The sequence below is a fragment of the Triticum urartu genome, chromosome 6A, assembly GCF_056163025.1.
Source record: "Triticum urartu cultivar PI428250 chromosome 6A, HENAU_Tu73, whole genome shotgun sequence".
In the NCBI taxonomy this organism is placed as follows: domain Eukaryota; kingdom Viridiplantae; phylum Streptophyta; class Magnoliopsida; order Poales; family Poaceae; genus Triticum; species Triticum urartu.
This window is the reverse complement of record NC_141878.1, coordinates 598659630-598731334: the sequence shown is the minus strand read 5'-3', so window position 1 is coordinate 598731334 and position 71705 is coordinate 598659630. Positions and strand designations below refer to the sequence as shown.

The window sequence follows — 71705 nt, the reverse complement described above, 5'->3', positions numbered from 1 at the left end:
CAAGCGGTGCCCCCTGCCCCCGTATATAAAGGATCAAGGGGAAGAGGCCGGCCGTCCCTCTATGGCGCGCCAAGGAGTCCTCCTCCTAGTAGGAGTAGGACTCCTACTAGGAGGGGGAAGGAAGTGGGGAGGGAGAGGGAAAGGGGGGCGCCGCCCCCCTCTCCTAGTCCAATTCGGACCAGGGGGGAGGAGGCGCGCGGCCCACCTATGGCTGCCCCTCTCTCTCTCCACTAAGGCCCATATGGCCCATTACTTCTCCCGGGGGGGTTCCGGTAACCCTCCGGCTCTCCGGTTTTCTCCGAAATCACCCGGAACACTTCCGGTGTCCGAATATAGCCCTCCAATATATCAATCTTTATGTCTCGACCATTTCGAGACTCCTCGTCATGTCCGTGATCACATCCGGGACTCTGAACTAACTTCGGTACATCAAAACTCATAAACTCATAATATAACTATCGTCGAAACCTTAAGCGTGCGGACCCTACGGGTTCGAGAACAATGTAGACATGACCGAGACACGTCTCCGGTCAATAACCAATAGCGGAACCTGGATGCTCATATTGGCTCCTACATATTCTATGAAGATCTTTATCGGTCAGACCGCATAACAACATACGTTGTTCCCTTTGTCATCGGTATGTTACTTGCCCGAGATTCGATCGTCGGTATCCCATACCTAGTTCAATCTCGTTACCGGCAAGTCTCTTTACTCGTTCCGTAATACATCATCTCACAACTAACTCATTAGTTCAATGCTTGCAAGGCTTATGTGATGTGTATTACCGAGAGGGCCCAGAGATACCTCTCCGACAATCGGAGTGACAAATCCTAATCTCGAAATACGCCAACCCAACATGTACCTTTGGAGACACCTGTAGAGCACCTTTATAATCACCCATTTATGTTGTGACGTTTGGTAGCACACAAATTGTTCCTTCGGCAAACGGGAGTTGCATAATCTCATATTCATAGGAACATGTATAAGTCATGAAGAAAGCAATAGCAACATACTAAACGATCGGGTGCTAAGCTAATGGAATGGGTCATGTCAATCAGATCATTCACCTAATGATGTGATCCCGTTAATCAAATAACAACTCTTTGTTCATGGTTAGGAAACATAACCATCTTTGATTAACGAGCTAGTCAAGTAGAGGCATACTAGTGACACTCTGTTTGTCTATGTATTCACACATGTATTATGTTTCCGGTTAATACAATTCTAGCATGAATAATAAACATTTATCATGATATAAGGAAATAAATAATAACTTTATTATTGCCTCAAGGACATATTTCCTTCAGTCTCCCACTTGCACTAGAGTCAATAATCTAGATTAAACAGTAATGATTCTAACACCCATGGAGCTTTGGTGCTGATCATGTTTTGCTCGTGGAAGAGGCTTAGTCAACGGGTCTGCAACATTCAGATCCGTATGTATCTTGCAAATCTCTATGTCTCCCACCTGGACTAGATCCCGGATGGAATGGAAGCGTCTCTTGATGTGCTTGGTTCTCTTGTGAAATCTGGATTCCTTTGCCAAGGCAATTGCACCAGTATTGTCACAAAAGATTTTCATTGGACCCGATGCACTAGGTATGACACCTACATCGGATATGAACTCCTTCATTTGCGCCTTCCGAAGCAGCTATGTACTCCGCTTCACATGTAGATCCCACTACGACGCTTTGTTTAGAACTGCACCAACTGACAGCTCCATCGTTTAATGTAAACACATATCCGGTTTGCGATTTAGAATCATCTGGATCAGTGTCAAAGCTTGCATCAACGTAACCTTTTACGATGAGCTCTTTGTCACCTCCATATATGAGAAACATATCCTTAGTCCTTTTCAGGTATTTCAGGATGTTCTTGACCGCTGTCCAGTGATCCACTCCTGGATCACTTTGGTGCCTCCCTGCTAGACTTATGGCAAGGCACACATCAGGTCTGGTACACAGCATTGCATACATGATAGAGCCTATGGCTGAAGCATAGGGAACATCTTTCATTTTCTCTCTATCTTCTGCTGTGGTCGGGCATTGAGTCTTACTCAACTTCACACCTTGTAACACAGGCAAGAACCCTTTCTTTGCTTGATCCATTTTGAACTTCTTCAAAATTTTGTCAAGGTATGTGCTTTGTGAAAGTCCAATTAAGCGTCTTGATCTATCTCTATAGATCTTAATGCCTAATATGTAAGCAGCTTCACCGAGGTCTTTCATTGAAGAACTCTTATTAAAGTATCCCTTTATGCTATCCAAAAATTCTATATCATTTCCAATTAGTAATATGTCATCCACATATAATATCAGAAATGCTATAGAGCTCCCACTCACTTTCTTGTAAATACAGGCTTCTCCGAAAGTCTGTATAAAACCAAATGCTTTGATCACACTATCAAAACGTTTATTCCAACTCCGAGAGGCTTGCACCAGTCCATAAATGGATCGCTGGAGCTTGCACACTTTGTTAGCTCCCTTTGGATCGACAAAACCTTCTGGTTGCATCATATACAACTCTTCTTCCAGAAATCCATTCAGGAATGTAGTTTTGACATCCATCTGCCAAATTTCACAATCATAAAATGCGGCAATTGCTAACATGATTCGGACAGACTTAAGCATCGCTACGGGTGAGAACGTCTCATCGTAGTCAACCCCTTGAACTTGTCGAAAACCTTTTGCGACAAGTTGAGCTTTGTAGACAGTAATATTACCGTCAGTGTCAGTCTTCTTCTTGAAGATCCATTTATTCTCAATTGCTTACCGATCATCGGGCAAGTCAACCAAAGTCCATACTTTGTTCTCATACATGGATCCCATCTCAGATTTCATGGCTTCAAGCCATTTTGCGGAATCTGGGCTCACCATCGCTTCTTCATAGTTAGTAGGTTCATCATGATCTAGTAGCATGACTTCCAGAACAGGATTACCATACCACTCTGGCGCGGATCTCACTCTGGTTGATCTACGAGGTTCAGTAGTATCTTGTTCTGAAGTTTCATGATCATCATCATTAGCTTCCTCACTAACTGGTGTAGGTGTCACTGAAACAGTTTTCTGTGATGCACTACTTTCCAATAAGGGAGCAGGTACAATTACCTCGTCAAGTTCTACTTTCCTCCCACTCACTTCTTTCGAGAGAAACTCCTTCTCCAGAAAGTTTCCGAATTTAGCAACAAAAGTCTTGCCCTCGGATCTGTGATAGAAGGTGTATCCAATAGTTTCCTTTGGATATCCTATGAAGACACATTTCTCCGATTTGGGTTCGAGCTTATCAGGTTGAAACTTTTTCACATAAGCATCGCAGCCCCAAACTTTCAGAAACGACAACTTTGGTTTCTTGCCAAACCGCAGTTCATAAGGCGTCATCTCAACGGATTTTGATGGTGCCCTATTTAACGTGAATGCGGCCGTCTCTAGAGCGTATCCCCAAAATGATAGCGGTAAATCAGTAAGAGACATCATAGATCGCACCATATCTAGTAAAGTACGATTACGACGTTCGGACACACCATTACGCTGTGGTGTTCCGGGTGGCGTGAGTTGCGAAACTATTCCGCATTGCTTCAAATGTACACCAAACTCGTAACTCAAATATTCTCCTCCACGATCAGATCGTAGGAATTTTATTTTCTTGTTACGATGATTTTCTACTTCACTCTAAAATATGTGTGTCACTACTCTCGAGATTCATCAAAAATAGACCACTTTTTAAGGGTGCATGACCATAAAAGATATTACTCATATAAATAGAACAACCATTATTGTCAGATTTAAATGAATAACCGTCTCGCATCAAACAAGATCCAGATATAATGTTCATGCTCAACGCTGGCACCAAATAACAATTATTTAGGTCTAATATTAATCCCGAAGGTAGATGTAGAGGTAGCGTGCCAACCGCGATCACATCGACTTTGGAACCATTTCCCACGCGTATCGTCACCTCGTCCTTAGCCAATCTTCGCTTAATCCATAGTCCCTGTTTCGAGTTGCAAATATTAGCAACAGAACCAGTATCAAATACCCAGGTGCTACTGCGAGCATTAGTAAGGTACACATCAATAACATGTATATCACATATACCTTTGTTCACCTTTCCATCCTTCTTATCCGCCAAATACTTGGGGCAATTCTGCTTCCAGTGACCAGTCTGCTTGCAGTAGAAGCACTCAGTTTCAGGCTTAGGTCCAGACTTGGGTTTCTTCTCTTGAGCAGCAACTTGCTTGCCGTTCTTCTTGAAGTTCCCCTTCTTCTTCCCTTTGCCCTTTTTCTTGAAACTAGTGGTCTTGTTGACCATCAACACTTGATGCTCCTTCTTGATTTCTACCTTCGTAGCTTTCAGCATTGCGAAGAGCTCGGGAATAGTCTTATTCATCCCTTGCATATTATAGTTCATCACGAAGCTTTTGTAGCTTGGTGGCAGTGATTGGAGAATTCTGTCAATGACGCAATCATCTGGAAGATTAACTCCCAATTGAATCAAGTGATTATTATACCCAGACATTTTGAGTATATGCTCACTGACAGAACTGTTCTCCTCCATCTTGCAGCTATAGAACTTATTGGAGACTTCATATCTCTCAATCCGGGCATTTGCTTGAAATATTAACTTCAACTCCTGGAACATCTCATATGCTCCATGACGTTCAAAACGTCGTTGAAGTCCCGATTCTAAGCCGTAAAGCATGGCACACTGAACTACCGAGTAGTCATCAGCTTTGCTCTGCCAGACGTTCATAACATCTGGTGTTGCTCCAGCAGCAGGCCTGGCACCCAGCGATGCTTCCAGGACGTAATTCTTCTGTGCAGCAATGAGGATAATCCTCAAGTTACGGACCCAGTCCGTGTAATTGCTACCATCATCTTTCAACTTTGCTTTCTCAAGGAACGCATTAAAATTCAACGGAACAACAGCACGAGCCATCTATCTACAATCAAGCATAAACAAGCAAGATACTATCAGGTACTAAGTTTCATGATAAATTTAGGTTCAATTAATTTACTTAAAGAACTCCCACTTAGACAGACATCCCTCTAATCCTCTAAGTGATTACGTGATCCAAATCAACTAAACCATGTCCGATCATCACGTGAGATGGAGTAGATTCATTGGTGAACATCACTATGTTGATCATATCTACTATATGATTCACGCTCGACCTTTCGGTCTCCGTGTTCCGAGGCCATATCTGTATATGCTTGGCTCGTCAAGTATAACCTGAGTATTCCGCGTGTGCAACTCTTTTGCACCCGTTGTATTTGAACGTAGAGCCTATCACACCCGATCATCACGTGGTGTCTCAGCACGAAGAACTTTTGCAACGGTGCATACTCAGGGAGAACACTTCTTGATAATTAGTGAGAGATCATCTTATAATGCTACCGTCAATCAAAGCAAGATAAGATGCATAAAAGATAAACATCACATGCAATCAATATAAGTGATATGATATGGCCATCATCATCTTGTGCTTGTGATCTCCATCTTCGAAGCACCGTCGTGATCACCATCGTCACCGGCGCGACACATTGATCTCCATCGTAGCATCGTTGTCGTCTCGCCAATCTTATGCCTCCACGACTATCGCTACCGCTTAGTGATAAAGTAAAGCATTAAAGCGCGATTGCATGACATACAATAAAGCGACAACCATATGGCTCCTGCTAGTTGCCGATAACTCGGTTACAAAACATGATCATCTCATACAATAAAATTTAGCATCATGTCTTGACCATATCACATCACAACATGCCCTGCAAAAACAAGTTAGACGTCCTCTACTTTGTTGTTGCAAGTTTTACGTGGCTGCTACGGGCTTAAGCAAGAACCGATCTTACCTACCATCAAAACCACAATGATAGTTTGTCAAGTTGGTGTTGTTTTAACCTTCGCAAGGACCGGGCGTAGCCACACTCGGTTCAACTAAAGTTGGAGAAACTGTCACCCGCAAGCCACCTATGTGCAAAGCACGTCGGGAGAACCGATCTCGCGTAAGCGTACGCGTAATGTCGGTCCGGGCCGCTTCATCCAACAATACCGCCGAACCAAAGTATGACATGCTGGTAAGCAGTATGACTTATATCACCCACAACTCATTTGTGTTCTACTTGTGCATATAACATCAACATATAAAACCTAGGCTCTGATACCACTGTTGGGTTTCGTAGTAATTTCAAAAAAATTCCTACGCACACGCAAGATCATGGTGATGCATAGCAACGAGAGGGGAGAGTGTGATCTACGTACCCTTGTAGATCGACAACGGAAGCGTTTGGTTGATGTAGTCGTACGTCTCCACGGCCCGACCGATCAAGCACCGAAACTACGGCACCTCCGAGTTCTAGCACACGTTCAGCTCGATGACGATCCCCGGACTCCGATCCAGCAAAGTGTCGGGGAAGAGTTCCATCAGCACGATGGCGTGGTGACGATCTTGATGCACTACCGTCGCAGGGCTTCGCCTAAGCACCGCTACAATATTATCGAGGACTATGGTGGAAGGGGGCACCGCACACGGCTAAGAGTATGATCACGTGGATCAACTTGTGTGTCAAGGGGTGCCCCCTACCCCGTATATAAAGGATCAAGGGGAGGAGGCCGGCCGGCCCTCTATGGCGCGCCAAGGAGGAGTCCTCCTTCTCCAGAAAGTTTCCGAATTTAGCAACAAAAGTCTTGCCTTCGGATCTGTGATAGAAGGTGTATCCAATAGTTTCCTTTGGATATCCTATGAAGACACATTTCTCCGATTTGGGTTCGAGCTTATCAGGTTGAAACTTTTTCACATAAGCATCGCAGCCCCAAACTTTCAGAAACGACAACTTTGGTTTCTTGCCAAACCGCAGTTCATAAGGCGTCGTCTCAACGGATTTTGATGGTGCCCTATTTAACATGAATGCGGCCGTCTCTAGAGCGTATCCCCAAAATGATAGCGGTAAATCAGTAAGAGACATCATAGATCGCACCATATCTAGTAAAGTACGATTACGACGTTCGGACACACCATTACGCTGTGGTGTTCCGAGTGGCGTGAGTTGCGAAACTATTCCACAATTTTTCAAATGTACACCAAACTCGTAACTCAAATATTCTCCTCCACGATCAGATCGTAGGAATTTTATTTTCTTGTTACGATGATTTTCTACTTCACTCTGAAATTCTTTGAACTTTTCAAATGTTTCAGACTTGTGTTTCATTAAGTAGATATATCCATATCTGCTTAAGTCATCTGTGAAGGTGAGAAAATAACGATATCCACCACGAGCCTCAATATTCATCGGACCACATACATCTGTATGTATGATTTCCAACAAATCTGTTGCTCTCTCCATAGTACCGGAGAACGGTGTTTTAGTCATCTTGCCCATGAGGCACGGTTCGCAAGTACCAAGTGATTCATAATCAAGTGGTTCCAAAAGTCCATCAGTATGGAGTTTCTTCATGCGCTTTACACCGATATGACCTAAACGGCAGTGCCACAAATAAGTTGCACTATCATTGTCAACTCTGCATCTTTTGGCTTCAACACTATGAATATGTGTGTCACTACTATCGAGATTCATCAAAAATAGACCACTTTTTAAGGGTGCATGACCATAAAAGATATTACTCATATAAATAGAACAACCATTATTGTCAGATTTAAATGAATAACTGTCTCGCATCAAACAAGATCCAGATATAATGTTCATGCTTAACGCTGGCACCAAATAACAATTATTTAGGTCTAATATTAATCCCGAAGGTAGATGTAGAGGTAGCGTGCCGACTGCGATCACATCGACTTTGGAACCGTTTTCCACGTGCATCGTCACCTCGTCCTTAGCCAATCTTTGTTTAATCCGTAGTCCCTGTTTCGAGTTGCAAATATTAGCAACAGAACCAGTATCAAATACCCAGGTGCTACTGCGAGCATTAGTAAGGTACACATCAATAACATGTATATCACATATACCTTTGTTCACCTTGCCATCCTTCTTATCCGCCAAATACTTGGGGCAGTTCCGCTTCCAGTGACCAGTCTGCTTGCAGTAGAAGCACTCAGTTTCAGGCTTAGGTCCAGGTTTGGGTTTCTTCTCTTGAGTAGCAACTTGCTTGCCGTTCTTTTTGAAGTTCTCTTTCTTCTTCCCTTTGCCCTTTTTCTTGAAACTAGTGGTCTTGTTGACCATCAACACTTGATGCTCCTTCTTGATTTCTACCTCCGCAGCTTTCAGCATTGCGAAGAGCTCGGGAATAGTCTTATTCATCCCTTGCATATTATAGTTCATCACGAAGCTCTTGTAGCTTGGTGGCAGTGATTGGAGAATTCTGTCAATGACGCAATCATCTGGAAGATTAACTCCCAATTGAATCAAGTGATTATTATACCCAGGCATTTTGAGTATATGCTCACTGACAGAACTGTTCTCCTCCATCTTGCAGCTATAGAACTTATTGGAGACTTCATATCTCTCAATCCGGGCATTTGCTCGAAATATTAACTTCAACTCCTCGAACATCTCATATGCTCCATGACGTTCAAAACATCGTTGAAGTCCCGATTCTAAGCCGTAAAGCATGGCACACTGAACTATCGAGTAGTCATCAGCTTTGCTCTGCCAGACGTTCATAACATCTGGTGTTGCTCCAGCAGCAGGCCTGGCACCCAGCGATGCTTCCAGGACGTAATTCTTCTGTGCAGCAATGAGGATAATCCTCAAGTTACGGACCCAGTCCGTGTAATTGCTACCATCATCTTTCAACTTTGCTTTCTCAAGGAACGCATTAAAATTCAACGGAACAACAGCACGAGCCATCTATCTACAATCAAGCATAAACAAGCAAGATACTATCAGGTACTAAGTTTCATGATAAATTTAGGTTCAATTAATTTACTTAAAGAACTCCCACTTAGACAGACATCCCTCTAATCCTCTAAGTGATTACGTGATCCAAATCAACTAAACCATGTCCGATCATCACGTGAGATGGAGTAGATTCATTGGTGAACATCACTATGTTGATCATATCTACTATATGATTCACGCTCGACCTTTCGGTCTCCGTGTTCCGAGGCCATATCTGTATATGCTTGGCTCGTCAAGTATAACCTGAGTATTCCGCGTGTGCAACTGTTTTGCACCCGTTGAATTTGAACGTAGAGCCTATAACACCTGATCATCACGTGGTGTCTCAGCACGAAGAACTTTCGCAACGGTGCATACTCAGGGAGAACACTTCTTGATAATTAGTGAGAGATCATCTTATAATGCTACCGTCAATCAAAGCAAGATAAGATGCATAAAAGATAAACATCACATGCAATCAATATAAGTGATATGATATGGCCATCATCATCTTGTGCTTGTGATCTCCATCTTCGAAGCACCGTCGTGATCACCATCGTCACCGGCGCGACACATTGATCTCCATCGTAGCATCGTTGTCGTCTCGCCAATCTTATGCCTCCACGACTATCGCTACCGCTTAGTGATAAAGTAAAGCATTAAAGCGCGATTGCATGACATACAATAAAGCGACAACCATATGGCTCCTGCCAGTTGCCGATAACTCGGTTACAAAACATGATCATCTCATACAATAAAATTTAGCATCATGTCTTGACCATATCACATCACAACATGCCCTGAAAAAGCAAGTTAGACGTCCTCTACTTTGTTGTTGCAAGTTTTACGTGGCTGCTACGGGCTTAAGCAAGAACCAATCTTTCCTACGCATCAAAACCACAACGATAGTTTGTCAAGTTGGTGATGTTTTAACCTTGGCAAGGACCGGGCGTAGCCACACTTGGTTCAACTAAATTTGGAGAGACTGTCACCCGCAAGCCACCTATGTGCAAAGCACGTCGGGAGAACCGGTCTCGTGTAAGCGTACGCGTAATGTCGGTCCGGGTCGTCTCGTCCAACAATACCGCCGAACCAAAGTATGACATGCTGGTAAGTAGTATGACTTATATCGCCCACAACTCACTTGTGTTCTACTCGTGCATATAACATCAACATATAAAACCTAGGCTCGGATGCCACTGTTGGTGAACGTAGTAATTTCAAAAAAAATTCCTACGCACACGCAAGATCATGGTGATGCATAGCAACGAGAGGGGAGAGTATGATCTACGTACCCTTGTAGATCGCAACGGAAGCGTTGACACAACGTAGAGGAAGTAGTCGTACGTCTTCCCGATCCGACCGATCCAAGCACCGTTACTCCGGCACCTCCGAGTTCTTAGCACACGTACAGCTCGATGACGCTCCCCGGGCTCCGATCCAGCAAAGCTTCGGGGATGAGTTCCGTCAGCACAATGGCGTGGTGACGATGATGATGTTCTACCGACGCAGGGCTTCGCCTAAGCACTACAACGATATGACCGAGGTGGAATATGGTGGCAGGGGGCACCGCACACGGCTAAGGAACGATCACGAGGATCAACTTCTGTGTTCTAGGGTGCCCCCCTGCCTCTGTATATAAAGGATCCAAGGGGGGTGCGGCCGGCCCTATAGGAGGCGCGCAGGAGGAGTCCTACTCCTACCGGGAGTAGGACTCCCCTCCCCGTTCCTTGTCCAACTAGGAGAGGTGGAGGGAGAGAAGGAAAGGGGGGCCGCCGCCCCTCCCTCCTTGTCCAATTCGGACTAGGGGGAGAGGGGGCGCGTGGCCTGCCCTGGCAGCCCCTTCCTCTTCTTCACATTAGGCCCATGAGGCCCATTAACCCCCCGGGGGGTACCGGTAACCCCCCGGTGCTTCGGTTTTATCCGAAACTTCCCCGGAACGCTTCCGGTGTCCGAATATAGTCATCCAATATATCAATCTTTATGTCTCGACCATTTAGAGACTCCTCGTCATGTCCGTGATCACATCCGGGCTCCGAACAAACTTCGGTACATCAAAATGCATAAAACTCATAATAACTGTCATCGTAATGTTAAGCGTGCGGACCCTACGGTTCGAGAACAATGCAGACATGACTGAGACAAATCTCTGGTCAATAACCAGTAGCGGGACCTGGATGCCCATATTGGCTCCTACATATTCTACGAAGATCTTTATCGGTCAGACCGCATAACAACATACGTTGTTCCCTTTGTCATCGGTATGTTACTTGCCCAAGATTCGATCGTCGGTATCCAATACCTAGTTCAATCTCGTTACCGGCAAGTCTCTTTACTCGTTCCGTAATACATCATCTCGCAACTAACTCATTAGTTGCAATGCTTGCAAGGCTTATGTGATGTGCATTACCGAGAGGGCCCAGAGATACCTCTCCGACAATCGGAGTGACAAATCCTATTCTCGAAATACGCCAACCCAACATCTACCTTTGGAGACACCTGTAGAGCTCCTTTATAATCACCCAGTTACGTTGTGACGTTTGGTAGCACACAAAGTGTTCCTCCGGCAAACGGGAGTTGCATAATCTCATAGTCATAGGAACATGTATAAGTAATGAAGAAAAGCAATAGCAACATACTAAACGATCGGGTGCTAAGCTAATGGAATGGGTCATGTCAATCAAATCATTCAACTAATGATGTGATCTCGTTAATCAAATAACAACTCTTTGTTCATGGTTAGGAAACATAATCATCTTTGATTAACGAGCTAGTCAAGTAGAGGCATACTAGTGACACTTTGTTTGTCTATGTATTCACACATGTATCATGTTTCCAGTTGATACAATTCTAGCATGAATAATAAACATTTATCATGAAATAAGGAAATAAATAATAACTTTATTATTGCCTCTAGGGCATATTTCCTTCATAGGAAACATAACCATCTTTGATTAACGAGCTAGTCAAGTAGAGGCATACTAGTGACACTCTGTTTGTCTATGTATTCACATATGTATTATGTTTCCGGTTAATACAATTCTAGCATGAATAATAAACATTTATCATGATATAAGGAAATAAATAATAACTTTATTATTGCCTCTAGGGCATATTTCCTTCAGTGCAGTACTAAGACGGGTATGATTGAGTAGCGTCCTACTCTCGCAAATATACCAACCCCGATCTTCTATACGAAGCAATCTTATTATTATTGGGCATAGCGTTATGCATGATGAGCTGTTCTCCTTAGTTGGTTTGCCCTACCCGAACAATGACAAACAGGAAATACTGTTACTAATGTACAACAATATGGCTTGTAATAAATAAGAAACTCTACAAAGAATCACTTGTTGAGCAACAGTAGAAAAATTCTTGTATGCATATCGCTCCTCTAACGATTGATCTACTCTTAGCACACCGAATACCAAATCTACACTCCCAAGAAAAAATATTGTAGTAGTCGTAAGCTTCTGTCAACGAATCAAATGTTAAACCAACAGTTGGTTCAAGTACATAATCGGTTCTTCTTTCAGTGAACCCTTTCAATGAGTTCCCCATTGGAGTAACTCGATCTACTCTGCTGCTGCATAAGGAAGATGCACCCAAGCAAAAAAGAAAATATGGCTAGGATGGAGCCCAACATTTTTCCACCCAGCAATTAAAGCAAGATAAGTGGATGCGTCGGCCCCGCTAGAGAAAAAATTATGTTCTACCATGTGCTGCATATGCACTATTCGTTCCTTATATACGAGTTCAATCATTCACGTTGTTTCCCTGCTAGCATATAGAGGGGAATATAGAATCCCACACGAATCACAGGGAAGATTCGGTGAGAGTGGTGCAGATTCCCCAGGCATTTACCACCATGTCCCAAACGTCTGCCTCCATCACATGATGTGCTTTGTTCAACAAAATATTGGGACACAATTCAAGATGCAAGGTGTACATACTGCTTTGTACTACAAGAAAAAAGAGGTGGAAGATACATTTAACATCGTGCCTACCAGTGCAGTAAGGCATGATAGACAATTAATTTTATTGGTTCATTTATTCAGATATCTGACAACAATTATGATATTACTAACATCTTTTCCTTGACACGTAATGCACTTCTCTCTGTAGTGGTGGAGGCATTCCTAATCTTCTTCTACTATTGGTGCAATGGGCACAAAAACGATGGAAAAAAGCTTACTTTTGTTGATGAAGTCCAGGTACTGTGCATATATGAGATTACTAGTCATTGTAAAAGAATGCAATTGTATTGTAGAAGATGTAGTCTTATGATCTTGCCTTTTTGTGTATCAGTGTACTGTCCTGGAAGTCAAGGTCATCGAAGGTCATGGCATTACACTTGATGTTGTGCTGGTCAATGGTATGCTCCATGAAGAGATCAAATAGTCGTTTGTGTCATGCAGGTAAAATTCACTTTGTTGTGTAGTTGCAATTCCCACTGCAAGTACTACATCGCTAGCATATGTAAAATCGATTATGTTCTCACTATATCTCTATTTACAGGCCCATCGTGACTATTGAATTCATGCTCTAGCCAACTCAGCCAAAAGTCTGAACTGATGGAGGGAGCCGAGCAATATATTTCAAAACTCCCCCTCACGTCTAGGCTTATTTAGCTCTTAGACGCGAGATTTATGTAGGCCGCAGAATCTTCTTTTTTAATACTACGTTGATAGGGTCTTGAACTCAAGACCTCCAGGCTCGGATACCATATTGAATTCATGTTCAGCCAACTCATCCAAAAGTCCAAACTGATGGAGGGAGACGGGCAATATATTTCAACAACGATAACCATCAGAGCATTGTCAACACCACACCCAATGAAGGAGCTTCGAGTGAAGGTATGTGTCTCATTATGCAGTACCTTCGTTTGATTCCTTACTTTAGATCCAATATAGTGATGTTCAACTAGGCTGTCACCTTGAAGATTCATTCTCTTTCGATGCTTTGGTGACCAGGGACCTATTAATAGCTTTTACTAAACATTTACATACTGGAATGCACACTTCATTCAAAAGATATGTGTTATCTGATGTCTACTACCCAACTTCATTTTTGTAGACTTTGTTGGACCTCCAAGTGCAGAGTTTTGTAAGACAGCAACACATTTTCCTCAAGTGGATGTCCTAAGGTTTATCAATCCGTGGAATGTGTAGGATGAAGATGGCCTCTCTCAAACAACCCTGCAATCAAATACAAGAAATCTCTTGTGTCCCCAACACACCAAATACAATGGGAAATTGTATAGATGCACTAGCTCGACGAATAGATGGTGATACAAGTGTAGTATGAATAGTAGACATAAGTTTTTATAATCTGAAATAATAAAAACAACAAGGTAGCAAGTAGCAAACAGCGAGAAAAACGGTATTACAATTCTTGAAAATAAGGCCTAGGGTTCATACTTTCACTAGTGCAAATCTCTCAACAGTGCTAACAACGTGCGACAAAAAATCACTCCACATTTCTATCGGAGAAAGTAGGATGAAAACGTGTATCAACCCATACGCATAGACTACCCCAATGTCACCACGGGAATCCACGAGTTTATTACCAAAACATACATCAAATGACTCAAGAGAATACCCCATTGTCATCACGAGTATCCACATGCAAGACATATATCGAGTGTTCTCAAGTCCAGTATTCAATCAACATAAGAAAACTTCAAAGTTCCTATATGTTGGAGAACATAAGATGGAATTGTTTGTAGGGTACGAAACCACCTCAAAGTTATCTTCCCGATCAATCTATTGGGACTTCCCTATAAGTGTCACAAACAGACCTAGAGTTCTTTCTATATAACACCATATGATACGCATCATTCAAATCTAATATCACCAAGATACTCCAATGTCACCACAAGTATCCATGAGTTAATTATTCGATACACATCAAACAATTTAGAATTCATAATATTCAATCCAACATAAAGATCTTCAAGGAGTAGGACTCAATTCATAACGACAAGATAGAGAGGGGAGAACACCATATGATCCAACTATATTAAAAAAGCTCATGGTACATCAAGATCGTGCCCCATCAAGATCCCGTGAGAGAGAGAGAGAACACATAGCTAATGGTACATACCCTTTGTTGGGAAACGTTGCATGGAAAACAAAAAAATTCTACGCACACGCAATGATCTATCCATGGGGATGCATAGCAACGAGGGGTAGAGTGTGTCTACGTACCCTCGTAGACCGTAAGCGGAAGCGTTTGACAACACGATTGATGTAGTCGAACTTCTTCTAGCTCCGACCGATCAAGTACCGAACGCACGGCACCTCCGAGTTTTGCACACGTTCAGCTCGGTGATGTCTCTCGCCTTCTTGATCCAGCAAGACTTCTAGGTAGTAGATGAGTTCCCTCAGCACGACAGCGTGATGACGGTGATGGTGAAGTGATCCTTGCAGGGCTTCGCCTAAGCACCACGAAGATATGACCGAGGGTGTAAATTGTGGAGGGGGGCGCCGCACACGGCTAGGAAATTGTCTGTTGTGTGCTAGGGGCCCTCCTCCCGATATATATATATATATAGGTGGGAAGGAGGGAGGGAGGAGCATGGAGGCTCCCAAGTAGGAGGAATCCTACTTGGAGTCCCTCCCAAGCAGCGCGCCCCCCTGCCATATATAACCGAAGGGGAAGGAAAGAAGGGGGAGAGGGAAGGAAGTAGGAATCCTAATCCACACTTTCCTTGCCCTCCCCACTTTCAATCTCCTCATAGGGCTGGCCTCTATTGGGGCGCACCAGGGCTGGTGTGTTCCCTCACTTGTCCCATAAGGCCTATATCTTTGCCGGGGGTGCCCGAAACTCCTTTCCGGTGACCCGATAAGTACCCGGTACCCTCCGAAACACTTCTGGTGTCCGAATACCATCGTAGTATATATCAATCATTACCTATCGACCAATTCGAGATTCCTCGTCATGTCCTTGATCTCATTCAGTACCCCGAACAACATTCGGTCACCAAATCACATACTCACATAATATTATATTGTCAACGAACGTTAAGCGTGCGGACCCCACAGCTTCGAGAACTATGTAGACATGACCGAGACACCTCTCAGGTTAATAACCAATAGCAGAACATGGATGCTCATATTGGCTCCTACATATTCTATGAAGATCTTTATCGGTAGAACCATTATGACAACATATGTAATTCCCTTTATCCATCGGTATGTTACTTGCCCGAGATTCGATCGTCGGTATCTTCATACCTAGTTCAATCCCGTTACTGGCAAGTCTCTTTACTCGTTCTGTAATACATCACCTCATGACTAACTCCTTAGTCATTTGCTTCAAGCTTATGATGTGTATTGCCGAGAGGGCCCAGAGATACCTCTCCGATACTCGGTGTGACAAATCCTAATCTCGATCTATGCCAACTGAACAAACACCATCGGAGATACCTGTAGAGCATCTTTATAGTCACCTAGTTACGTTGTGACGTTTGATAGCACACAAGGCATTCCTCCGGTATCCGAGAGTTGCATAATCTCATAGTTGTTGGAATAAGTATTTGACATGAAGAAAGCAATAGCAATAAACTGAATGATCAATATGCTAACCTAACGGGTGGGTCTTGTCCATCACATTATTATCCTAATGATGTGATCCCGTTATCAAATGACAACACATGTCCATGGTTAGGAAACCTTAACCATCGAGCTAGTCTAGTAGAGGCTTACTAGGGACACAATATTTGTTTATGTATTCACACATGTATTTAAGTTTCCGATCAATACAATTCTAGCATGAATAATAAACCTTTATCATGAGTAAGGAAATATAAAATAACAACTTTATTATTGCCTCTAGGGAATATTTCCTTCACCCTCATCCCCGGGGGTGAACTACTCCCTCCTCGCCATGGAGACCCCTGGGATGATGAAGATGGCCACTAGTGATGATTTTCCCCTCCGGCAAGGTACTGGAAAAGGGCTCTAGATGAGATCGCGGAAGAACGGAGATGTGCAACGGCGGAGCGGAGTTCTAGGTTTCTTTCTGGGGGTTTCCCTTCTTATAGATTTTTTGGCGTTGATTTCACATCAGGGGGGTGCCCGAGGGACCAACGGGCTCAGAGGATACTCTCTACCCCCAGGACGCGTGGGGTGAGCTCGTGACTCCCGTGGACATCGTCTGATCCTCCCACAAAGCTTCAGTGGTCTCTTATGTTCCCAAAAATACCACCGTAAATTTTCATGGCATTTGGACTTCGTTTGGTGTGGATTTTCTGAAAAGCTAAAAACTTCCAGAAAACAGCAATGGACACTGGTCACTAGGTCAATAGGTTAGTTCTTGTAAATCATATAAAAGTGCACCAAAACCATATAAAATTGTTGTAAACATGGCATGGATACTTCATAAATTATAGATACGTTGGAGACTTATCATTATTTGTGCCTACTTGTAGTAGTGAATTAGTGTCATGCTAACCTACCAAGAAAGGTTCAGGCATGCTTGGTGATCTCCTTCTCATCCCTGCTCTCCTTATCTTTCTTGTAGTGTTCAATACCCTTTGCAGTGCTTGGACACGAACTGAATTGAGTAGATGGTAGTAGTCCTTAATAGGAATGTCATTCTCTGTAACTGTCAACCCTGCTCTCCTTCCTTTGTTAACTAAATTGAGTAGGTTGTGAGCTAACTAAAATGAAACGTTGCCCAACATTTATACAAAACTTTTTTACTTCATCATAACTATATGTGACACATAAATATATATGACCCTTATTGCTATATTTAGTGATATATTTTGTTATAATTGTATTTTTTTGGTATGTATACTAGCGAAATTGAGAAGGACATCCCACTCATACACATTAAGTTAAATAAATTTGAATATGTTCATTGTGTGCTAAGCCAAAGCAATCCATTTTGCATGTTAATTAATTTGTGGTTTAATTTGGGTTGTTTATGAGAACTATTATAGAGGTTTTTACCATTAATTAAGAATACCAAAAATAGCACATAACTCCAGAAGTTAATGTATACACCTTAATTTACTATGTTGTGTTTGTATGTGTCATTTCCACAATATTCATAGTTATCTTAACTTGTCGGCTACCATTGATTGCATATACATCAGGCTTAGGCATAACTAAATACACGATTCTAGAGTGTATGGTGATGCCAATAAATAGTTTATCATTGAATACCTCCTCCCTTCGCTTTCACCCTTGATGGGTGCTTGTTTCTTTGTCAAATATGCATGTATTTATCTTAGGAATAAGTAGTTAGGCATCGAAATATATGAGCTTTGTACTTGGTATGAAATCATATTGTTTATAGCATGTCGAATTCAATGTTTTTAATGTTGTTGTTTTCAATAGTTTCTCGAAAAACTTAACGATCTGATGTAAGTGTATTGGTCTCCACACCATGATCAATCTAGTTCGTGCAAGAACATTCTAGTTTGCATTTCTACATGCACACAACAAGAGATTAGTGAGATCACAAAGTGCACAAGGAAAATTAGAAGCATGATGAGAACATTGGATTTAAAGTTGATTCACAAGTACAAACATTTCAGAGCCTAAACATTTATGACATTCACAATCCATTTTTATTGCGGGCTTCATATTAGTGTGGCCTTCTAACTAGACCCACAAGGGCATATTTTGAAAAGCTTTTCTCATGCTCTTTTGTTGCTCGATGGCAATGTGTTAGTTGCAAACCATTTTGTAACAAGTTACCACGTGATAACCTTGGTACCAATACAGTGGCAAATTCGTAAATCACCAGGTGGTAAGACATAAGAAACTAATATATCATGCTTACACTATGGACCCAACTTAGAGACATGACACTAGTAACATAATTGATAACTCTCAAGCCTGGTCGAGAGCAATTCATTTTTTTTAACAAAGTCTAAACTCATTCGATGATCCCAAAACCAACTCAGTCCAAAACAACTTGTGTAGTTATTCACGAGCTATTTCGGGAATTACTTTGGACAAAAACCATGGATGTACAACATCACTACAATGTTGCCTAGACTAACCCGGGAGCAAGGTAGGAGGATGGGATTTCTCCCGTTTCGTCGTCCCCACCTCTAACTTTTAACTTGCTTATCAATCATCAGATTGCCATCATGCATCCGCTGCTTATCCAAACGCGTTCCGCTTCTTTTTTTATTGGATCATACCACATCATCCACTCATTCAAGAGGGGCAGGCCGTATGTGTGGTGTGCTCAACTTGAGTCTTGGATCCATACATACATAGTTACACACAGAAATCTCTTCAATCTCCACTTCTGCACATATGTGTGGGAGTTATTTGACATGAGTTTGATATTATTTAGAGCAATGCATATGCACAAATATGTGTGGTAAAAGTAAAAGTTGAAATTTAGGTATCTAGTTCTTAGGTCTGTTGTGAAAGCACAATCTTTTTGGCTACCTAAATATTTTCTCTCCTCGCTAAAAATGGATTTAGATAACAAAAGTTTAGTTTTGCTGTTGGGGATGCTCTAAGCTTATTTCGTGGCCACCAAAGCCATTGCCTTTGCCCACATTATTTTTTGATAAAGAACATTTCATTCAGTTGATATATTGAGGTGATACAACCGCATTGAAAGAATATCCGGCCTCTACATAGGGTGATACACACAGTCAACAAGTCCAATAATCCTAAAAATAAATATCGTCTTACAGCAAAAAATAAATTAGTCCAGCCTAGGGTAGGGCAAATCCTAACCGGAGATTACACCGTCATCCATGTTGGGAGAAAATCCTGCTGGCCGTATGCTCCAGCCATGTAGACGCAAGCATAAAAAGTTCTTTGTCCTCTGGCCTCTGCAAGATAGACCAAGTACGGAGCCATCGCGTCCACGCATAAATAACCTGCACAGGAGATGAAATACATTTATTGTTAAAAACAACATCATTTCTAGTAAGTCACAATGCCCAACCCAACATAAGGCAGCCGCCCCCACAACTGGATGTGTAGAAAATTGTTTATCAATACTCCACAACCAATTACCGAACATGTTATGCGCACTATGTGGGAGATATAGATTTGAATCTACTTGAACTATGGCCTAGGCTGCACGAGCAAATTTACACACACAGAAAGTAAGTGTTTAAGGAATCGTCATGTTGCCCACAAATACTATACCGATCATGTCCAGATTCTCTAAATTAAGTGAGGTGACATAGCAGTCATTGACATCTGGGTCCTCTAACAACCTAGGCCACATGTCAAGTAACTGAAAGTCACATGACTTGAGTCATAGGATCTACGCCCATACTGATCACACTCATACTCACATGCTTGGTCTTTTGTTTTGCGAGGGACATCGCTGGTCATCTTCTTCATCATCTTCTCCCCATACACATACATGCATAGGTCTTTTTTTTGTAAAAAGAAGGATAGCCCTCGGCCTCTGAATCAAGCGGTGCACACAACTGAGAGGTTGTATCCATGCCAAAACTATGGGCCCAACGATGAGATAGTACTAGCTACTTGATACCTCACTAACCCACTCGAAACTAAATCGGTACCACTGAAACTCACTTGATACAACACGGACTTGTGTATTCACGGCATATATTGAGAATTATTACCGAATAGAAAATTATGAATGTACAATCTAGCAACTATGGTAACTAAATTAACCTCATACTTCCCTAGTGAGTGACGATGCCAATGCAAATGCTCAATGGTTCGCCTCTATCAAACAATTGGGTCAAACGAAATAGAGATAGCCTAAGAGCATCTACAGCCGGGCGCCCCAAACCCGCTTCATACGTCTGGGCGGGCTGCCCGGTCACTGAAGGGTCACGATTTTCGACCCAGACGGCCCCCTCAAACGGGCCTCAAACGTCCAGGCTGACCGGCACCCCTTATATATAGCTCGGGCACGCCCCCCACGTCGAACTGACGACGGGGTCCCAGCCAGAAATGCCCGAAAACCCGGCGGTCAGAAACTCATCTCCTCCGTCGGACCGATGGCGCCGCGTGGCACAGCTCCTGTGGGCCACATAGTGCCTAGCCTGACTATTTTAAGTTGACCGGAGGCACCAAAACCTTACCATCCATCCACATTTTCGTCCGCCTGTCCGCCGCCGCCGTCACCTTTTCACTCCACACGTCCGCCTAGTAGCCATGCCCCCACGCCGCCGGGTGAGGAGCGAGCCATTTCTGACGCCGGAGCGCTGGCTCGAGCTCCTTGAACAGATCTGGGCTAGGCGCGAATCCCGAATCACCGCGTGGCTAGCTCCGGATGCAGTGGATTCGGAGCAGGAGGAGGAAGTGGAGGTGGTGGAGGAGGAGGAGGAGGAGGAGGATGAGTAAGAGGAGGAGGAGGAGAAGGAGGGTGGGGAGGATGCTGGCGACGCAGATCTGCAGGCCATCCTTGATTCCCTCCGGTCGGCGTCGGCTGCGGAGGCCAGACGCCGTCACCGGTGGGAGATGGAGGCGCATGAGGCCGCCGAGGAGGCGGAGATGCTCGCCTACATGGATGAGGTCGAGCAGAAGGAGGATAAGCCGGGGTCCTCCTACCCGCCCGTCCAGCCGGCGACCGGCACCGTCGTCATGGACATCTCCGACAAAAAAGAGTAGCTAGGGTAGCATATAGTATGTAGTACGTAGGATTTTGCATGCTTTGTATGAATCTAGAAGTTAAAATATGAGAGATGTGGATGCAGAGTGACTAATTTAAAGCATGACTAGTCACTGTCTGTGGACACGCCCGATGGTGTCCGTGGATGTTTGAGGAGCCAGACTTGCAACGTCGGGCTGTCGATGCTCTACGTCTAGTGATTTAGTACTCGCTCTGTGAACTTATTAGTAGATTAGCATAGAACTACTGAGTCCAGCCGAACCCAACTCTAACATGTTGGCTCCGCCAATGTCTCCGGTCTCAAACTACTGTGAATTCTGGCTTTGTCCTAAGTAAAATTCGCTGAACAAAACCTCTATTCCGGCTGCCACCGCCTCCCTACCCTTACTTTTCTGTCTCTCGTCAATCATCGCCTTATCCAAAACCCTTTCACTTTCTTACTTTCTCGGATCTCACATCGCGAGTGCGCTCGATCTCTTCAAACCGTCCTGGTTAAAGGCGTGCACATCATCCGTAGACCATAGCAAACGGCAGGGCATGTGGTGCGGTGTACTCAATTGGCCTCCATCCACACGCAGAAATTCCTCCATCTCCACTGCCTGGCTGCTAGCTATCTACTCCCTCTGTAAACTAATATAAGAGCGTTTAGATCACTATTTTAGTATTCTAAACGCTCTTATATTAGTTTACGGAGGAAGTAGCTAACAAGTACCACGTCACATGGAGCAGTTAAGCTAAGCTAGTAGTGCATTTGTTACGGAGCGCGTGCGTGTGTGGACAACAACGACAGCACAGTGGGTGTTGGATCTCCTCCACTGCTCGTGAATCTACGCCCACAGCCCACAGCCATGAGTTGCTGACCTTGGCACCACCTCCATGGCTCACAAGTGATTGACATGGTCGTACTTCTTCTTCCCTGCAAATCAACCGGCGCCCAATTTTTCTCATCACCTAGCTATCCACCGATCATGGCAGGTCCTCTGCTTTTACCAGCATGAACGACTCTGTTTTGCTCTGTTCCGAACAGTTTCGGTCTCTTCTCTACTTGGCAGGAACGCTTCCAGGGCGCGCCCAGCATCGTGTGGCAACAGCCAGACGGCAAGAACAAGGACGCGGTGGAGTACTACGCCGAGAGCAGCTCCTATGACCTTGCAGTGCCCGTCCGGGACGCCGGTGACCGCGCCAACCAGGTACGGTTGCAGGGACGGTGCTGCAAATCGAGGGGGTTACACCGGTGGCAATGGATAGCCTTGGCGCTGGTACACCGGGCAAGGCACCCATTGTAAAGAGAAGGAGACAAGGGGGAGGAGAAGGAGATGCTGACGTTGATGATGTTATGAGTGAGGCGGCCAAAATCAATGAGAACTTTGTTTGGGAAATGTCGCGGGGTTGGCGATCCCACAACGAGTGTGCTCCGGGAGCTCATCAGAAAATGTGTGCCGTCGGTGGTTTGTATCGTGGAAACACAAGTATATAAGGACAAAGAATGGAAGGCCTGACAATATTGTTAGGTTTCGATGGTGGACTTGCAGTAGTGGTGGACTAGTAGTTTTCTGGGGGGACAATGTAAATTTGCGAGTCAAAAACTTTTCCAAATATCATATTAGGGTGTGGCTAGGTCTCAGTCAGCTGAGATTTAACCAAGTCTCAGTCAAGTGGCATAACATGCAAGAAAGAAGGAAAAAAACTAAAAAGAATATTTTACATGAATCTCTGTGTAAGATCTCACCGATATAGTATCGACTGAGACTTATCAAAGTCTCAGTCGACCGAGCCTTGGAAAAAATGATCATATTAACACGGTTACCTCAGTTGTAGGGTAAGATGAATGGAGACTAACCTGCGTCTATGGTGAGGCCAATCGGAGCTTGAGGCAACAAACCTGGGATACGATTATTAGACTCCGTAGTGAGTCCACCCTGCCATGGATGTGTATAGCAGATTATAACGAGGTGTTGCTGAGAGAAGAACAAATGGGTCCGAATAAACGAGATGTGTCCCATGGGACAGGGTTTAGGGAGGCAATTTATCTATGCGGCTTTGAGGATATTTGTTATGTTGGGGTTGATTGGACCTTCGAAATTAGGGTAGGTGGTGGTTAGTTATGTTGGGTGAGGCTAGATAAGGGCTTTGGTGACAGTAGGGTGGAGTGCTCTATTTCCGTTGCATCATTAAGGCACTTGGTTGCAATAGTTGTACATGCAAACACATAGTGCTCTATATCAAGTAACTGCTCCGGTACTTTGCGGACACAATCACGCATGGATGTGTATATGGCCATCGCAATGGCGAGAACCTAGCTAGCCGGCTACAGCTTCTCCAACCACGTTGGCATTGTGGACTCCAGGAAGAGCATCTATAGCATGTTGTTCTTCCTCAGGAGCAGGCCCATCAACAGGGAATCAGTGAGGCAAAAGGTTGTCGTCACTTCTTCGTGCGAGGTGGAGTACATTGTGGCAGTTATAGTGGCATGTCAGGCGACATGACTGGCTCGCCTCCTCGGCGAGATGCTGAAGCAAGATACCGCCCATGCGCTCATATTCGTGACAACAAATCGACGATTTCCCTCTTCAAGAATAATTTTATTCAAGGTCGCAACAAGCACATTGATCTCCACTATCACTTCATAGGTGACTGCATCGATAAGGGCACGGTGGTCATCGAGTTCATCAGGACTGGTGAGCAGAAGGTGGAATTCCTGACAAAGGCTCTGGGTCACGTCCGATTCCATCAGCTGCGGACAATGTCGGGATCATCAACATCCGACCTGTTCGATAGGGTTGAGGGGGGAGAATGTGGGTTTCAACCCTGTCTTCCCGGTATTATCGATATGGTGTTCATGGGTTTTATCTCTGTTGTGATTGATTCCCCAATAATGATGAGTGTGTAATTCCCCATAGGCGTGGGAGATGTAGGTGAGTGGTAAGATTCATTTGTGCCTATTCTATATGTCACCATTTGCATTCGTAGTAGTATGATCTGTCTAGTAAGTTGTTATACTATGGTGAACTCTATGTGTGTTGTTCAATTTAAGGGCCCAGGCAACATGATCTCAATACCTACACAGGTAACATATATTATTTAGGAGGTCTGTGACCTCTATCGTGACAGGTGGACATATCTATAAGGACAAAAGACAATACGAGACAACGGTGATCCATCAAACATAATGCTTCGTTCCGGTCCAAGGACCTTAATTGTGGAAACGACCACTCAGTGGCAACGGTGAAGCAGGACCATAGAATGAAAATAATCCCACGAGGACGAGTTTCATAACCTTAGGGTGATCCGCCTACAAAACACAAATACCAAATACTATGAATAGAATACAAGGTAATTGGTATTACCGTCGCACTGGCACACTTGATAAATTCTTACCATGAACTAAATTCTCTCCGCGCCTAATCTCTTCATTGTAGGAAACACAACTTTCATTCTCATTTATGTTAGTTACTTTTAATAGTTCTTATAGCTGCTACTTTAAAAACCATTACTCTTGTTACCCTGGTTTATCTGTTTACTAGAGCAGTAACAATATTTGTAGAAGCTCAAATAGTTACTTCCCATAAGAACTGTAACACCATGTGTCTGATAGTAACACTACTATAAATACTCTCCTCGCTCTTCGTTGGGACGATTACTCATTGGTATACTTCTGCGAAAGTGCTACACTACTCTGTTTGGCTTGCGGGCATCACATACCAATGGGGATTCCAGACTCTGTGAGAATGCCTTAATCCTCTGTATTTCCGTCAGTCACTCTAGCCATAGTTCCTTATTTAGTTTTTATATTATTTATTTCCAAGTTCACTTTGTCACTCAATTATTATTTATATCCGCTCTCACTTTGTTTTAGGTTTACAATTATCTACGGGCATAAAAATACATAATTCACTACAAGAGAAAAAAGTCTGATTCCTGCGCTCCCTATGGGATCGATACTCTTACTTCGAAAAGGCTACAACTAAGCTTTGTGCACTTGCAGGCCATCTTGTCTTGAGGAGGTGGCGGAGCTGGCTTAGGTTTACCTCAACCTCATCTCGTTTTGACGTGCGGAGCTCTCGTCATTTAGTTGGATGTCCCTGACATCGTACTTAACAACTAACCAACTGTGTGGCCATTGCTCCACTGTTCTGTACTTATTTGCTTGTGAGTCGAGACATCATTTGTTAGAGCTTGCTGAGATATGACAAACTTTAATTTAATGAAAATCAACTTATCTAAGATCAATTATTAGGTAGCGTATCTATCAGATTCCTGATGATGTCAACCTAAGGGGGACTATTGTCTGCTTTCTGTTCTACCATTTCAACTCATTAGACTTCCAATATACAAACCATATTCATCAATATGGATGGTCTAACTATTTTTCAGGTCTTGAGCTAGCTAAAATCAATCGCCATCAACATTAATTTATACCAAACTTTTTTACTTCATCATAACTATTCGTGACATATAAATATATGTTGGTCCTTATTGATACATTTAGCGAAATACTTTTTATAATTTTAATTTTAGCTATGTATTACTAGAAGAATTAACAATGACGCCACTCATACATTAAGTTACACAAATTTTATATATATGTAATACTCGTGTTAGAAATATATACTCTTTTTTTGCTAAATGGAAACAATGTATTTTGCAATTTACATCACTTTTTTGTCTAACTTGGATTGTCTATCAAAAAATACAGTGGTTTTCACCTTAAAATCGAGACTACCAATAATACCACATAAGTCCACAAAATATTTTATATACATTAATATATTATATTGTGTTTTGTATGCATCATTTCCATAATATTCGTAGTTATCTATGGACCTTGTTCGGTTGCTATTGATTGTATATATCAGGATTAGGCGTAACAAAATGCACGATTCTAGAGTGTACTAGATGTCAATAAGTAGTTTATCCTTTAATACCTCCTCCCTCTCCTCCCTTCCAATGTTTGTGCTCATTTCTTGGTCAATCTACATGTATTGATATTGGGAATCAGTAGTTAAGCATCGAAATATATGTGCTTTGTACTCGGTATGGAAATCATATTATCCATAGCATGCATAATTATGTCCAATGGTTATAAAGTTTATCATCAATAATTGTATGAAAAACATAACAAGTTGATGCTAGCGTATTAGTCTCCGCACCACCACACAATCTATTTTGTGCAAGAACATTCTAGTTTGCATGCAAAGTCTAGGAGATGGCTAGTGGTTGCAAACAAAGGAAGTTGCTAGGTGCATACAACAAGAGATAAGAGAGAACACAAAGTGCACAAAGAAAATACAAGCATGCTGACCACATTGGACTAAAAGTTGATTCACAAATAAAAAATGTTATCCTAAATATTTAAAAGATTTGCAATTGGTTTTTATTGTCAATTTCATGTCTGCTTGGTTTTCAAACTAGATCCAACATGGGCATGTTTTGACAAGCTTTTCTTATGCTCCCGATGATATGTTTCAAACATATCTATAACTTTTGTTATGTTCATGCTATACATATACCATATAAACATACTTTGGGCACCTTTTTATATTATGTTTAGTGGACTAACATATTAATTCAGTGTCAAGTGTCAGTTGTTGTTTTCTAGTGTTTTTATACAACAGAAAAATTGTATTTCTAGCGATAGAAAAAATTATGAGGATGCTTTTTTGTACCAGAGGGCCCCATGGGCCAGAAGGCCACCTGGAAGGGACTCCCCAAGCCTCCACACAGCCTCCTCCCACAGCCCAGGACTTGTCGATGAGCCCCTACCGCATTGGAGGTAGGGAGCTCCCCTAATGACATCCTTTTGCCGCAAACTTGTCACCGAAGTTTCTGAATTGATCTGTTTTGAATTTTTCGGATTTATGGATCTCCGAAATAAAAAAAACGGTGACAACACTCATATTTTAGCATCTGGAACACTACTTCCCAAGGATAGATCCTTTCTCCAAGGGGACTCTCGCCCTCTGGGGGGGCATGATGGACACCAAAACTAGAGGGGCAAGCTTATCCCACCTAGGTAGAAGGCCAAGGAAGAAGAAGAGAGATCTATTCTAATCTCTATCGGCGGCACGGGAAAGACGTCGGGAACCGTTATCACCACCAGTGTCTACATCGACAACCACCATCTCCATCGTCGTCACCTCCCGCTCAACAGTGGTATACTTATCTACAAAAGTATGTGATCCCCTTGTTAAACATGGTGTTTGATGTGAAGAATTTGTATCCAAAGATTTATTGCACTTTCATTATGTATGGGTACATTTCTTTTGTCTTGTGGCTTTGGTGATCTATTATGATTGATTTGAGTTGTATGTTATGATATGGTGTTGTATGCTAGATCACACTTTAGTTTTAGTAATATCTTGTGGTGAATATGCGTAGGGTGACAGGAGTGACAGATATTACGGTGCCAGAGTGTAGAAGTCAAAGCATATGGGGTAAAGAGAACCCATGGCTATTAATACCATGGTTGTATTTTACCTTAAATCCAAAGTATTTGCGCATGCTTGGTAATGTTTTCAATCAAAAGAACATGTTAGCTAATGCATTTTGCTGCATGTTAGCACAAACATCTCCCACATATAAAACTACAATGCATGATTATCGGTCTTGTATTGTAGCCAATTAGTTAGGGACAATTCCGCAGCACCTACAACCACTACTTCATAGCTGCTTCCTTTTACTTTATTGCAACTTTATATTACAACTAACTTTTATCTAGTAATACTCAATAATCTTGCTCTTCACCACTTTATACCTACAAACTATCTTTAGTCTGAGAGTCTATGTAAAGAAAACATTAGTGTACATAGGGGTGTATTGGTGGGCAGATAGAGCATGAGAGAAATAAATTCCCACCTTTCGCTCCCTTGTGATATCGACACTTCATACTTCCTCCTCCATATTGAAAAATGGTACAACAATTCCTTGCATTTGCGGATTATTAGGCTTTTTGATGGCGACACTGTTGGGGAATATGCCGCTAGGGTGAACATTCTCGGGTGCATTTATTTGCTTTACCAATAAATAGATTTATGGTTTTGCATATGTTTTCTATCTTTCACTATATGTAGGAAACGTAAATAAAGTTGTTCTACTTACTAAGAAAAGAGTTGAGGAACCTCCTAAAATCCTCGCCACTGAAGAAGCTAATACTTGGATTATCTTCCATCCATTTGTGCGTGTGCTAATATCCAACCTGGCTTAGTATGGGAAAATACATAGGGAAAGCATGATTTTGTTTCCGAAACACCGTTCTTCTCAGAAAGGGAAACACTTGAAGGGTATGCTAAAAGAATTGAATGGCTTGGTTGGTGATTTGTGTGAAATCTATATATCAAATAGCTTGTTGCTCTAGGAAAGGTTGTAAACACTTTCTATTCCAATGTGAGTATTATGTCAATGATACACTAGCTTCTTATGTTAAGTATGAGTATAATTTTTATGAGATAGAGAAAGTTGAACATTTTTCTTCACTTTAAGGCCACATATGAAATTGCTTCTATGGTTGATAAAGTTGAAACAAATGATGTTGCTTGTGCTATTAAATCTTTGAAATATAAGATCCTTGGATATTGTTTAATTTTTTAGATACTATTCATGAATTATTGAACAAAGTGAGAGAGTCGCCGGTGCCGGAGAAGAGGCTTATGTTTGGTAGGAACAACAAGTGAGGTTATGGAACAGGAAACTGCTAAAAAGAAATGCTCATTAGATGAGAAAGAAGACGAGGAGAGTGATGAACAAAATGGGGAGAGTGGATTAGCTACCCGTGTCAATCTTCTAATAAGACTAACTCTTTACCTCAATCTATTGTTGGTTACCCTGTATGCTTAGATAAAAAGTCCCTTGTTGATGACTTTGATACTTACTATAATGAAGGCCATTATGACCATATAGAAGAATTATATGGACAGGAATTTACTATTGTTATATATGCCAAAAATACAATAGCTAATCTTGCATCCACAATTGATGGTCTTATCTTGTTTCTTATATTGGTGGTTTGCGATTCGTTTGTGCTCATGATGATGCTAATAAAAATTATAGTTTTAACTTTGTCGCTACTGCTTGTAATTATTATGAGACATGACACTTATTTCCTCCCTCTCTATGTTCCAAATACACTAAAATTGCAAGAAACCGCTTATATCATGCATTGGTAATTACTTTGTGTTAATGAATTGTTCTTTCATGACATGGCAATGCCTCGGAAGAGGGGTACACTTTGATATTACATGCTCTATGTTACCATGTGCTCTGTAATTAGAGCCAAATATTTGTTAAATAAAATTTGGCTTTGATATACTTTGGTATCTTGGTGAAATGATTACATGAGAAAAGCCTAGTAATATGTCTTTAAATAAAGCATCGCTTGTGAGTCGATCTAGAAGTTTCAAAGAGTCATTTTATTCTGGTGTTTCACCACACAAATTTTCAAAAATAAAAAATAAAAACAGAGGAACCTAAAAATTTCTTAAAAGAAAAGTGATTGGAAGGTCGAGCGTCATAGAAGTAGGGGACGACCATGAATATTTGTGCTCATGCCCATGGAAACAATGTAAATGTTGTAATGGAAGTTTCTCGTAAAAATAATTTTTTCCCTTGTATATATCAATGTACTTTAATTTTAAAGTGCATGAATTGCCTTTAGCATATTAAGATGCGACTGTATGCATTGATGTGCTGAAAGGGAAATTTTGATGTTGTTGTTTATCTGGGTGAAAATCAACATAGCATGCTAAAATCGTGAGAATAATCAAGTTCCGCCGTCGCAGCCCCGCAATTCTTGGCCGCTCCCCGCCCCCTCCGTCCCCACCATCACCTAGGCATTGGCTCTCACCTCGGCCCTGTTGAGCTCTGCATACTGAAATCGAGCTCGGTGCTTGCTAAGTTTTCGATGAATCCCCCCCCCCCCCTAGTTGTTTTTGCTATTTGTTGCGAGCTAGGACTATTCATAGTGGAGTTTGTTCTATTGTGTAGATGAGATGGCGTGATTCAGTGTCTTATGATGATCCCTACTTCCAGGAGGAATATCACTGCGATGAAGATGAGGACATTGCCATGATCATGTTGAGTGACATGGAGAAGAACAAGCAGCTGAAACTACCGTTCTGTTGTCGTCCATGAGGTGACTCGTAGGAGGAGGCTAGATAGCCCTAATAGACTAATGCACATTAGGGTTTATGAACAATTTTGTGCTGAATTTCAGGTTATGGATTGAAGAAATATGTAACAAAGTACTAGTACCATTTGTGTGGGATTTATTTGTCATCAATTTCATATTATTCAGAACATTGCATATGCAAAAAATACATATGGTGAAAATAGAACCTGGAATTTAGGTACCCAATTTTTATATACGATGTAAAAGCATGATTGTTTTTGGTTACCATAGCCAAAATATTGGTCTACCCTTGGAGATGATCTAAGCTTGTTCCACGACCACCAAAGGCACCACCATTGACGGCAAGTACCATACGGATTGTGACTAAACTACTCTAACTCAAGTCAGTTGACTTAGCAGTCACTAACATGTGGGCCCTTTCACAAGCTGGCCACACGTCAGTGACCGAAAGTCATCACATTACTTAAGTCAGATCACGCGAAATTACAACTTTGTCCAAAGTCAAATTTGTCAAAAAAAAAAAACATCGATTCCCGCTGCCACCGCCACCGCCCCCTACCCGGCTACTTTTCGGTTGCTCGTCGATCAACGGCTTATCCAAAACCCTTTCCCTTTCTTACTTTCCTGGATCTCACATCGGGAGTACTCTTCGAACCAGCTTATTAGTTAATGGCGCACACATCATCCATAGCGAAAGGTGCGGTGCGGTGTGCCCGATTTGCCTCCATCCACGCGCAGAAATTCTTGGACCTCCACTGCCTGGCCGCTAGCGAGCTAGCTAGGCAGTACCACGTCACATGGAGCAGTTAAGCTAAGCCAGTAGTGCATTTGTTACGGAGCGCGTGCGTGTGTGGACAGCAGCGACAGCACAGTGGGTGTTGGATCTCCTCCACTGCCCGCGAATCTACGCCCACAGCCCACAGCCATGAGTTGCTGGCCTTGCGCCACCTCCATCGCCCACAAGTGATTGACATGGTCGTACTTCTTCTTCTTCTTCTTCATCCCTGCAAATCAACCGGCACCCAATTTTCCTCATCTCCTAGCTAGCCACCTACCTCTGGGTCTGCATGGATAAATCATAAATGGATTGCTGGATTCGATGCTGTGGATGAGCTTCCCCTCCCTCTATCCGATCCGTCGGGCCACCGCTCCCCTAGCTTCCTTCCTATCCACCGTCTTCTCCTACCTCTTCTCAGCTAGCTAGCACCACAAGAAACTAGTAGTATCAATTGCTATTTCAGCTCGGCGACTCTCCCAATCTTGATCCATTCCTTCCGATTCTTGCCCGGTCGATCGATCGCGGGACCAAGAACAGCACGCAGATCATTCTGCACGTTGATGCGTGCAAGAGGTCTGATTGCTGAAGATAAAGATGAAGAGCAGCAGTAATCTCGAGGCCTTCCTCCAGGCCGCCACGCCCCTGCTCCCATGGCGCTCCAGCACCATGGTACGTGATCGATCCATCTATCCTTAGTTCCTTACAAACCGGCCATGGCAGGTCCTCTGCTTTTACCAGCAAAACGGCTCTGTTTTGCTCTGTTCTGAGCGGTTTCACTCTTGTCTCTGCTCGGCAGGAACGGTTCCAGAGCGCGCCCAGCAGCGTGTGGCAACAGCCGGACGGCAAGAGCAAGGACGCGGTGGAGTACTTCGCGCTGTCCGACCTCTGGGAGCACTACGCCGAGAGCAGCGCCTACGGCCTCGCCGTGCCCGTGCGGGACGCCGGTGACCGCGCCGTGGTCACCACCCAGCACTTCGTCCCCTACCTCTCCGCTGTCCAGCTGTACACCGCCACAAAGCCCACCACTCACACCCTCGGCGCCACCTCCAGGTAATCAATTGATCCGTCCATCGTAGTTTCTTCTTGGGGTGGCAGCCATTGATTCATTTCTTGCTGCGCAGGAGCACGGGGAGCGAGACGGATTCATGGAGCGACGACAGCGTGGGCGATCGTTTCGCCAGCTCCGGGTCCTCCTCGTGGGACGCGGCGTCAGACGAAGACGACTCTTCCTCCACCTACGACGGCAACGGCTCCACCAGCGTCTCAGCGAAGCAGAGTGGGTACCTGAATTTTCAGTACAGGGAGTGGGACTCACCCTATGAGAGGGTGCCGCTGGCTCACAAGGTTCCCATCCATGGCCATCTTTGCTCGCCAGTCTACCGGAGTTGGTCAGTGATTCTGATTCTTGATCGATGCTGAGCAGGTGGCGGAGCTGGCTCAGGATTACCCGTGCCTCATGTCGCTCAGCAGCGCGGAGCTCTCGCCGTCCAGTTGGATGTCCGTGGCATGGTACTTAATTAACTAACCCACTTGGATTTCTGACATCACTCGACTGTTCTCTACTTATTTGCTGGTCGGTCAAGACATTATTTGTTAGGATTATCTTGCTGATGTATGATGAACTTTAATTAATCAGCATTGACTTTTCCATGATCATTAGGTACCCAATCTATCACATCCCTGCTCATGTCAACCTGAAGGGTACCTCTGCCTGCTTTCTCACCTATCATTCCATCTCATCAGTCTTCCAAGGTAAATATTTACCACCTGCCACGTACATTGGTTGTGATGAACAACAAATTTACCATGTTAGTGTAATAGGAAGAAAGTAATTTGCAGTCATTGCTGATGATAACAAGGGCCGGTGTTTCTTCACCCGCAGACAACATACATAGCGGGCTGGAACACGATGAGGGTGAGATCGCGGCGCTCTCGCCATTTGGGTTGGCAACCTACAGGGTGCAAGGGGACCTGTGGAAGAGACCAGGGTCATCTGACCATAGGAGGCTGTCTGAGCTCCACTGGGCGGCGGCCTCCTGGTTGAAGCAAGTCGGTGCTCACCACCCCGACTTTACCTTCTTCACATCTTCTCACCGTCGATAGCACGGCACCCGGTTGATTCCTCATGTGTTTCGATGGCATTGCACCGGGCAATGTGAAGATATGACACCAAAAACTTCATGTAGGATTTGATAGAACAACACGCACTGGATTTTTCTTCTTTCTGAACTTGCAAGAAGATTCAATAACTTGTTGCATCGACCTTGTGGATTGGATTAAGTGTCAGACAGCATGCTCTGTTTTTTCCTCATCGACGGGCATGTTATAGCTGCAAAACAACATTTTCATATAATTGCAGCTCGTGAAATGTGACCTCAATGCCTATAGTTTAACAATCCACCTGGTATTACCTGCTGGGCTTTGACTGTATCCATTGTCTTAACGACACTCAGCAACCCTGTACATATATAGCATGTAAGTACAGTTTTTATTCAGTCTGCCTCCTGTTTGGATCACAAAGATTGAGGAGCAATGCATCATCTTTGACGATATAGTCATGCATTGTATTGGATTGAGTGTTATTTTCCATTGGATTTCGCATATGCAAAGGTCATGACAAGATATCCATACCTCTGTACCGATACAGGAAGCACCACCTAGGTGGGAAGTGGGATACTTCTGAATTTTGATTTGTCATCCCATTGAGATCTCAAGCACCACTTAGTAGGCTTTTCCCTTCTCTTAGGAGGCAATGGCCAGCCGCCATACGCGATGATGCCATCCGATTGCCCTGGATTCCGGAAGACGACACCGCATGATGTTGCCGACCCTGCCGGGGAACTGAGCCAGTTGGTTCTTTAGTGGGTTCTGTAAGAAAAATGATGCTCTTTGGGAAGACTTACCAAGAGACCATTAGGCCCTCCATCATGTATCCTCTTGGGAAGACATACCAAGAGACCACTAGTGGCATGGCAGAGCATGTGACACCATTCTACAGGTGTGGCCAGCCGGCAAGACCAAAATAAGTACAAAATAAGTACTCCCTTCATTACATAATTCTTGTGGTGGTTTTAGTTCAAATTAATTATGGAATTTGAACTAAAACCACGACAAGAATTATGGAACGGGGGAGTGATTTCTTTGCAAGCAGTATAGAGGAATTTATACTCAAAATAATTGTTAAAAGGATCAATTCATAACAGAAAATAACATAGCTCCTTCTATTAGGCCAGATGAATTGCATATATCATCACAAAGCAATTTGCAAGCAATTACACTGATGATTGTTTACATTGTTACAAGCACAATAACACTTACACGGAAATGTCACAGCACAACAAAACACATAAACATATTATTAAAGTTTCTCAACAAAAACACAATTCTAATGGTAGTATATCTGATAGAAATCTCCAGCTGATAATGCGGAAAAAATCACAATTGGAAAATATGGTACTGATCGATACACATAATATGTCCTCTTTTACTACCTATATTCGGTCCCTCTTCAAGTTAGTGGTGTCGGCGGTTGTACCAATGGTTCCACTTTTCGACTATGGTAGTTTATTGTGGCCAAAGAAAATACAACTATTATGGGCTACAATTGAATTAGAACATTGGCCACAATAAATAATACTGACACTCCAAATGTCCAGACTATCCCATTTCTCCTGGAGAGGGGTGCTACCATGGCAATATTATTGCTTGCCAATTCCCAATTTTGATAGAGCAATATGAGAGAACTCAAGATACATAATCCAATGGCAGTCTTATGAGCAAGTGGAGCTAGTATGGTATAGGTAGCCAGTGCAAAGGCAGCAACCAAGCTTGTAACTGAAACCGACATGAGGTAGTAGGCAATGCGTAAGTGCTCTATCCGGCTCCGAGGATGTCGTATTGGTGATCCAGAAGACATGAGAGAAATTGTTGCCATAGTGGAGCAAGTGAACGCAAGTCCGTTGGCCAGGGTGAATGCATCAAAACCATACCTTCCAGCGAGTGTTGGTGTGCCTCCATTAGTGTGATCATCAGCTCTGTAACCTCCAGGAATGGCAAAAGCTGCACCAAATGTCACGGTTGCGATAAGGACCGACCCAATACATAGACTTTGTGTCGCGTCTTTCACTTTCTCCATTTCATCTATTTCACCCTGCTTTTTTTGGACAATATTGTTTTTCTCAAGGTAATCCTGGTGACGGATACCCCTTTTAGCACCAGCATATTGAAGTAAGGAGAGTATTCTTGCTTTACTGTGCTGCAAAATCAACATAAGTAGAAGTTAGACCGCACAAATCTCAGTTGTTTATGCTCACCTACAAGCTTCTGCTTAAAACTAAAATGACAGTGTACATTACCAGTGATTACCATGTAAGCATGCAGCCCTTTAGGAATATTTTGATACGCTACTAGATCACTGATGGCGCGCGTTGCTGCGCCCGTCTATTTTGGCTATTAGTTGGTTAGGGATATAGCGTAGTTTGTGGATTTGCAAGCATTGATTTGAAATATTACGCTTTTCTATAGCTTGTGTTTTCTTTATTTTTGAAAATAATGGTTTGTAACTAAAGGGAGGAATCTGGTTGTTCCTATAGCTCTTAGTATTTAACCAACCTTCATTTCGGGCAACATTACAACTTCCATGGAACGTACTTACATATAAATTTTTGCAGTGCCCTAAGCCAACCTATCCATGGTAAAAAAAAAATGATGGCTATGCACAATTTGGTTCAAGAATACAACCTTGTATGCAGTTGCATACGAACATGGAATTAAACATAATATAGCGGCAACACACAGTAAATACTTGGAAAATAGATTGTATTGAAGCATACAACGAACTGGAGAAGTTGCGGACCTCAAATAGGCACCAGAAACACAGCACAAAAATATATAATTATGGATACATCAGATGGGACACAGGGTAGGAGAAGTATAATCATATAGTTTCAAAGAAGATCAAGAATATTGATTATTACATCAAAAGGAAGACACAATACATACTTACATATCATATTGTCTCATGATAAACAAAATAATAATATCTTCTAACATAAGAATGTAATTTGGACAAAAAATAGTTTCTTTATACAAATTCCAATTGCACTACAATATTTTTCCATTGGGCTTAAAAAATTTTATGCCATTTTTACATGAAATAGGAGGAACTAACTGAACTGAGCAAGAAAAGGCAACAAAAACACAAATCAGCATTCTCTCATTCTCTGAATACATTATCTTTCTGTAGTAAATGTATCTTGTGAGATCATCATTGTTTCAGCCCGTATATTGACTTCATATATTAGTAAACGTATCTTGTGAAAAGGCAACCTCATATACTACCTTGCTCAGAATAGTCAAGTGCCTAACTAATCCAACTTAATCCTGACAGTACATCAACATGACATTATTGACTTTAGAAGCTATGGAGTCAGATTGATTGCATGACTCGAGTCACAGTGCAGCAGGCTCGGGTGAAGGTGTGCATACTACCACTGAACACCGGTGAGTAGAGGATGGGAGAATACACAATTTTTTATGCCTTATGGGTGAATTCCTCCACTCGTCGCACACTTACAAGCCGCTGCAAAACATCTGTGAGTGTAAGACGTTTCTTTCTGATCAACTACATGATAAATTCCACTTGCATGAGTGATTTCATCTAGAGTATAGTGCCTAATTATTTGAAACGAAGTACTATTTTTTTAATCCTACATAGACCTGGAGCATCTTTCTGAAACACCAAGGAACATACACATTTCCACCAGTAGCAGCAGTAGCTCGTTTGCAAAGTTCACTCCAATGCTAGGATACCAAAAAGCTAGTACATCCCCATAGCCAAAGAACATAAGCAACGAAAACTGGCATCAGATGTCAAGCAGCTCGTGATGGGAATAAATTTGTACAGTATATGTCCCTTTCTTCACTCAAATATCACCGACTTGCAATAATTAGGAAACAATAGTGGTAATGAAAAGTAGAATATATTGTAACGCTCTAGAAATACTCCCTCCGCTCTAAAATAGATGACTCAACTTTGTACTAATTTTATACTAAAGTTAATACAAAATTGAGTCATCTATTTTGAAACGGAGGAGTAGGATTTAACTCTAGGGTGCTCTTACCTGAGTGAATCCTTGTGGGGTGCTGAGAGTACAAGATGGTGGAACCAATGCTGCTCTGCACTGTCCACATGAATGATACCCAGTGCCGCCTCTACCAACAAGCGGTTTGTGCTGGTCTGCTCAAGCGATTCAAACATTTGACTCCAAAAGGGAATTGTTTCAGAAAGGTGCACCTTGGGAAATCTGCACACAGAATTAAACAGAGGAGAGGTGTTGCAGAGGAGCGTATTCGCAGGCGAAGCTGCACTGTTTGTGAGTAGAAAGAACAATATCAACAAAATAAATTCTAAAATTGGATTTGATGAAGATCAGGGAAGAGGGGATGTAGAAAGGAACCATCAACCAAGGCTACAGGAGAATGGTTGCATAAGTGAGAGGAGCAGGGAAGGAACATCACGCGGTGGAGATTATATGGGCGTGCGTAAATTAAAGGCAAAACATGAATCAACATATGTATAACTGATCAGGAATAATCTTTAGTTCAGCCCATTCATCAATTTCCATTAATCGGCCCTGATTAACACCTCAATGAATCAATGGCCAATGAAGTTCAATCGATAGCCGGATGTTCGCATCCCGGTCCACTTCCGAGTGGCGTCACCTGCCAGGATGTTGTTCGATCGACCGGCTAGGGGCCCTATGTCAGTCAGACCTGAAGCGCAGTGGCCATGAGGCGCCATCGGTTGCATCCGTCAATGCAGTCACCATCACCCTAGCATCTGCCGCCAGGCAACGGCTGCGTCCCTGTGAATGAAAGGGGCCGCGTACATTTTTTTAGGCTTGAAAGGACGGTTGAGTAGATGTATCTTTTTTTGGCTGGGTTGAAGCCCATTAGGCCCGATTACATAGCTGGCTGCCGAAATTGTCACGGGAGCAGCGGCCCATCACGGATAGCACTCAGTCGTAGCGAAGGAAGCGATTACACGGGGTTCAGAGGTAATCGGACGATCAAGAAAGACCAAAATTGAAGATCCGACGGATACAAAGGCAAATAGCCTGAGATGGCTGGAAAAGTGCACGGTTATAATGTCTTTAAATATCTAGTGGAGTCTCCTCTTTCTTATTTGTCAAATTCAATTGTACTTGTCTATTCCTGAACAGACAACAAAATATTTTAACACTGCCAGCCTGGACAGCTAGGTGTACTGCAGTGTTCCCATTCTTGTCTTGCATATTAAAAATCCATGATAATGTTCCGTTCTTGCAAGCATAACTAACTGTCGATATTTTCTTATTATCAACTGCAACATGAAGAAATGTCATTTTCCTAGTATCACGTAAACCAGCACAATTGGGCGTATTTTCAATAAATTCACTGACTACACTTGTTGCACCGACAGATGCAGCCATGTGTATGGGGAATGATCCATTGTGGTCTGGCTGATACAATGCCTCTGCATTGGCTTTCAGTACTTGTGAAGGTATTTTCTGATTCCCTAGAACAGCTGTGGCGGCAAAGTGAAGCGGTGTACGTCCGTTATTATCCCGTTGCGATGCAAGGACGTTGTTCCATTCCAACATCTTTTTAGGATCTGCGAGCGGTTAAACCAATCAATATAAATAGAGAACAAAAGGGCAAAAAAGATATGAAAATAATGTTAAACTAGATGTTAGGTTTTCCCAAAGATTGAAGCCGCAATCTTGCAACAGATCATCTCCAGCAGCAACACAACTCACCATGTATGCACAACTCCGAGCATGAACGGAAACACGAGACACAATTTCATTTATCCGCACTGAATTTGCTCGACGAGAACGCACGCAAGGGAGCACATATCGTGCGTCTTTTTTTTAATCTTTACTTCTCTTCTTGTTTTCTGGTGGTGTACAAGCTATGCGTATTCACATATATAGCCTATTGAGTGACTGCCTAAACTCTGAATCGTTTACTTACTCGACACAGATTCTGATATGACACTCCAAAACTAACATACCGATAAAAACTCTGTTTGGATTATTCCAGCACACAAATTTATATGTTTTTAGAACTTAGAACTCGTCGTATAACCTTGCTTCAAACAATACACTAATGGTCCTGAATCCAAAATGTAATGAAGCAAATGTATTTTAAACTGGACATATTATTTCAAAAATGTACAAGAAAAATGGCAGGTGAAAAGCACATTTACCTTCGCCTCGGAGAACAGCAGCGTGCAGTACATCTTGTCCATTTGGTCCAGAGTATGAGAGCACCCCGCCACTCAACTCATATAGTGTTTCCGCGACGAAACTCTTCCCCTCCAAGATGGCCAGGTACAATGGCGACGTGCCATCTTTCGGGAAACTGGCCAACTGCAAGTCCTCCTTCATGAGCAACTCGACCATATCATCGTGCCCAACAGGGAGAGACTTGATAGCCTCATGCAAGGCTGTCCATTTGATCTTGTTTTCTGTTCTCAGCAGTGCCTTCACTCTGTCGGCATTGGCATCCTTGCTGCCTCTAGCAAGATCAATGAGAAGAGACACCATGGCGAAGTTACCCTCCCGTGCAGCACAATGCATGGGCGTATCTCCGTCCAGGGGCGGACCTACGTTAGCCCTCCCGGTGTCACAGGACACCGCGTAAATCTTGTGCTTATGCTATATAAGATCCATATTTATGGGCTGGACACCGGTAATTTTTTGAGCTGGACACCGGCTAGCCCAGCGATTAAGCGGCGAGGCAGTGCAGCCCACGTAGACGTAGGCCCCAGACCTAGGCCTGGCTAGCTAATTATCTGCCGATCGATTAATCGATCTCAGTTTGCTCGTATCTCTGTACGACTGCTCGCCAGTTCAGCTTCTGGCCTTTTTGGTCTGTCTCATATGGTCACGGCGTCGCCCTAAACCCTAAACCCCCTCCGCCGCTCGGCCAGACGGCCAGTCGCCAGTCCGCCCAGTTGCCACACCACCCAACCGCCAGACTCTATCATCTCGGCCTCTCCCGCTCGTAGCTTTCTGGAATTTTGATTTTTGATTTTTGAAGTAAACAAAGGTACGACGCCCTGCACTTGGTACTGATTGTGGATCTCTCTGACTCCCTCAACTATCCTCAACTAACAGCAGGCATCTCAATTTTATATAATTTCGGTTATCCTAATTGTATGGTTAGGGTCCTAAAATTTAAAGGTAATACAATTGGGAACAAATTGCTGCGATTTGCCAATTTCGGTTAGTGATTCACATCCAACTGGATTATTTTCTCAACCACGTGCACAGCAGCAGGAAGGCACACTGTCCAGTAATTTTAACTCCCTAATTGTATAGTTTAATCAATATGCTTATTTATTGTTTCTATTCTTGCATATTCAAACACAAATGATGTAACTCGTTGTGCATTTTTTCGAACATAAAAATCGGCAAATTACAGGAAAATTGATGGAAAGGACATAGAGGGTTATTTTAAAAAGTAATGCTCGTAACTTAATTTATGAATTATTGCGCAAGTTCATTTAATATGTACTAAGTTATTTTTTTATAGGCAATCAGGATCTATTGTCGTATGTCGTGGTCCGATTATATTTATTTTCATTGTTTGAAGTTTGCATGCTTTAGTGTTGAACTTCACATAATCAACTAGTATTTCAATGGAAGTGAAACATTTCATTTTGGGAAGGAATCTTACTGCCATACATTTTGAGTTGTCAAGTGTGCTATCATATATATGATGTACACATGGACACCGGGACATTTTTATTCTGGGTCCGCCCCTGTCTCCGTCATTGTTCTGCGCACAGAGGAGGTTCCGTGCCTTCCTGTGGACGAGGCCGGCTTTCTTCAAGAAGTCTTGAGAGTCACCATTGGTGGCGACTACATGGAGAACAGTGTCGCCTCCGACGGTGACCCCGTCCAGGAGCGAATCTCTGAGAAATGCTTCCTCGTCGTCACCGGAAGGTCGCCGTGTCGCCGAGCCTCCTACGGCGGAAGATGCTTGGTGGTCTTGTCCGTCGAGGAATGATTCTAGATCCTGGGAAGTGCCTGAGCAGACCAGCGCTAGCAGCCGGGCATCCATCTCCCGTGGAGAGTTGGTTTGGACCACAATTGGCGAGCTGGGACTGGGAGCTTCCTCCCTGGTGCCCGACGCCATTGATCACCGGCTATGTCGAGTTGGGAATGAGAGAGGATCGATTTGGGGCAACGTACTGGCAGGTAGTGGAAAGTGGAGTGGAGCAGAGTGCGCCAAAGGCCGAGGAGCTGTGCCTGTGAGATGTATATTTGGTTGGGACAAAAAAGATAGAACGCACGGGGCCAAGAGAATCTCCGGCGGACACGCTAGCGCCTTTCCTTCCGGCCATCGTGTGAGCATCTCTGGCGGACACGCTATCCCTTTCCCTCCCACCACCGTGAGATAGAGCACCTCCGGCGGACACGCTGGCTGGCAGAAGAGCGTCTGCTTTGCTAGGAAAGGACCGGCTCGGAATATATTTTTTACAAACCCCCCTATTACCTAGGAGAGTGTGACATATTTTTTCAACTCTATGACCAGTGGGTCCCGTCTATCAGAAAAGAGTGAAAATTAAAGAAAAAGTGTGCCTACTGGGAATCGAACTTACGACCAACAACCACAATGAGGACTGGGCGTCGACCGGTTGGCTGAACAGCTGAGGTAACTGCCAGCCCACCCGAGTTCGAGTCCCGGCTCGGACACGCGGTGCTCGCGGAGTTTCTCCTATAAAAAAACGAAAAAACTAACGCCCACACGTGTGTCATCTTGCACATCGCCCACGCGCCTTCATCGCCACTCATTTTGCCACGTATGGATAGATGATTTCAGCAGGAACGTTTTTGGTTTTCGGCTTTAAAATGTTTTATCTCCTAATTAAAAATCAAATTAAAAATCTGTTTTTACCATTAAATCCGTTTCAACGAGATCTTCCAAACTAGACCCCATGTTGGTATGTTTCGATGAATTTTTTGTTTGCCCAAAAGTTGCCATGATGTTTACACTGCAGTTGCCATAGTGTTTAAACTAAAATTGTCATGTGGCAATTTTAGTTTGTGGAGATGGCAACTTTAGTTTTTTGATGATGAAAATTCCAGTAATTCGACCATGAAAATTAATTTTTGTATGAACCATGGCAATTTTAAGTGAATATATCATGGCAATTTTTAGTTTATGGTTCATGGCAAGTCTAGTTTCTTAATTTCCTGTTTTATAATATGTTAAAGTTTACTTTTAAATGTAGAAGAAAATAGTTGAAATATATCATGGCAACTTTAGTGTGAACACCATGGCAATTCATGTGCAATAGACATGGCAACTTTTAACACAAAAAAAAATTCGTCGAAATATATTGATATGAGATCTAGTTTCGAAGATCTCGTCGCGAGGGATTTAATGGTGAAAACGGATCTTCAATCGTATTTTTCATTTAAGAGGTAAAACATTTTAAAAACTGAAATTCCAAAAAGATTCCCACATGTATGCATGTGATGACGTGGCGCAGTCTGTGTGTTATAGTGCGTGTGAGCGGTTTTAGCTCGCACCACACGTGTGAACGTTAGCGTTATTTAAAAAAAATACCAACGAGGGTTAGCCCTTGGGTTGGTCTCATTTTTTTTTTACCAACAACCACAATGAAATGGTGCTAGCCACTTCACCATTGCCTTTGATTATTCAACAAGGATAACGACGTTATATGTATTCTACAACGGCTCCTGTGGAAATTAAAGGGGCTGCAGATAGTGCGGCCCATTTGCACCTGTTAGTTTTTAAATATTATTTGTAAAATGTAATTAATAGAAATTATGTTAAAATATTATTTGTAAATAAAAATACAGAAATATATATCAGTGTATTAGTTTACTTAATAAAGACATTTTAAATTTGAAATTACGAATATTTTAAAATATGCAAATATTGAACTATACAATCGTGTGTACAATTATTGAAATATTTGTATAACTAAACTAATTTTATAAAAAATATTATTATTTGAAATTATATAAACATTTTATATAATTCATAAATATTATTTTAAATATATGCATTTTTTAAGTATTACGTGAACAATTTGTAAAAATAAGTTATTTCGCTTTTATGTAAAATATGTACAAAAAATAAACAGACGTTATTTTTTGTTACTTAGATTATAATTTACATTTTATTGAGGGAATCTGAGATTGTAATTTACATACTTTCTACAAATAAATTTGAATATCGAATTTGTGCAAAATGGGCTGCACTGCTTGCAGCCCTTTTGTGCTCCACATGCGCCGTGATAAGTACATATAATATTATTATCCAGATTAGCCAAACGTACGATGTGGGTTTTGTGGCTCGCCGCAGTTTTTGTATTTTCCGCTTAATATTCACTCTCTCCTGACATGCGGTACCCGCCTATCATAGAGGTAAAAAATTGTCACCCTTCCCACGTGAACAAGGGCTTTTCTGTGACAAATAATAATTTGAGGTTGTTTTTGAAAAAACCAGGTCACACGCCCCCTCCTCCCAATCGGCTGACAGTCGGTCCTGCGCGTCTACTCATCGCCGATTTCGTATACAAACGAGACAAGCATTGTATTTGCACGTCAAAGCCAAGTTTTTGCACCACTATAATGTACACCACAACTTCTAGCACCAAACCGATCGTTTGAGCCAAGTTCTAGCACCACCAGTGTAATTGACTCTATAAAAAGTTTCTAAAAACAAACCAAAATATTGTCACCAATCTGGACCATTCCACTTAGATGGGGGTAGATGGCAGCAAACACCAACCAGATCAAGAGGTGAAGGGTGACGAGATGGCTGAGCCGAAGATGGGCAGCTGGGAGGAGATGTGGATGCGCAGTTTGAGGGGGAAATGCCGTGCTAGATGCTAGTTGTGGCTTGTGACGTGCAGATGCTCCCCTTCCCCATCTTCCTCTCGATCGGCGGTGGGTAGCGTGGCGACCTCCAGCGAACTCGTCCGCAGGGCCGGGTGCGCAAGGCTATGCCCGAGCTCGGTGATGTTGAGGCGGCAGCGGAACCGGACGATGTCGAGGTGGCACTAGTAGAAAACAGGGCTTTGGTTTGGGCCTGGCCAGTCCATTAGTCCCGGTTCAGTCACGAACCGGGACCCATGGGGGGCATACGTCCCGGTTCGTGCGCCCAGGGGGCCGGCCGGGCCTCGTCGGGCATTTGTCCCGGTTCGTCTGGACCCATTTGTCCCGGTTCCAGGCACGAATCGCGACCAATGGTCCTCGCTCCTGGCCCACAGCCATTGGTCCCGGTTCGTGGCTGGAACCGGGACGGAAGGGGGCCTTTAGTCCCGGTTCCTGCCATGACCGGGACCAATGAGTTGCCTATATATACCCCATCGCCGCAGCAGAGCTCTCCACACTGCTCTGTTTTTCCTGGCCGGCGAGTGGAGAGCTTTGTGGTGCTCTAGCTCACCTCCTATGCACATGAGGTGTTCGATGAAATGCCCGAGCCACACTAGTTAAGCTTTCTCCTCTCGAAGCTCGATCTCCAAACTCCATTTTCCTCGAGACTTGTCTAGGTTTAGCAGTCCGTCACGTCCCGTCCCCGTCTTCACCGCCGTCGATCGCCCGCGCCGATCTCGTCGCCGGCACCACCGTGGTGAGCCTCTTGTTCTTATCTTCTTTCTAAAAGAAAAAAAATTCTTACTTTAGATAGATACTTGTCTAATTTTCTTACTTTTATTATTGCTTGTTATTATATAGTGCGATGGTTCTGGTATCTGCCCCCATCGGCCCTTGTCCTATCTATGATTCAGATGTGGTATATATTATCTTTTATAACTATTTGGTTCATTTATTGTTTATGACAATTATGCCGACCAACGTGACATAGATATTATTTATCTAGGAGGTATGTGAACCGGAAATTCCAACCTATCCTATTGTCGAGAGGTTAAATTTAGTTGAAGAAGAAAACAATTACTTGAAGGAAAAAATAAAAAAAATTGAGAAGGAGAAGATGATATTGGAGTTGCATGTTGCGGATGTCGTAGATGATCACAAGATCAAGATGGATGCAATGCGTTTGAAGATTAGAAAAATTAGAAAATATGCCATTCATACCAAGGCTTGGTATCATTATGCCGTTGGATCAATTGTTACCTTGGTTGCGATTATGATCGCATTTGTTGTTGCATTGAAATGTTTTACATAGTTTCAATGTATAGTTTAATTAGATGCTCTGGAGAGCTATATGTTGTTCAATGAGAACTATGTATGTACTTTGGTTTTAATGTGATGATGAACTTCTATTAATTTGGTCACTTATCTATTCATGATGTTCTGTAATGGTTTTTGACACACTTAATTATATATAATGCATGCAGATGAACCAGTAATGGATGTATGGTGACAGACACACCTCCGAGTACGTTAAGGGCGTGCATAATTTTCTCGAAGTTGCTGAGGCAAACAAGTAGAATGGTTTTATGTGTTATCCGTGCCCTATATGTGGGAATACGAAGTCTTACTCTGAATGGAAAATCCTTCACAGCCACCTGCTTTATAAGGGTTTCATGCCACACTATAATATTTGGACCAAGCACGGAGAAATATGGGTTATGATGGAAGACAAGGAAGAAAAAGAGGACGATGACAACTATGTGCCCCCTGAATATGGTGATGCTGCAACAGGGGAAGCTGCGGAAGATCAAGAGGAACCAGACGATGTGCCCGATGATGATCTCCGCCGTGTCATTGTTGATGCAAGGAGACAGTGCGAAAGTCAAAAGGAGAAGCTGAAACTCGATCGCATGTTAGAGGATCAACAAAAAGGATTGTACCCCAATTACGAAGATAGTAACACAAAGCTCGGTACCGTACTGGAATTGCTGCAGCGGAAGGCAGAGAATACTGTGCATGACAAAGGATTTGAGAAGCTACTGAAACGGCACTCTGCTAGGACGTGTGCATTATCCTACTGCTCCTCCCGATTCTCCTGCCTCCAACGAGTGCATCGTGCTTCGCTAGGTAAGACGTTCCATTGAAACGTTGCTTGTTGGACTGCTCCCTGAATAATCTCTATAAAGAGTAAGAGAGCAGGAGGTAAACACAACACATCCCCATCTCCTTCCTCACATAACACAAGTGCTGAGCCACCGTCTGAACGAAGCCGGCCGTGCTGTCCGTCGTGCAACGGGAGCCCGGCGAGCGGTGTCTCCATGACTCTGGCCGCATCCTTCGACCCTGCACGGGGGCGGTCTACAGTTTTCTGGGCAGCGTCCGCGCGACCGCTCCTTCATTGACGTCGTCGACGACATCGTCTCTGGCGACCGCTGCTTCCTCGACGTGCTCGTTGACATCATCTCCACAACCGCTGCTTCCCCGACGAGATCGTCTCCGCCATACTCCATCGACGAACACCAGTGCACCGACGTCTAGACTGTAAGTTGCATCTGGTCATTACTAGTGCTAGATAAATCTGTGCATGCTCTAGCTGATTCTATATCAGGTTTATGTAGTGTTTATAGACTATTCTCTGTTCCTGCTGAAAGGATCGATATGGTTGACTAGAGGGGGGGTGAATAGGCAACTAAAATTTTTTAGCTTTACTTTACCAAATTAAACTTTGCATCAAAGTAGGTTGTCTAGATATGCAACTAGGTGGACAACCTATATGATGCAACAACCAAAAGCACACAAGCAAGCAATGGATATAACACAACTAAGCTTGCAAAACTAAAGGGATGAGATAACCAAGAGCGGAGCCGGTGGAGACGAGGATGTGTTACCGAAGTTCCTTCCTTTTGAGGGGAAGTACGTCTCCGTTAGAGCGGTGTGGAGGCACAATGCTCCCCAAGAAGCCACTAGGGCCACCGTATTCTCCTCACGCCCTCACACAATGCGAGATGTCGTGATTCCACTATTGGTGCCCTTGAAGGCGGCGATCGGACCTTTACAAATAAGGTTGGGGCAATCTCCACAACTTAATTGGAGGCTCCTAACGACACCATGAAGCTTCACCATAATGGACTATGGCTCCGTGGTGACCTCAACCGTCTAGGGTGCACAAACACCCAAGAGTAACAAGATCCGCTAGGGATTAGTGGGGGGAATCAAATTTCTCTTGGTGGAAGTGTAGATCGGGGCATTCTCAACCAATCCCGAGCAAATAAACAAGTTTGATTGGCTAGGGAGAGAGATCGAGCGAAAATGGAGCTTGGAGCAACAATGGAGCTTTTGGGGGAAGAGGTAGATCAACTTCGGGGAACAAGACCCCCTTATATAGTGGGCGGAACAATCCAACCGTTACCCCCCAAAACAGCCCCGCAGAGGGCGGTACTACCGCAGGAGGCAGCGGTACTACCGCTAGGCTCAGCGGTACTACCGCTCCCCCTGGCGGTACTGCCGTGCAAACTGGAAGGCAGGGGAGAAAGGGACCCGAGCGGTACTGCCGCGGTGGTAGGGCGGTACTACCGCTCATGAGCAGTACTGCCGCTCTACTGCTGCTGCATAGTATCGCACAATCCGACACAAGAATTGACCCCCTCGAGTCGACACGGTAGGGGCCTGGTACCGCAGTGGTACTATGGCTGAGGACCCACCGGCGGTACTACCGCTGCGGAGCGGTGCTTCCGCCTGTGACCCCTAAGCGGTACTACCGCTGGGTACCGCGGTACTACCGCTGGGACCAGGCAAAGCCCAAAGAAGGAGGGAAGAGCTCTCCATTGAAGCGGAAAGGCTCAGAGGGTGTGAAACGGATGTGTACGTGTTGATTCCACCCTAGCCTTACCAAAGCGGACCCCCTCTTGATAGTACGGTGCTCTCTACGAAACTAGTCCACCGAAAAAGAAACGAAAGAGCTACACCGTCTTGAATGACACTCCGAGGGAAAGAAATCGTCTCGTGCCAAAGATGAATCTCTGAAATGATCAAATCACACAATTAGTCCGCAAACATGTTGTCATCAATCACCAAAACCACATCGAGAGAGATATGCCTTAACAATCTCCTCCTTTTTGGTGGATTGATGACAACCAGGGATTTGCACAAGGATAAGACATGAAAGTAAAGATACTTAGGACTACAAAATATAGACGGGCTCCCCCTGAATGTGTGCACCTACAAAGGAGTGGCTTTGGAATGCACGACGCACACATTAGGATTAACACTCCCCCTATATTTTATAGTCCAACAACCTAAGCAAAGAATATATGTGAGCAGAGTATGTATAACAAGATAAGCATGCAACTCATAAGATACCAAAGTACTAGATAAACATAGATAAGATAACGATAAGGTAGCATATGTCTCACACCATATGTCTAGAACTTAGGTCTCACAGGCATAAAACCAAACAAAGCAAAGCAGACAGCGAACACAAACACAAAGACACACTCGCAACACGGCAACGACACAAATCCCTAAAACTCTCTCCCCCTTTGGCATCGAGACACCAAAAGGGCAAAGAGCGATGCTACGGCTCCAGGTGATAGCAAGATGAGGATCACGAGCATCACATCCCTGCGGGATCGTCTGCACCACTGTCATCGGTCGGGAACTGCTCGGCGTCTGAATCGGTCCACGGACAGTGCTGCTGGATCCACTCCTCTTCCTAAGTGATCTGACCCTCCGACCCACTGACAACAGTCGCACCCAGCTGACGCATGAGCTCCTTGTGACGCCCCGGGAACCATGCCAAAAAATCTTGCCCACCTCTAGGTGAAGTCCGAATCTTCAAAATTTCATACACGTCCATCTCCCAAAAATATTGTCGTAGCCTGTTTATATTCCAGGCCCCAGATTCTTCCAAAAAATCAGCCACCCAATTGTATCTACAGTTTCTTTTAGGAGTTATTGGTTTGAAATCATGCCTCTTGGGTATCCATGGATCCCTCCATGTTCTAATCATCGTGCCATTCCCAACCCTCCAGATCAAGCTTTTTTTTTCAATAGATCCAGGCTGTGAGTGATTCCTTTCCAGACTGCAGAAGAGCTGGACGGGAATACCGTATCCAAGAGATTACCGTTTGGGTTGTACTTCGCCCGTAGTAGGCGAGCGCATAGACTGTCTGGGCTGTGCAGTAATCTCCAAGCCTGTTTCGCGAGTAATGCCTGGTTGAAGGCACGCATGTCTTCTAACCACTAAGCGAAAAAGAAGAGAATCTAATAATTAAACTGACCAAACCTGATACAGCTCATTATCCAAGGAAATCTAACACCGGAAAGAGTTCTTTTTGCAAAAAAACTAATTTGCTTGACCGCCAAATTAAATAGCTGCCAAAGAACAAACCTTATGTTAATTCCATTTTTTCTTGGACTCACATAAAGACAAAAAAATCACCTGAAACTTACTGATTTAGTGGCTACCTGTGCTCCGATACGGTGCAGCAGTGGTCGCCGCCGGCTCCAGGTGCCGTGAGATTGAAGCAGAGAGGAAGGCTGCTTGTGCGATGTGAGGAGATGTACATGCGTTGACCATTCCACGAGTTGAGAGGCAAGGATCAGACGGTGTGGTCAGGCTGATCAAACGGTCAGCGAGGCGGCTTAAAATTTACCGGCAACAGCCGGTTGATTTGTGGCATCGGTAAAAAAAAACAAAATCTGCAGGTATCGTCAACGATTCTAGTTCAAGTCAACAAAGGCAAGTCCATCCCGTCACGTATAAAAGGGCATGCGACCTCAAACCGACCGACACTACTAGAGATATGAGTTTTTGCCACCAAGGTGATCGGTTGCTACAAGTACAAAATTGGTGACTATTGGTCTACTGCTACCAACACTACTTGGTCGCTCCGTGGTGGCTATAGTCTAGTCGCTATAGATATTGAGCGACCAACATTGCGAACCCTGGTCGTTAAATGTCATATCAATAGCTACCAACCAAATCTGGTGACTAATGGGATCTAGTGACCAAGGGAGACTTGGCGACTAATGAAATATAGAGACCAAGGGCCACTTGGTTGCTAAAAATATACAGCCACCATGTACATGGTTAGTGGCTAGAGATATCAAGTGACCAGCCAAGGCTTGGTGACTAAAAGAATCTAGAAACCAACTACATGTTGGTGACTAGAGATATTTTGTAACCCAAAAATTGCAAACCTTGGTAACTAGAGGCATGAGAAAGCAACTATATCATAGGTACAATATATTGTCACATGCTGACATTTGTAGTATGCAAAAAATCTTAGAATTTTAGACATTTGACAGTAAGTTCAGAATCAGCATTTGTAAACTTATGATCCAGACATTACATGCTAAACTGAATTTTGTTTCACAAGTAGGAAATACTACTCTAGCATTTGCAAAGTACAGTACCATCTTTAGTACTGATCGGAACATATGATCCAATCGGTACACATACTACTCTAGATCTTCAGCACAGTGCCATCTCTAGCATTTTGTTTTTATTTAGATCCAACATAGTCTACTGGATGTGGCGCAAGTATTGTTTCTCGCTTCTCCTCCAGTACTCTCTCAAGCTCCTCCAAGGTCATCTCCTGCATAATGGTGGCCAGAGCATATGTTATTTCTGCGAGCACAAGTGCTAACTGATTCGGATACAATTGCTTTGTGTATGTTAGTAGAAAATGAAAAGGTGGTAGACAAAGGCAACTAACCAACACAAAATGAAGCTAGAGCAACCTGATCATGAATGCCTAGACCCTCCATCAGACACTAGAGAGCCTATGATTCACAAATTTGGACCATCAAGATTAAGATCATGAAGAAAATTGCCAAATCACACAATATTTTGACTATTTGAAGCAGAGGCAAACTGATCATACCATTTCCATCGGAAGAAGTTGGAGCATGTCTATATCCTGGCCTCAAATGACTGTTGAAAATGTATACATGTATTACTAGCTATATAGTTCCTCCAAATGGCAGAAGATCCACAAGAGGGGTGATATGATACAGTGCTTATGAAGCGACAACAACTCAAAAAGTAATACCAGTGAATTAAACAAAAAAAAGAATGCTGCATTTAGGTAAGCTACACCCTATATTTCCATTTGGCAAAAGTTAAAGTGGCACTCCAAATAAACCACCTCCAGAAAAAGCAACTCATAGACGCGAAAGTCTTCAGTACAATAATGCCAAGTGTTTAGATTTTAATAAGTGGGCGCTAAGATTGACATGAACACGGTATTCCCACAATTGAGTACAGTTTATCACATTAGTAGTTACCAGTGTGATGTAGTAGCAATTTAGCACATAATAGACAAATAGACAGCCAAGTAATATCGCAAAGAGGGGAAACAACAGCAGTACAGCGCACTGTTTTATCTAAGGAAGCTGCAGGTGCAGGAGGCATCATCTAAAATACCAGAGCATGGGGAAAATAACATTACCTTGCAAATGATCTTGGAAAACTTGACATCCTTTGTACAGTGTTAGACATCAGCGAACCTGTGACAGAAATTGGAATGTTTTATCAAAAGCAATATGCTACATGTATTTTTGTAAATAAAGAATGACAAAAATAGTTGAGATTGATGTGTTGCATACCTATTCCGTCAGATGGCATTGGCCGCTCAGTTGTGAAACCTAGCCCTGTTGCACCAGTGCCGTTCATAGGAGGTGAAATGCCAACCAAGTTAGACACGACACTCTGTAGCCAATCGATCTTCTTCTGTTGAGCTTCAAGTTGAGATTGTTGAGCCTCAATTTGACTTTGTTGCGTAGCAACAATCTCCTTTGTAGAGGCCAATTCTTCCACTACATGCTGAGTTGAGCTTGCCGCGCTTGAGTAGGCCCTTCTATTTGGTTTTGGTCCATGACCCCGACCTTTGATGTAACCATATGCCTTACCAAGCACCTGCTCGCAAATCTGTTGCTCTGTTAAAGGTACTTCACCGTCCTCTATAGGTTCCTTTTGCTTCTGCAACATTTCTTCCTGCATTAATAATACGAGAAATGAAAGGCATTTACATTCTTAATTGCAGCAACATAATAATGTATTTGAAAGTACCCAAACTCACTGTTACGTGGTACTTACATGTTTATTCCTGGCATCTTCTGATGCCCATCCCTTCTTATCACTAGAGTAACACTCCTTGTATAGTCTGATATCGCCACAATTCTGATAATACAAGATTCAAAGTCAAAAGACATGAATATAAGATAGCTACAAGTTTCGATATTCTGCTTTCACCATAATTGTGACACAAGATAAAGATAAGTAATAGTGACTTACTAGTTCATGTTGAACCGCTACAAATGACTTTGTTCCCTTCTTGTGAACATAAGGTAGGTTTGAGCGGTTAGCCTTCCCAATTGTGGACCGTTTCTGCATATGGTAGTTTTTTGTAAACAAATAAGGCAGGGTTGAGTGACAAAGATAGATGCAAAATGGTTGACATCCATTCAAAGACTACCATACCTTAAATTCTTCTGTTTCAAAATGATCACAGAGCCAAATCCAATCTCCAACTCTATTATCAATAAGGGGAGGATATGGATTGCTTCTAGCATCATCACCAGATTTTACATAATGTTCATAGCACTTGTGACGAAAACTTTTGTAGCTTGAAGAGAATAGCAGATCCACACAGCCTTTGATATGATCTTGGGTGAAATCAAGATTGAACTTAAGCTACAAAGAAAGAACTCAAATTTAAAACTATACATGTTCGAAGCTACAAAGTTTGATAATCTTACATACCTTTAGAAGTTCATACAATGGCTCCTTATCATCCTCAGTAAGACTATGCCACCCGGCACGTTGGATAGGTGCATGGTACCGTGTAAGAAGTCCAATCTCTCTTGAAAGTAGTTCATTATTTTCTCCAATAGGTCTTCTCTCTTCGGAGATGGTCAAGTTTAGTGGATGACCTGCCCTTTTGATCAAACGCTCCAAGCCCTTTCCCTTATTTATCCCACGCACCTTCCTGCATTTTGATGCTGAGGTACTCCCAGAATGTTGACCTTGAGATTGTGGGGCATTCCTTGGTGGCCGAACTGTTCGTCCAGGTCCCATCTGCCATAGAATTAAAAGAATGGAACAATACCCAGATTGTTTATATTAGAAAGATAGGGGAATCAGATTTGCTACGTCAACAGAAATAAACCACGAGTTACATAGTAATTAGATATGTTGTGGCAACAGAAATATATCATAAGTATCAATAGTAATCCGAAATAACCTGAAACAGGATACATATAGTCTGATATACATTGAAACAGGACACCATTATTCTAATATAACCTGAAACAGGACACATGTAGTCTAACATAACCTGAAATAGGAGACATATAACCCGATACAACACATAATTATTCTACTACTCTGGTTCCTCTTCAAAATTATCCTGAGAGACATGGCTCTCCTTCAAAGATGCCAACTCTTTTGGATCAGTAACAATTTCTGGTGCAACATCATGTCGACACGAGACATTGCCTTCAAAAGTTTCATCGATGGAAACATTGGTAGCTTCCTCCTCTTGAAATGCAATATCTTCGCTAGCATCATCTTCATTGACTTGATTCCAAACCTCTGGATCAAAAAGATGGCGATGCGGAGCCTTCTGCACAACTAGCCAATCGCCCTTCAATTTTGTATCACGTACATAGAAGACTTGGCTCACTTGACTAGCCAGTACAAAGGAGTCATCTTGGTACCACTTGCTTCCTATATTAACACTAACAAAGTCATCATCGATCCTCACAGGCTTGTTACTCTCTAAATCATACCATTCACACTCAAATAAAGCAACATGTCGATCATTGGGATAATCCAGGACATATATATTTTTAAGAATACCATAATATGTGATATTTTGCCCCTTATGTTGGCCCTCTGTGCACACACCACTATTCTGACTTTTACGACCCTCTTCACGCTCCTTTGTCAAGAATCTAACCCCACCAACAATGCATCCTGAGAATTTGTGTACTCTCTTATGCGGTCCAATTGCCAATGCATACAAACAGTCAGACACTAGGGATGCTCCTTGGTTGCGCAGATTGATCACCTAAATTCCACAAGTAATGCAAGTTAACTCATGGAAGCCATTGCCTGGATTGTTGTAGCATGATTGGCGAAGCCATTGCAAGTTATTGCAAGTTAACTCAAGTAATAGCATGGACTTACTCTTTGGCGCAGCCATGAACCAAACTGTTCACGTTGCCTATTTTCAATATTATCCGCACCTTCAGCCAGTAGGGCATCCTCATGCTCACTAGAAAGAAATGTCGAGGGATGAGTTTCTAACTAGTTGAGGATGTATAATTATAACTTAAAGTTTATAACATGTATACTTACTATAGGTATTCTTGTAGTTCCTCACAATTATTTAGCACATACCAAGACAGAGAATCATACTGATCTTGTGTTAACATAAGGTCATCCCTATGGCCAAAAGCACGAAAACTAGTTGAGAATACCGAGAAACGATCAAGTGGTTGTCTCTCCCCATCAAAATTCCGCTCTTGTCTATTGAACCTTGTCTCAATTCCATGTAGATACATGGAGCAGAATGTTGAGCACTCCTTCATAACATAAGCTTCAGCAATTGAACCCTCTGGGTGTGCCCTATTGCTCACCATGCTTTTCAAAGTACCAAGAAACCTGCAGCCCAAATTTTCTTACTACAACACATTTCTACACACTAATAGAACTGTAGAAGGGTGGAAGGACTAATGTGATGAAGAACACGCTACCTTTCAATGAAGAACATCCATCTGTATTGTACAGGACCTCCAAGCCTTGCTTGCTGTGGTAGATGCACTGCTAAGTGCACGCTAATATCAAAGAATGCAGGTGGGAGAATCATTTCTAGTTTGCACAACACAACTACTATTTGTTGTTCCAACTTATCCAAGATATCCAGCTTCAATGTCTTGGAGCATAATTGGCGGAAAAAACTACCAAGCTGCAGAAGTGCATCACAGATATCTTTGTGCAGAAATCCTCGCATTCCAATCGGGAGTATTCTCTGAAGAAGAATATGGTAGTCGTGTGTCTTCAGCCCAGTTATTTTCCCATCTTTACTTATACCTTTTGATATATTTGCAGCAAATCCATCTGGGAAGCAAATAGATTCTAGGAATTGCAGAAACTCAAGTTTCTCATCTCTGGTTAATGTGTACCATGCATGATGCTTTTCTATGCTACTTCCCGTATCATTCAAGTGTAGATCTGCTCTGATATTCATGTCTTCTAAGTCCTTGCGGGCCTTAAGTGTGTCCTTGGACTTGCCATCTATGTTTAATAAAGTCTCAAATAAGCTCTCACGAATGTTCTTTTCAATGTGCATGACATCAAAATTGTGTGGCAATTTCAGATCCTTCCAATATGGTAGCTCAAACAAGATGCTCATCTTTGTGAAATTTTTCCCTGGCATGTCCTTTAAAGATGCCTTCCTTTTCTTATTTCCAGGATGTTTTCCGCATTTGAAGCCCTGGAGATGATCTAACTTCTGCAGCAATTCAAAAATGTCTTTCCCAGATAGTTGTTTTGGTGGCAACGCTTTCTCATTCTTACCATTGAAGGCCTTACTTTTGCGCCACCTATGGCGAATAGGCAAGTACCTCCTATGACCTAAGAAACCAATTTTGCTTAGAAGTGGTTGCGAATAGGTTCCATCTAGGCAAACAGGGCATGCCTTGTAGCCCATTGTAGAATACCCAAATACTGAAGCTAGTGCTGGAAGGTCGTGAATAGTCCATAGCAATATTGCACGCATATTGAAAGTACCTCCTTCAACAGCGTCAAAAGTAACAACTCCTGGATTAAATAATTGCTTTAGTTCTTCAACCAGTGGCCTCAAATACACATCAATGTCCCTTCCCGGTGACTTCTTCCCGGGGATCAATAATGTCATGAGCAAGAAGGGCTCTTTCATGCTTCTCCATGGAGGCAAGTTATACACAACTACAATGACAGGCCACACACTATATGAGCTACTCATAATTCCAAATGGATTGAAACCATCGGTGCCAACCCCGAGCCGCAAATGGCGAGGGTCTTGATCCAGCCAGGGATATTTCTTATCCATATGTTTCCAAGCATCGCCATCCGGAGGACCCCTCAACACATTTGGTTCGACAACTCTCTTATCCCTATGATAACGCAAATCTGAAGCTATTTCCTTGTTCATGAACAGCCGTTGTAATCTAGGGATTAAGGGAAAGTAGCGCAACACTTTCTGAGGTACTCGCTTCCCCTTGCCCTTTTGTGTCTTCCACCTCGATTCCTTGCAAACTGGGCACTCGTCCTTGTCCTCATGCTCCTTCCAGAATAGAACACAATCATTTTTGCAAGCATCAATACTTTCATAACCTAGCCCTAGATCTCCCAGCGTCTTCTTTGCTTCATAGTACGTGGCTGGAAGCGAGTTACCGGCTGGCAAAGCCTCCTTCTGAAGCTTGAGTAGCATGTCAAATGATTTGTTGCTCCAATGGTTAAGATCTTTGAGGTGTACCAGCTTTAAAACAAAGGATAGCACCGAGTGACCTTTGCAGCCCGGGTACAGCTCACGTTGTGCACTTCTCAGCAAGCCGTCAAATCTGGTCAATGACTCATTGGGCTCCGGAATGCTACCTCCAGCAGGATTATGGTTCTCTTGCTCGTCAACCCCAACAGTGGCTCTATGGATATCTCCTAGCAGATCTTGGACCATATCAAATCCATCAAAATCATCAAGATCTTCCTCATCTTCAAGTGACTCATCAACTTGGTCTTCATCATTGCTAACTTGTTCTCCATGGAATACCCATTTTGTGTACGAAGTTTGTATACCATACAATAACAAATGGGTTCGAACTTGACTAACACTCTGCTGACTTATATTCATACAAGTTTCACAAGGGCAACGCATCTTATCATTGCCGCTGTTATGTTGACAAGCAAAATCAATGAATGCATTCACCCCGGAAACGTAATCGCTTGAAAACCTATCAGGCAACCTCATCCAACTCTTATCCATACTCTATCTTTTCCTGCACAAGCACTCTACAAGTGAACCAAAAATAGTACTAGAAATGTAAAATATAACAACATAACCACATTACCTACAAATCATTATCTGCCGGTAAACACATCAATCACGAAAGGAATCAGGCTGGCTACGTCAAACATTTTCAACCAGTCCACCCGACATGATAAACTAATTGATCTACTCATATTTATCAAAATAATAATCCTAGAAAACTAGGCCTATAATTATCAAAATAATAATCCTACAGTACCACATATATATGTCACATTGCCACTGTATTTTCAAAAGAAAACTTGCACTCTATCAAACTAAACCCGCAGCTTACATATGTAATTATTTTATATGCAGTAACATTATACTAAAATATAATATCACAGCAGCAGCAGCCCAAAGGGACTGTATAATGCTATACTAGAATTGTATACAAAGACAGTCTTCAAACATTATAGTACAACATTATACAAACACAGTCTTCATAGAACAGTATTTGAAGATAGTACCATAGAACTGTATATCCTTGGAAAAAATTGTACTACTAAAATATATTACAAGTCCTGATGCTGTAAGTATCAATATGCAGTAAGATTATACTGTATATTTTACTACATGCATATTATATTCAGGTCACAAAACCAAACTCTACATAGTAAGCCAAGCCAGTTTTCAAATCACAAATTGAATGCTACATGTATATTTTACTTCCACATTTCCACAAACACTTGAAGTGCATGATCTATCCATCAAGTACACAAAGCAAATTAATGGAGAGAAACAGGGGAGGAGGCAAGGACAGAGGGGAGATCATTCTTACGGGTTGAAGCCTTTGCTGGTGTTGACGGTGAGAGCGAGATATCACTGGCTGCGGCAGAGCTGGTTGGGGTCGGAGAAGGTGGAACCCTAGGCGTCTGTTGCGGCAGCAGACCTTGCGCCCCTGTGCTACCGAAGCTGCTTCTCTTCGCCCACGCGGCCGTTGCCGCAGCTGCTTCCCTTCCCCCACGCAGGCGCGCCGCCACCACCGCCGCAAGGGACAAGCCCGCCGCTGCCGCCGCGAAGAACAAGTCTGTCGTTGCCGCCGCGAGGAACAAGCCCGCCGCTGCCGCCGCCAGGAAAAGGCCCTTCTCCGCCTTCCGCCGCCCGCTCCGACGGAAAAAACGAGTCAGGCCGCCGCCAACGCCGCAAGGGGCGATTCGATTTGGGGGACTTGTCTTTTTGCATATTAGTCCTTGGTTGCTATTTCTGCCCTCGATACAAACCGGTGAGTGTCCAGCACATAGGCCTATCGTGACCAAGGAACTAATTAAACGGTTGCAATTGGTACATCTACAGCCACCAAACTTCTCGGTGACAAAATATCTGATGGCAAATGGTATATTTTCTTGTAGGGCAGAAGTACCAGGAGCAAGCGCCGCCGCGTCGACCCCGCCGACCGGCTGGGCGACCTGCCGGACTGCCTCCTGCACGTCATACTGTCCAACCTCAGGTCCCGGCAGGCGGTGCAGACGAGCGTGCTGTCCCGGCGGTGGAGGCACCTGTTTCGCGACGTGCCCTGCGTCGACATCGACGAACGCGACTTCACCAACGGCGGCGACGGCCAGCACTGGGAGCGCTTCGAGGACTTCAGCGACCGCCTTCTAACGTCGATCCGGCCGGGGACGCGGCTCGACGTCTTCCGCCTCCACCTGGCCAGCCGCGTCTGCGACAATTCCACCTCCAGCAGATGGATCCGCCGCGGCCTCCGGCACCTCCCGGCCGCCGTCGACATCTGCGCCACCCACGACCACGCCGTCTCCTGGAGACCACACTTGCCGTTCCCGCGTCCCGGACCCTACGGCAACGGAGACCCGCACGCCCGCCCAGTCGGCGTGCGCCGCTGGTTTCACGCGCCGCCTCACCAAGCTGCGGCTCGTCGGGGTCAACATCCTGGCTGGCTTCGTGGAGGACCTCCGCCGGCACTGTCCGGCCATCGAGGAGCTCCACGCCGAGAGGTGTTACATGCCCATGGACGTACTCGCATCACCCACCCTCAGGCGCCTCACCGTCGTCGACAGGCGCCACCACTACCGCTCGGCCGTTGCTCCCAGGCTGGTGGCTCCCTGTCTCGCCTCCCTCTGCCTCGAGATCGTGTACGATGGCGAGGAGCACGGCAATGTCGCCAGGGCTGGAGCGGCTACACCAAAACAGTTGACGGTGCTCACCGACACGTCGGTACGGCTCAAAGCCGCCGACGAGCGTAGACCGAACCAACAAGGGCGGGAGCAACGCAAGCTCAAGTTCTTCAAGTCAATGGCCGGCTTCCTAGCCCTTTTGCCTAACGTCGTGAACCTACATCTCCAGGGGTTCACCACAATGGTAAATAAGGACTACCCGAGGATGATGGATTTTCTCTTGTCCCTAAAATCTCATCATGATCATGATATATACCAACAAAAAACACATTTATAGAAATTTAATTATTAGAAATATGTTCTTAGCTAAAAATGATGCAAATATCATGATTTTATGTATGTTAATAGGATCTAACATGTATTTGTTCATCTTGTTATACGTGTGTTTCAGGCATTGCTTCAAAAAGGAAACCCAAGAATTCCCGGTGCTATCTAACTTGAGAAGCTTGCTCCTCGAAAATTGTGATGTTGGAATGAGTTACCAGGCGTTGGCAAGCATCCTGAGGAACACACCGAACTTGGAGAAGCTTGCATTGCACCTATGCATGGTACGTCATAGTAACTAACTACATAACATGACAATTTAGTTGCCCTGCCTTCAATTAGTTTTGGGTTAGCTAATCAGATAATCTCATCACATGTATAACCACAGTTTGCAGCTCCCCCGATCGTGAAAAGGTGGAAGGAGATGGCATCTTCCAAAAGCCATTCCGCAACTCCAGTTGCACCTGTTGGTTTTTGGGGCAAGAAGTTAACAACTATAGAAATCAAGCGTCGACAGCAAGATGATGAACACATGGCTAGAGTTTTACTAGAGATCTCTAAGGGGATGTTGCCGGCGCAATGGAGGCAGGTCAAGACGTCATGTGCAATTGTGTCAGGATGAAACTAGGGTACCCATGAAAAATAGGAACTACTCCCATGATAAAAATATTTAAGAGGATAGCACACCACAAAATTTTTCAAACTAAAACTATGTATAATATGGCATTTTGTTATTTGAAATGTTGTTATTTTTAAATATTATATTCAAGATTTATTGGGACCATATAGAAACAGCTGAATTATAGGCTGGGTGACATCTCACAAGCTGGTCTCATATATATTCAGGTTGCTTACGACTTGTTGATTATTATGGGGTTTTTTTACTTGGTTGATGGTTGTTATGTTTGAAGTGCTTGTATCCATAATAAGATCTCAGCATTAGGTCTCCTTGGTTGCCCAAGTTTCCTATCATCAAGACCACTTGTTTGATGCCCATCCTCAGGTCGTGTGAGTTATAGTGCAATACATTAGTTCTATGCTGCTATATTCAGCTCCTCCAGAAACAAAATTAAATAAGTTTGATTTAGAATAAAACTTGGAATATACATATAATTGTTGACTTTCATGTACTTGACTCTTTTAATGGAACTTTACTGTCTGCATGCAAACTTTCATCTACTTTACTTGGTGCCCCGAATACAAAACGAAATTACTCCACTGACAATACTTTCCGCCGCGATATGCGAATAATACTTTCTTCGTGTCCAAATCTCGGGCATGCATGGTCGCTGAGGCACTGCCATGTAGGATCTTTCTGGCGTCAGACCCATGTTTGTCTAGAAGGATCAAATCTTCGATTCATTTAAAATATTCTAACATCTTCGGCCCTGGAGCTTTGCCGAAAATCAACCAATGCAAAATCAAGATTTTAGTCATCTACTCCCTCCGTTTCTAAATATAAGTATTTTTAGACATTTCAAATAGACAACAACATACGAATGTATGTAGACATATTTTAGAGTGTAGTCACTTATTAAAATCATTTTGCTCCGTATGTAGTCACTTATTGAAATCTCTAGAAAGACTTATATTTGGGAACGGAGGAAGTAACAAATAGCAAAATCATATATACATACATGCATACATACATACTTACGTACTCCCTCCGTTTTAAAATAGGTGTCTCAACTTTAATACACTACTAAAGTTGAGACACTTATTTTACGGAGGGACTACAAAATATTGGAGACGCCCCTTTAATAACGAGAGTAGGATACACAATGTGTGGTGTGCAGTTCGCTAAAAAAAAGTGTCGTGTGCAGTCTGTTATATATTCCACCTGCTGTTTTGGAAAATAAAGAACGACAAGAAATACATCGTGGACTCGTGGTCTACTGCAATGCGTATCCCAAGTTCCCAGCTGACCCTCAAAAAAAAGTTCCCAACTAAATCGTTTCATGTAATGAACCGATTCAAGTCTAACAAGGCCCCTCCACCCCTTCACGTATAAAATGCCTCCCGCCTCCCTGGCTGGCTGGCTCCAAGCGAACGACACGCCACGATCCGATCGTCATGGACAGCGATGCCAGCAAGCGCCGCTGCGTCGACGCCGATGACCGGCTGGGCGACCTTCCGGACTGCCTCCTTCACCTCATACTCTCGTACATCGGCTCTCGGCAGGCTGTGCAGACCATGGTGCTGTCGCGGCGGTGGAGGCACCTGTGGCGCGACGTGCCCCGCGTCGACAACGACGACCGGGAGCTCGTCAACGGCCAGTACAGCTGGGAGCGCTTCGAGGACTTCGGTGACGGCCTGCTGATGTCGATCCGGCCAGCGGAGGGGCTCGACGTCTTCCGCCTGCACCTGGCCAGCGCCGGCAACGACATGGCCATCACCGACAGATGGATCCGCCGCGGCCTCCGGCACCTTCCGGCTGCCGTCGACATCCATGCATGCTGCACATGACCGAGTCATCGCCTGGAGACCGCACTCGTCGACACTGTGGCCAGGATACAAGCCGGGCCTGTCGGCGTGCTCTGCCGGTCACACGCGGCGCCTGAAAACCCTACGGCTTGTCGGTGTCCACGTCAACCTCGGCTTTGTGGAGAACCTCGGCCCGGCCCTCGAGGACTTCTACCCCGAGAGGTGCGACATGCGCATGCTCTCCGTCTCCTCGCCCACGCTCAGGCGCCTCACCGTCGTCAACACACGCCGCACCGGTGCCGCTCCAAGGATGGTGGCCCCCCGGCTCGCCGCTCGCCTCCCTCTGCTTCGAGTTCTTGTACAACGGCGAGGAGCGCGACGACATGTTCAGAGTCCGACGAGCAGCCGCGTCGGAGCTGTTGCCGGCGCTCACCGAGGCGTCAATTCGGCTCCTCGTACCCGCCGCCGCAAGGCAAGTGCGTCGCAAGCTCGACTTCTTCAAGCCCGGCATGGACTTGAACAACTCGAGCATGGAAGATACCAACAAGTGCTTCATATCTCTCTTCCCTAACATCGTAAAGCTACATCTTCAAGGATTCATTACCATGGTACTTATTACATCTTCAGTCAATTATTCAACAAACATTAATTAAAAACTTAAAAACATGCCCTTAATTTGGCTACAATTGTCTCAAATATCATGATCATATCAAAAACAGTATCTAGCAAGCCTCGATGTATTCCATTATACTACTATATGTTTGTGTTTCAGGCATTGCTTGACAAGGAATCCCAAGAGTTCCCGGTACTCTCTAACTTGAGAAGCTTGCTCCTAGAAAACTGTGACGTCGGTGTGAACTTACAGGCGTTGACAAGCATCCTCAGGAACACATCTAACTTGGAGAAGCTTGCATTGCACTTATGCACGCACTAGTAGAAAAAGGGTCAAACGTGAAGAACATTAGTGCCGGTTTGTAAAAAAACCGGCACTAATGTGATCAATAGTACCGGTTCGTGGCGGCGATCAATAGTACCGGTTCGTAATGAACCTTCAGTACCGGTTCGTGCCACGAACCGGTACTAAAGGGTGGTGGCAGGCTGGCGTCAGGCTAGGGCCCCACGAGCCCCTAGTGACGGTTTGTGACACAAACCGGCACTAAAGGTCTAACCTATAGTACCGGTTTGCGTCACCAACCAGCACTAAAGAGTCTTAACCTATAGTCCCGGTTGAAGACACAAACCGGCACTATAGGGCAATTTTCAAACTCTACCCCCCCCCCCCCCCCCCCCCCCCGCGCGTGTATTGCCATTTCAGTTTTGAAAAAATCAAAAGAAAATGATAAAAACTTCAAAAAAATAAAATCCTTCGAGAGGTAGTTATATTACTACATCTACTAGTTAGGAAAATTTGAAAACTTAAATTTGGACATGTTTTGCAAAAAGTGTAGGGAAAATGTAAAACGGCTATAACTTTTGCATACGATGTCGGAAAAAAACGTATAATATATCAAAAAATTCAGCACGAAAATCCGCATCCGATGGAGACGGCCTATGGCCTGTTTGCAATTTTTTAGAATCCTCAAATTCCAAAAGGAAAAAAAGATATGGTCAAATTTCAGTTTTTTTAAAAAAATTTGGTTAAATCTGGTCAAACTACTTATTCAAGAACTATTAATGTTACTACATAATTATTCAAGAATATTAGTGTTACTAAATAATTATTGTTTTTTAGAATAATAGTTTCAAAATCAAACGGTGAAACGTGTGACCTAATGCTCAAGCTAAACTGCTGAGGGTTAATAGGATTGATAGCTTACATTTGTCAGGAAAACAATAAGTGCAGACTTGGAATGTAGGGGGAATAGAACTCTGAAGTTAAGTGTGCTTAGGCTGGGGGAGTGAGAGGATGGGTGACCGGCCGGGAAGTTAGGCGATTTGGAATGAGTGATCCACACTTAAGCAGTTAAGAGAGGTGATTAGAGACTAAATCATCAAATAATTCAGAAAAATTAAAAATCGAAAAAAATCAAAAATAAATTTCAAAAATTTCAAAAAAAAAATTCAAAAAAAAACCTTTAGTACCGGTTGGTAACATCAACCGGTACTAAAGGTCCCTCATACCAGGGCGCGAGCTCACGCCACGTGGTGGCACTTTAGCTCCGGTTCTTGCCAAACCGATACTAAAGGGGGGGGCCTTTAGTGCCCACCCTTTAGTGCCGGTTCCATAACCGGCAACTAAAGGCCCTTACGAACCGGTTTTAAAGCTTCGTTTTTTACTAGTGACGGTACGTCCTAGCTACTAATTAATATGTATACATCACAATTTGGTTGCCTCCTTCAACTAGTTTTGGGTTTTTGTTGGCTTGTTGCTACTCTAGCTACTCAAATAATCTCACTTGTGCAATCACAGTTTGTAGATTCCCCCATCGTGAAAGGGAAGCAGGAGATGGCATCGTCCAAAAGCCATGGTGCAACACCACTCGCACCCCTTGGTTTTTAGTGCAAGAAGTTGACAATGATAGAAATCAAGCGCCGACAACAAGATGATGAACACGTGGATAGAGCTTTATCAGAAATCTCTAAAGGGATGTTGCCCGCGCAATGGAGGCAAGTCAAGACATCGTATACAATTGTGTCCGAGAATTAATTCAGCACCAAACGAGGGTACGCTTTGTTGACATGGATTTTGACCAAGATAAAATGAAATGTATAAACCATATAAAATATTAAAATATAAATACAAAACGGCAAAAATCTGTTTTATCATGAAAAAAATGAATTAAAAATATAATCAGCCACTCAAATTGATGACTGAGAAAAAAAAAGCCTATGATATATTTTCGAATGTCGATTATGCACGCATTAAACCAACAGTTATAAAATATTATGAAATAAATAAACAACCATTAAGTTTTCACCTATTGGAAAATGGAGAACACGTGGTTTATATGTACGTGCACCATCGCTGACAAAGAAAAAGAATATATGGAAAAATGGTTAACACACGGTTCATATGTACGCGCACCGTCGCCGGCGGATACTGATCTAAAATTACACCGTCAGAGATGGCACCAATGTTGTCAAAGCGATCTAAAATTTCACTGTCAGAGGCGACACCAATGTTGTCAAAGCGATCTAAAATTTCACTGTCAGAGGCGGCGCCAATGTTGTTGAAGCATCACAAGGTATGTTCCTCCATTAAAATATCGTTGTATCTTAACGGATACACACAAAAAAATTGATAGAGATAGCCAATTATAAAAGCGATCCGCTGCACAACAAAGAAAAAAGATTCATTGAATTGCGTACATATACATGCATCAGGTGTGCGTACGTGACATAGCTAGGCACGCATGCATATATTAGAAGACCATGTGTTCAAAACTAGCCTTAATGAATTACTAGAATCAGGCCTAGCCCACTTTAAAAAAATGGCTACGTGTACATGCACATGCGTTGCCTCATCATCCATCAGCCATACAAGGAAATGGATTAGAGCAAGAGCCCATATGTTGATAAATGATGGCCTAATTAGCCCATACAGACTGATGGGACGTTGCCGTTTAATTAGCAATAAAGAAATAGAGAAAAGGAAAGGAACAGCGCCACGCTCACGATCACATGATCACAGAACGTGGGCGCGCGCATGCAGCCATAGCTCTTTGCTGCTCCCCCTCACTATAAATACATGGTCACCAAGCACACAAAGGGATTGGTCTCATTTCGTCGCTTATTTTTTCACCCACACACCGCCGCTGCTGCTCAACGAATCATCCATCCATCATTCACGCACATACGCTGCAACGCCGCTCTTCGCCGTCGCCGTCGGCCGTTCGTCTCGCCATTGTCGTGGTCGCCAGCCGCTCGTCGCCGTCCGTTCGTCTCACCGTCGTCGCCGTCCGTCCGCTCACCATCGTCTACGTACGTCGCCGGCCGCACTGCTCACCATCTGCATCGCTCACGAGCTGCTCTACACGGGCGGCTGCTTATCTACACCACCAAATCACACATACGTGACGACATCAAGGCGAGGTGAGAATTCAAGGCAACCTCCTGGCTTCATTCTTGATGTATCCATAGCACATCTTGTTTGGTCTCATGGGATCTAGCGTCCCTTGTTGACACAAACCAAGGTTAAATTAGGCCGCTTTTGTTTTGGTCTCATGGTGATCTTGTATCCCATGTTGATACAATTCAAGACTAAAATACATCCATCGATGATGTTATCATTTCACCATACACATTATATATGTTCGGTGCTGCCCAATTAATTTTCTCTTGGTTCGGTCGCATGGTGGTCTTGCACCTCCATGTTGATACAACTCAAGAGCAAACTATACATGTCTTGTTTTGGTCTCATGGTGGTCTTGCACCTCCATGTTGATATAACTCAAGAGCAAACTATACATGTCTTGTTTTGGTCTCATGGTGATCTTGTATACCATGTTGATATAAGTCAAGACCAAAAAATTATGCCCATCTTGTTTTGGTCTCATGGCGATCTTGCATCCCATGTTGATACAATTCAAGAATAAAAATATGTCCATCTTGATTTGGTCTAATGGTGATCTTGCATCCCATGTTGATACAGATCAAGGATAGAAATAGAAATAAAGCTCATATTGATTTGGTTTCATAAGGTCATATTTTGTTGGAAATTCACACATGTTCCTTCCATATAATTTATAGTCTGGCTAGACCCCTAAATGCATCAGTATAGGGTGTAAACTTGGAGCATGCGTCTATATGTTCATTAGTCTCAAGAAGTAGCATTATACGCTCGGATTTTGTACTAATGAAAACCCATGTGAAACAAAGCCATGACAACTCAATATACATGACTTTGGCTCTTCATAGTTTAGGGTCATATATGTAGGCTTTGGGAATTGTCATATACTTCATCATGTCCATGCGAAACATATACTGATACACACTTCTGTTTGGTTACACCATAAGCATACAATCTATGCTACGTGGTGATAATACAAGCAAGAAGAAGTTCCGACACTTCATTTGGATATGCTACATATGGGCACGAAGTTACTACATGATGCTAGCACTAATACAAGTGAAGTGAAACTTTATAAAAGAAATATTCTCATTCAAACCCATATAAATATTTGACTAGATCCACTTAGTCGCATGCCCATATATGACATGTTTGAGACAAGCAAAACTAGTATTTAAGCATAACTCATATGTCATAATATAATCTCTCATATGGATTAAAATTGTACCATGCATAGAAAAGTAACTAGGGTCATAGCCTATGTTACTCGCACTAAACATAATACAGTGCGATCGAATATGTCATCAACAAGTTTCATATAGTCCTCGCATATAATGGCTCGAGGCAACGCTATATACATTGCTATAAAGTAAACCCAACTCATAAAAATAGTTATGCCCTATATTGCAAATACACCGTTAGCCCGGCTAGTTAACCATTAAATAAGACAACTACTACATATTTGTGATGGTTAATGAGCTAGGCATAAACGTGCTATATGAATGAACATTGTCAAATCATGAATGTTGTGCAACGCATATGTTAGCATAGACGAGGTTGAAGGCTCCCCGAGCACGCCGACGTCGAAGACTGCAAGGAGGACTTTTCTTTCTACATTTTGTAGTCTTATTTTATTTCTACATTTTGTAGTACTCATGTGTTGTGATGCTATGTAATAGATGTGTTGGAATTCTTAATCAGGGGTTTTCTCTTTGGAGATTTAATTAACAGAATTTTTATGTAAATGTAAGAGTTCTGGAAATAAAGTACCTGCAATGTTTGATTCTATTTTTATTTTATGCATTTAAATTATTCACTCTGTATCAATGACGTGGACGCGTATTCTCACGCCCGCCATTTTCCCGTCATCAGATTCGGGCACGCCTGGTGGAACATATTTCTCCCCTCATCTTTGAATTCCAACATAGGATTGCAACATATCAACTCCCATAGTACTAAAGCTTAAAACATTATGTACCCATATACAAAAAAAAAGTCAAAGAAAACTAATATATGGTTTTCTTTATTTTGAAGGTATGGAGGGCCAAGTGCAACAGTTTGTGACCCTTCGCTTCGGTGACCTCTGACTTGATGTGCCAATTGGTCCTATTGTGACCTCACTAAGTGAAAGTTGGAAGACTACTGTTGCATCTCCAGTTGTACCAGATCAAGAAGAAGTCACTTCTCCACCAATTGAGGGGTTCACACCTGTTTTGTCAAAGTCTGCAAAGAGGAAAACGAGGGCTGCTAGAAAGAGGGTTGCTCAGAGTTCTGCAAGAGTGGTTACTAATGCTCCAGTGTTAGTAATGAAAGGAAAGATTGTTGAAGCAGGACCATCCGTTCACCAGAAGTCCAAGGACAAGGGAAAGAAAGTGGTGTCTGAGAAATTCGAGTTTCTGCCACTTGTTTACAAGGGAAAAGAGAAGATGGTGGAGACACCCAACTCCAAGCTACCTGGGAAAAGAGGCGGCGTTTCGGTCATATTGCCATCAGCGTCGTCTTCAACAGGAAGGCCCACCAATGCTCGAAATATACTTCGAGCCAATGCTTGGGAATAATGCAAAAACGTTCCCTGGAATGGAAGGGAGTGTGCCTTACACCTGGTGACCTCAAAACAGGCCACATAGATCCAACATCTGCACCATCAATTCCTCTGTTTGAAGAAGCACCCATCTTACGAGAGTCCTTTGAAGGTTCGTTTGATCCAGTGCAACATCAACGGCGATAGAGAAATGTCCGTCAATCTTGGATTGATCTTCCAGCTGCCGTAGATCAAGATGCGGCGAGCCGACACCGTTCTCATGTGAGCCGACACTATTACTTTTACCTCTTGTGTGGGGGTAAAGATGTTGTCAATGATGTATCTATCTTCCAAATTCCCCTCTCGTTAGGGTTTTCGTCTCCTCCCGGCGGCGCTTTGGCGATCGACGTGGAGACCTCGCTCTCTTGCCTCCTCTGTCTGCTACGGGGTCTAGAGCGTTGCCTCTCGACCGACGCTATTGGGGAGGAGTGGTTAGGGTTTTCCCGTCCACGGCAACCCAGGTTTTCTCGGACAAGAGATCGTGATGGCGGGCTCGGCAGCGGATTCTGAAGCTGCCTGAGCGATGTGGACAAGATGATGAAGGACTTGGGTCTGAAGGAGGAGGATCTTTCGGACATAGTTGTGGAAGATGGAGATATTCCAGAGGAGTAAGCTAGATGGATGGCGATCGCTCGAGTCCACAATGACAAACCATATAGTCAGTATTGGTTCTTCAGGAATATGCGTGTTGCTTGGGACCTCACTCAAGAGGTCAAATTCCGGCCACTGGAAGACAACCTTTACACCCTTCAGTTCTCATGCTTGGGTGATTGGGAAAGAGTCATGCAGGAGGGGCCATGGAAGTTCAAGAACAAGGTGGTGGTGATTGAACCCTACGATGGATATACTAGACTGTCCACCATTGAACTCAACAAGGTAGAGATTTGGATCCAGATTCACGACCTGCCGGACCTCCTTTTCCGTATGCTAAAACCACTGGCATCAACTGTTGGGGAGTTTATCTATGCCGAGCCAAAATCCCAAGACTTTGAAGGGAATTTCTTCAGAGTTAGGGTTAAAATCGATGTGACGAAACCACTAAAAAACGCGGTCTCGTTGGTCCTGAAACAGAAGAGGGAGATCTTCCTCGTGAAATATGAGCGGCTCCCTGATTGGTGTGCAGTTTGCGGGCATCTTGGCCACTTGTTCAAGGAGTGCGGGACTGGAATCCATCCTCCGTCAGCTTTGGTGTTCAAAAACCTTCGGGCCGATTGGTTCCGGGGGCCAGGCAGAGGGCCAGGAGAAGGAAGAGAAGCTGGAGGCAACAGGGGTAGAGGCAGGTCGGGAAGGAACGGAGGTAGGGGTGGAGGCCGCTCAAGCGGTGAGGCCAGCTTTAGCACAGGCAGTCAAGCTCGGGACACAACAATGGCGGATGCAGAGGCTAACAGGAAGAGGGATGCTAAGGAAGTGATTCAGAATTCAGGAAAAATAGCTACAGATTTGGAGGTGCTTGATGGGAGTCAATCTTCGGCCCTCCAGCTTGCCATAATACCTCCAAGCCCATCCAAGCAGGATCCAAAGAGAACCAAGACAGCTGTGAACCAAAGTGACAAGAACTCGGGAAAGACTACCACCACCAACAAAAATGATGCGCGTTTGGCGGGCCTCCCAGGGGGGTCGCGCCTGGCGTAATGAGTATCCTAACATGGAATTGTTGTGGGGCTGGCAAACCCGCGACAATTCACGAGCTTCGTGATCTAACGAAGCAACATGCCCCCTCTATCGTATGTATCCTAGAAACTCAAATAGAGGGCTTCCGTGTGGAGAATTTAGTAGGTACTTTGGGTTTTGATAAAAGCTTTGCAATTAGTAGTTCTGGTAGAAGTGGAGGACTTGGTGTGTTTTGGAAATAGGAAATAAAGGTTGAAGTTATCGGTTATTCTGAGTACCATATTGATGTTACTATTGCTGCACTTGTTGAATTTCAAATAAGAGTCACCTTTGTGTATGGCGAGGCCTAGGTAAATCAGAGGCACAAAACGTGGAACATGCTCCGTGGAATTGCTGGCTTGAGTAACCTCCCCTGGGCGGTGATCGGTGATTTCAACGAAGTTATACACGCACACGAGCATGATGGAGTAGGCCAGCGTAGCCAGGCTCAGATGGATGCTTTTCGAGATGCATTGCATACGTGTGGTTTAACTGATGTTGGCTATAGGGGCAGTACCTGGACCTTCAAGAAAAGAGTGGCTGGTGGTACGTACACTAGAGTCAGACTCGATAGGTGCGTGGCCAACACCACATGGCTATTGGCCTTTCCTACGGCTATGGTGGAACATAAGATAGCTGCTTCTTCAGACCACATACCCATCTTGCTGAAGATAATGGACACACATGCATGCAGGAGGGGCCCTAGAACTTTCAGGTATGAAACTTGTTGGGAGAGAGACCCAACTCTACTGCCAGCAATTCAGGCTGGGTGGACACAGACAGAAGGAGGATCGGTGCAAGCGATGAAAGATTGTTTGATGCGTGTTTCTGGAGACCTGGCAGCCTGGGAAAAGGACCACTTTGGGAACATACGCCGAGAGATCGCATACCTGAAAGAACAGTTGCAGCGGCTGCGCGAGGATCCAGGAAGAACGGGACCTGCACATGCAGAACTTAAGATGAATGATCGACTAGTAGAACTCTTTCACAGAGAAGAGATGCTATGGAGGCAGCGAGCACGAATTGATTGGCTGGTCCATGGGGACAAAAACACATACTTCTTCCACCTCAGGGCGTGTAGACGGAGGCGCAAGAACAACATCAAGTCACTTTTACGGGGCGATGGACAGTTGACAGAAACTGTTGTAGAGATGGAGCAGATGGTCACCTCGTTCTATAAAGATTTATACAGTACAGAAGGGGTGGAGGGGATGGATCATGTCCTCCAAACGGTCCCTACAAAGGTTACATCAGACATGAACGAGATGCTAAATGCCCCTTACACCCCGAAAGAAGTCAAGACGGCATTGTTTCAGATGTTCCCAACAAAAGCCCCCGGCCC

General features: G+C 43.6%; 6 protein-coding genes across 6 annotated transcripts; 2 read left to right on the top strand and 4 right to left on the bottom strand.

Annotated features, from left to right (window-relative positions):
• The first annotated feature begins 31398 nt into the window (after nt 1–31398).
• On the top strand, nt 31399–33631 carry LOC125515600 (uncharacterized). The gene is made up of 6 exons (XM_048681098.2): nt 31399–31991; nt 32119–32372; nt 32444–32666; nt 32746–32831; nt 32983–33074; nt 33205–33631. The coding sequence occupies exons 1-6, from the start codon at nt 31917–31919 to the stop codon at nt 33423–33425; spliced, it is 951 nt and encodes a 316-aa protein (XP_048537055.2). The 5' UTR covers nt 31399–31916; the 3' UTR covers nt 33426–33631.
• A 721-nt stretch (nt 33632–34352) lies between these two features.
• On the bottom strand, nt 34353–35722 carry LOC147967039 (uncharacterized). The gene is made up of 2 exons (XM_087529245.1): nt 35688–35722; nt 34353–35577 (listed from the first exon to the last, which is right to left on the bottom strand). Exons 1-2 carry the CDS (start codon nt 35688–35690, stop codon nt 34921–34923), a joined length of 660 nt encoding a protein of 219 aa, XP_087385371.1. The 5' UTR covers nt 35691–35722; the 3' UTR covers nt 34353–34920.
• A 2754-nt stretch (nt 35723–38476) lies between these two features.
• Nucleotides 38477–41528, bottom strand: LOC125515602 (uncharacterized). Its single transcript, XM_087531022.1, has 3 exons — nt 41149–41528; nt 39574–39965; nt 38477–38976 (listed from the first exon to the last, which is right to left on the bottom strand). The coding sequence occupies exons 1-3, from the start codon at nt 41508–41510 to the stop codon at nt 38477–38479; spliced, it is 1254 nt and encodes a 417-aa protein (XP_087387148.1). The 5' UTR covers nt 41511–41528.
• A 9447-nt stretch (nt 41529–50975) lies between these two features.
• On the bottom strand, nt 50976–53309 carry LOC147967038 (uncharacterized). The gene is made up of 8 exons (XM_087527445.1): nt 52995–53309; nt 52713–52925; nt 52527–52619; nt 52329–52412; nt 51839–52226; nt 51682–51739; nt 51115–51164; nt 50976–51013 (listed from the first exon to the last, which is right to left on the bottom strand). The coding sequence occupies exons 1-8, from the start codon at nt 53307–53309 to the stop codon at nt 50976–50978; spliced, it is 1239 nt and encodes a 412-aa protein (XP_087383571.1).
• Nucleotides 53310–53613: 304 nt separating this feature from the next.
• LOC147967037 (uncharacterized) lies at nt 53614–57258 on the bottom strand. The gene is made up of 4 exons (XM_087527444.1): nt 54992–57258; nt 54594–54899; nt 54423–54510; nt 53614–54303 (listed from the first exon to the last, which is right to left on the bottom strand). The coding sequence occupies exons 1-4, from the start codon at nt 57256–57258 to the stop codon at nt 53614–53616; spliced, it is 3351 nt and encodes a 1116-aa protein (XP_087383570.1).
• Nucleotides 57259–57827: 569 nt separating this feature from the next.
• On the top strand, nt 57828–60321 carry LOC147967036 (MEIOTIC F-BOX protein MOF-like). The gene is made up of 6 exons (XM_087531021.1): nt 57828–57832; nt 58272–58425; nt 58653–59054; nt 59110–59657; nt 59827–59983; nt 60088–60321. Exons 1-6 carry the CDS (start codon nt 57828–57830, stop codon nt 60319–60321), a joined length of 1500 nt encoding a protein of 499 aa, XP_087387147.1.
• The last annotated feature ends 11384 nt before the right edge of the window (nt 60322–71705 follow it).

Excerpts from the sequence above, each read along its gene's own strand:
- LOC147967038 (XM_087527445.1), bottom strand. The coding sequence starts at position 53,309 with ATGGGACCTGGACGAACAGTTCGGCCACCAAGGAATGCCCCACAATCT. Across the intron at positions 51,740-51,838 it reads AATGCCATCTGACGGAATAG|GTTCGCTGATGTCTAACACT; the intron begins GTATGCAACACA and ends TTTCTGTCACAG. Across the intron at positions 51,165-51,681 it reads TTTCCAAGATCATTTGCAAG|TCATTTGAGGCCAGGATATA; the intron begins GTAATGTTATTT and ends CATTTTCAACAG.
- LOC147967037 (XM_087527444.1), bottom strand. The coding sequence starts at position 57,258 with ATGGATAAGAGTTGGATGAGGTTGCCTGATAGGTTTTCAAGCGATTAC. Across the intron at positions 54,900-54,991 it reads TGGATGTTCTTCATTGAAAG|GTTTCTTGGTACTTTGAAAA; the intron begins GTAGCGTGTTCT and ends TTTGGGCTGCAG. Across the intron at positions 54,304-54,422 it reads GTTCATGGCTGCGCCAAAGA|GTGATCAATCTGCGCAACCA; the intron begins GTAAGTCCATGC and ends TGTGGAATTTAG.
- LOC125515600 (XM_048681098.2), top strand. The coding sequence starts at position 31,917 with ATGAAGAGCAGCAGTAATCTCGAGGCCTTCCTCCAGGCCGCCACGCCC. Across the intron at positions 32,373-32,443 it reads ACCCTCGGCGCCACCTCCAG|GAGCACGGGGAGCGAGACGG; the intron begins GTAATCAATTGA and ends CTTGCTGCGCAG. Across the intron at positions 33,075-33,204 it reads CATCTCATCAGTCTTCCAAG|ACAACATACATAGCGGGCTG; the intron begins GTAAATATTTAC and ends CTTCACCCGCAG.
- LOC125515602 (XM_087531022.1), bottom strand. The coding sequence starts at position 41,510 with ATGGCGTCGGGCACCAGGGAGGAAGCTCCCAGTCCCAGCTCGCCAATT. Across the intron at positions 39,966-41,148 it reads AACCTCCTCTGTGCGCAGAA|CCTGGACGGAGATACGCCCA; the intron begins CAATGACGGAGA and ends CGTAGGTCCGCC. Across the intron at positions 38,977-39,573 it reads TGCTGTTCTCCGAGGCGAAG|ATCCTAAAAAGATGTTGGAA; the intron begins GTAAATGTGCTT and ends AACCGCTCGCAG.
- LOC147967036 (XM_087531021.1), top strand. Across the intron at positions 58,426-58,652 it reads CGCTCCGACGGAAAAAACGA|GGCAGAAGTACCAGGAGCAA; the intron begins GTCAGGCCGCCG and ends ATTTTCTTGTAG. Across the intron at positions 59,984-60,087 it reads TTGCATTGCACCTATGCATG|TTTGCAGCTCCCCCGATCGT; the intron begins GTACGTCATAGT and ends GTATAACCACAG.